The sequence below is a fragment of the Dipodomys merriami genome, unplaced genomic scaffold (assembly GCF_024711535.1).
Source record: "Dipodomys merriami isolate MVZ:Mamm:240054 unplaced genomic scaffold, mDipMer1.0.p SCAF_737, whole genome shotgun sequence".
Lineage (NCBI taxonomy): Eukaryota > Metazoa > Chordata > Mammalia > Rodentia > Heteromyidae > Dipodomys > Dipodomys merriami.
In genome coordinates this window covers 250,884-322,972 of record NW_027206332.1, presented here as the reverse complement: position 1 = coordinate 322,972, position 72,089 = coordinate 250,884, and the positions used below count along the sequence as shown (strand labels likewise).

The 72,089-nt window shown below is 45.1% G+C and overlaps 1 long non-coding RNA gene across 1 annotated transcript; it reads right to left on the bottom strand.

The window, feature by feature from the left end:
* Window positions 1-65,100: 65,100 nt before the first annotated feature.
* LOC138818331 (uncharacterized) lies at window positions 65,101-71,106 on the bottom strand. The gene is made up of 4 exons (XR_011369066.1): window positions 71,038-71,106; window positions 70,439-70,531; window positions 69,255-69,360; window positions 65,101-65,187 (listed from the first exon to the last, which is right to left on the bottom strand). It is a non-coding gene; the product is annotated as an uncharacterized lncRNA (long non-coding RNA).
* Window positions 71,107-72,089: the final 983 nt, after the last annotated feature.

Genomic DNA, 72,089 nt, shown 5'->3' with positions numbered 1-72,089 from the left:
TCAGACCTAGCAGGCTCAATTCATGAATGGGTAAGGGTGAGCATGGCAGCCTCTAGCCAATGAAGCTCTGAGGTGGTTCCCAGGCACTGAGATGGAGCCCCAGGTTTGGCCAAAACAGTGATACATGGATTGGCAGATGGTGGTATACAATTAATACATATTGGTAGAGTGCCAGAGCCATCTATCTGACTGTATGGTGCCTACTACATTCCTACTAACTCTTAGGTATTTATTATACTGCCTTTGAAGTAATATAATTCTTTTCATGCTTAATAAACTATCAATTAAAATCAATCAGCATCCTAGGATTATTTCATCCACTTTTAGACTCGACTGATGCACGAACTACTCTTTCAATCAGTATTTCTATGCATAGGAATGAGTCTCTTGTGATGTCCTGCCATTGGTAGGTGTCAGGACTTAGATTTTTAACCCAGGGCCTATGTTGGCAGGTTTCGCCTATGGCTTCCCTGATGGCCCACCAGCCTTCAGCAATAGCAGTATAGCTCCACTTTGCAGCCGTGTCATTCAGACTCAGGAAGGTCACCCTGCAAAGAAAAAAATAACGTAAAACCACCAGTCCTCTGCAGCTCGCCACTTTTTCTGCTGTCCCACTTTTTTTTTTCTTCCTGCAAGCTCTCTGGTCCTAGGATCCCAAGATTGACTATGGGTGAGAGGCTGCAGCCCAGTGTAAGGCAATCAAAGCAGAGGTAAAGTTGCCATGGCCTGAGTTCAAGCTCCATGGTTGGCAAAAAGAAAAAGAATAAATAAAAAAATTAATTAATTATTTAACTAAATTCAAAAACATCCCCCTGGTTTGGAATTTCTGCCAGTTTTCTTTCCTAGCCTGGGATTTGAACTCAGGATCTTGGTAAATCTGTAGAAATGTGAGGGAAGGTGCAAAGTTTCTTATACTTGAGTTCAAATCCTGTGCCAAGCCAAAAACAAAAACTTAAGTCACTGACCTCAGCTGGGGGTTTGGGGGATAGCTGTGGAGGTGGGAGGGAAGGGATGGCAAGGGGAAAACAAAGGAGGAGGCAACAATGCTCAGTAGTAAATGTACTAATTACTTTGCTCATGTAACTGTAACCCCTCTATACAACATTTTTACAACAAAAAATGTACAAAAAAGGAAACAATTTAGAGCTCGGAGAACCACTTTGCAGGTAAGGGAAGTATGTCTCAATAGATATACAAAATTATACACTGCTGTTTTTAAAATGTTCAGTATGGAACTGAATAAAAATAACGCTTTCATTAAAAATAATTAAGTCACAGTATTGGAACTGGGGCTAGTATTTCTGCCACTGCTGTTATTTGATCTCACCATCCGGGTAACTCTTTTGCATCATAGGTGAAGGGGAAGCTCACTGTCCTTGAGGAAAAGAAATTCAGGGTAGAGTTCCTAGTGCTTGGGAAGTAATATTTATGTACATGTGTAATATATGTTATGTATTATATGTGTATGTTTAATACAAGCTATGATTTTTTAATTATTGATTTTGTATTTCTGTATTTTTATATTTTATTCATTTACATATTGTTTATTGTATTAGTATTATTATATACATAATATTTATTACATTTTTCACATGTATTATAGAATTATACACAATAATTTGGGACATTGACTCATTTTTCATTAATACATTATTAAGTGTTGAAACATGATACATAATTAAATGGAGGCATTTTCACAGGCTTCACATGTTTAAAGTCTTTCCCAAATATGATATTTGTCTTGTTTATCTTTAACACCTTCCTATAGGAATTTCTTTAGATGATTTATACTCAGAAGCTGTTCCTTGAGGATAGGCAAGTTGAGGGATAATATTGTAAGGGTGGGACTGGGAATGTGGCTTAGTGGTAGAGAGCTTGCTCAACATGCATGAATGCCAGGGTTTGAATCCTCAGTGCCACATACTCAGAAAAAGCCAGAAGCTGTGGAGTGCTCAAGTGGTAGAGCACTAGCCTTGAGAAAAAGAAGCATGGAGACAGTACCCAGGCCCTAAGTTCAAGCCCCAGCACTGGCAAAAACAATAGGCCAGATGCCAGTGGCCCACACCTGCAACCCTATCTTCTCAGGAGGCTGAGATCTGAAAACAGCCTAGGCAAGGAAAGCCTGTTAGACTCTTATTACCAATGAACCACCAAAAGGCCTCATGTGGCGCTGTGGCTCAAGTGGTAGAGTTTTCGCCTTGAGATGAACGGCTCAGAGATGGTGTCCAGGATTGAGTTTGAGACACACAATGGGAAAAAAGTGAGGGTTAATTAAAGTACTTTTCCTATTAGCTAATTAGGAGAACATTCTTGGAAAATGAACGCTGATGTACACCAGAATTGGAGTCAGACCTCAAGGTTCAAGTTTAGCAGATCCATATGCCCAGCCTCTCAGACTCTAGCATTATAACCTGTGTCCTACAGAGTTCTGAAAGGTCCATTGTTGAAAGGCTTAATATGCTCCCGAAACCCTTTGTGATAAGTAGTTGACTTGTATTGTCAATGTTATTTCAGTTCTGACCTAGCAAGCACCAGTAGCCAAGGTCCATTACCCTACCTCAGAAGGCTGAGGTCTGAGGCTCACAGGATGAACCAGCCAGGTCAGGAAAGTCTATGACACTCTGACTTCCACTTCTGAAAGGGCTGATGTTCAAGAGCTTCCTGGGTTTCCCTTGGTGATGAGAAGTTACTTGTACTTGAGTTGAACTCAAGGCCTGGGCACTGTCTGTAGCACACTACTACTTGAGCCACAGCACCAATTCTGGCTTTTTTCTGTGCATGTGCTACAGAGGGATGGAACCCAGGGCTTCTTGCATGCTAGGCACTAATCCGCATTCGCAGCCCTCTCATCTTTTTCTCAATAGTAGTTTCTACATATGTATGCGACCATTTTACATTCCCCAAGTTTAATTTTCTGAATACAGGTTATTTCAAAAGCCCTGATTTTCTCTTCCCCTGCCTGATTTGTGACTGTTCCTGCCTTGGCCTCATAATAATATGTAAATAAAGGCTGCTGAAATCTTAAGCGTGTATCATATGAGGACACAGGCCTGCAACTCTGGAAGAGAAAAGCCATGGGCCTGAAAAGAAGAGAATGATGCAGTATGTGCAACAAGCCTATCTGAAAAATAAATCTGTACATAAAAGAAGCATTACATACAATCTGTTTGCACTCGGGAGGTAATATACACACATAAGTAGGTAGACACTAACACATACACTTGGCCTTCTCTTTGATTTTTTTTTGGTGGCCATACCAGGACTTAAACTTAGGGCCCTATGTGTTCCTCAGCTGTTTTGCTCAAGGCTGAGACTCTACCACTGCCACAGCTCAACTTCCAGCCATCTGGGTTAATTGGACATAAGCGCCTGCCAGGCTTTCCTGCCTGGTCTGGCTTGTATCTCCTGCTTGGCTTTCTTTCTCAAAGCTGGAGCTCTACTCTCTGGGCCACTGATTCACTTCTGGTTTTCTGGTGTTTTATTGGAAATAAGAGTCTTGCAGACTTTCCTGCTCGGGCTGGCTTTGAACAGATATCTCCTGAGGAGACTTCAAGTGGCTTTCCTCAGGGATTCACCGAGGATCTGCTCCACACAAACCCTTAGTCTAAATCTCGTGAGGTACTAGAGAAAAATGGAAACATGAAGATGCTTCTAGTGTGTTCTAGATACTTAAGATTGGAGACACAAAACACTCAAAAGTATTAGATAATTTTATAGGCCTAAGGAGCCATTCAGAGAGTATGAGGATCACTCCAGCTTTTGGTCCGCAAGTCCTGAGACAGTGAATTCACTGCAGCTCAATGCTAAGTGACTGAACTGGCATGTCCTGTAGACATTTGCTGCCAAAATCATGTGACACTCATTTCTCACTTTTGGCTTCAAACCTGTGACCAGAGGAGAAGAGGAGGAGAGAAAAATCTTTCTCAGAGAAAGAACATTGGGTAGTTTACTTATAAATTCAAAGCATTGGAATGATGCTGTTAAGTAGTCAGATTGTCCAGATTAAAAAATGAAGAAGAAAAGAAAGGCAGGTGCCAGTGGCTGCTGACTGTAATCCCAGCTCCTCAGGAGGCTGAGATGTAGAGAATCTGAGTTTGAATCCAGCCAGCATAGGAAAGTCCATGACACTGTTATTTCTAAGAGATCACAGAAAACCCAGAAGTGGGGCTGTGACTCAAGGTTAATGCAATACCCTAGAGCAAAGTAACTCAGGGACAAGGCCTATGCTCACAGTTCAACCCCAGGACCTTCTTCCATGTCTTTGTGTATGTGTGGATATATTTCCATAGGTGAAGCTCCAGAGTAGCTATGATGAAAGGCACCAAGCTAGAAAATTTGTTTTCAATACAATGATTTCATACACAGAGACTGCTTTCATGATAGTGCATGTTCCTGGGCTCCCCTCACAGTGCCCAGTACAGCCTGAGGGTTTCTCTGCCTCCAAGGCCTGCTAGAAGAAGTCTCTTTCATTGTCTGGACAGGCAGTCAAAAGGCCTCAGTCCTGTACAGCTGAGTAACAAACAACTCCATATGGGCCAATTAGTGAGGATGAGTGTGGATGGCCTCTGAAGGTCAGGACAAAAAGTCTTCTTTGTACTCCAGTGCTCCTTGTGAGAGGAAGCCTTCATTTGTGCCACCTCCTTTGGAAGGCCAAGTTCCCAGCACTTATCCTGCCTTTGTGAGACTATATTCTGGTGTTCAGATACAGTGCTCAATATAATTCAGGAGTCCTTCTGGCAGATAACTAGAGCACTTAACTCAAGAAATGTTTCATTGAGGATGATGATGGGCCTATGATGCTTCTGCTAGGTTTCTGGAAGCATTGGAAATCCAAGCACATGTCTGATCTCACCATACTTCCTGTCATCTAGGACTGCTGAAGCACATTAGGTTTTGAAACCTTTGCACTCTCCTAGTTGAGCCCTGTGTGGCAAGGTTTTGGGGTTGAACACAGGGCCTGGGTCCTGTCCATGAGCTCAGCGCAGGAGCCCAGTGCTTTACCATTTTGTGTCACAGCTTTATTTCTGGTCTGTGTGTGGCTGTGTGTATGCGGGGGCGCATGCAGACATACACCAGTTCTGGAGCTTTAACTCAGGACCTGAGCACTGTATCTAATTTCTCTTGCACAGGAATAGCCCTCTCCCACTTGAGCCACAGAGCCACTTCAGGCTTTTTTCTAGTGATGTGTTCCTGAGAAATCAAGTCCAGGGTTTCATAGATGCAAAGCATTCTATCCCTAAGGCACATTCCCAGCCCTCTACTTCAGGTTTGTTATTCATGCCATTTTTTCTGCCAGTCCTGGGATTTGAACTCAGGGCCTAGGTACATCTACAGCACTGTGGGAGAAGGGGAAGCATACCATGCTGGTACACAAGAAAGTCAGGCCTCTTCCCAGGGCCTGAATTCAAGTCCTAGCTCTGGCAAAAATAATATTCTTATAGATTTTAAATATAGGATTCATATTTACATACACATGTTTACTGCATATTGCAGTTAGTGTGGTTATTCATTTTATTTTGTGTGTTATCTATTTCTTATGTATTTTAGTATGATTACACACATAAACTTTTTTATATCTTATTACATAGGACATAGATTTTCCAATGTACTATACATCATTCCTGAGACCCAGGACTTTCACCGATATGGAAAACAAATGGGACATTTGGCTTCTTCCACCAGGATTACTTAAGTTTTTGGCAGTTCTGTGATTTGAACTCAGGGTCTAAAAGCCCACTTCATGAATGGGGAGTGGGTCAATATTAGCACACCAGTCTGAAGCTAATGAAGTTGTCGGGCAAATTTGGCCCTAGGAGTGGTGGCCAATATATAAACAAATAGATTTGTAAAATGCAGTGTGTGTGTGTATTTACATATATATGCATCTATAAACATATACAGAGACAGACAGGTAGACATTTATGTAGATTCTAGTGTATAACTCTATATAAAGAGTGATGTCTATCTTACTTTTGTATATTCTAGTACTACTAATTATTTGGTCTAAAATTATTCCTCCATTAATTAATCACGGTAGAAGACTTAATAAAGTATTAATTAAATTAATCAATGACCTATATTTAATGCATACAATCTTACATTAGAAAGATTAGTTAATTAGTAATTCAATTAGTACATTTCAAACATTCTATTTTAGTGTTCCTAGAGATAGGAACCAGTTTCCAAGGACCTTCAGCTACGTGTATGTGGCAGTCCTAGGATTGAACTCAGGGTGCAGGTATCAGGGTTAACCTCAGGCTTCACTGACCGCCCACCAGCCTCAGCCATGCAAAGTCATGTACAATTTTCAAGCCAAGTCAGTGAGACCCAGTATTGTCACTGTGCAAAAGAAACAAAGGTAAAAATGTTGTGTAAAACTTTGTTTTTCCTCTTCCATTTTGGTTTGTTTGTTTGTTTGTTGGCCAGTGCTGGGAGTTGAAATTGGGTCCTAGGATCCCTGGCTCATCTGTGGGTTTAAAAGCTGCACCCCAGCCTAGTGTAATCAAGGCTGAGGTAGAATTGTGACAACCTGAGTTCAAGCCCTGTGCCTGCCCCCCCCCACAAAAAATTAAGGTTCTGGCTTCGAATTTGGGACATTTTATCTGCCATACCTGGGATTTGAAATCAGGGCCTGGGTAACTCTATTTTGCTGTGGGTGAAGTGGAAGCTCACCCTCCTTGAATAAAATAAAAAGCCAAGAGCATTTCCCAGGGCATGAATTCTAGCCCCAGGACTGGCAAAATAATATTTATATACATTTATAATGTACACCATATGTATGTATTTGCATACATATTACATATTGTACTTAGGAAACAATATTTTCACAGACAGCAGACTAGGTCAACATTGGCTGCTTAATTCACCTCTTGTCTTTGGCACTGCTGGGATTTAAACTCAGGGCTTGGAATGCCCAATTCATCAATGGATCAATGTAAGCGCAGCAGCCTCAAACAAATTCGCTGCCAGGGAGTTCCCAGGACCTAAGTTTAACCTCCAGGAGTGGCCAATATATAAATAGATAGATGTGTAAATTGCTGCAAATACATATATATGCATAGAGAGTGAGAGAGAAAGAGAGATAGATGTATATGTATATTCCAGTGTATGTTTAAATATATAAATATATTTATAGAATGTGAGATGTCTATATATCATTAAATTACATGTAATATATTACTAATAATTATTAGGTATTAAATTATGCCTTCATTTAATGATGTATCATGGTTTAAGGCACAATAAAGTGCTTCCTTGTGCAAAATGAGCTCAGGGACAATGTCGAAGCTCACAGTTCAAGCCTCAGGACCTGCACCAAAAAAAAAAAATAGAGCCAGTAACTCCATGTGTCTGTGTATGTGTGAATGTATTTCTATTGGTGAACATCCAGAGTCGCTGTGAAGAAAAGCACCCAGCTAGGAAATTTTCTTTGCATAGAATGATTTCATAGCACAGAGGGTGCTTTCAAGACAGTGCATGTTCCAGGACTCCCCTCCTTGTTCCCAGTGAAGCCTGAGGGTTTCTCCACACCCCAGATTGCTGGAGGAAGTCTATCTCTTTGTTGGAACAGGCAGACAAAAGGCCTCACTCCTGTACAGCTCTGTAACAACTCTATCCGAGCCAACTAGTGATGATGAGTGTGGGCAGATTCTGAAGACCAGGAGAATAAGGCCTCTTTGTACCCCAAGATATCTCTCTCCCCAATGCTCTGTTGTGACAAGAAGCCTTCATTTGTGCCACATTCTGGGGCAGGCCAAGTTCCCTGCAATTATCCTGTCTTTGTTAGACTATGTTCCAGTGTTGAAACAAACTGCTACAATTAATTCAAGATTCCTTCTGGCAGACAACAACTAGGGAGCTGAACCTAATGCAATGATTCATTATCGGCAAAGGTGCCTACCTGGGTTTTCGGAAGCTTGCTACAGTTAAGCATCTTTGCAAAATCAAAATGTTCCCTGTTATGTAGGGCTGGTGGAGCTCATCAGGTTTGGAAACCTTTGATCTCTCCTAGTTGGGCCTTGGGTGGATAGGTTTACAGGTTGAACACAGGGCCTGAGTACTGACCATGAGCTCAGAACAGAAGCTCACTGAGTAGTTGGAAGCCCCCTACACAGGGAGACAAACACACCTAGTTGTCTGGAGTGACAGAGCCCACCGCAACAAAGTTGTTAACAAAGAAGCCACTTTATTGAGAAGGTTTCTACACTGACTGGCCAGGGCCACAGCACAGGCTCAGGAGCTGATACTGCTACTCTGAGCAGCCCCCATTCTTTGCTTTTTAAAGGCAAAATCCATGAGGTTGAGTCTGGTCATGCACAGGTGACCAATGGGATCATGCCACACAAAAGGATTGCATGGTCATACCAGACCACACACAGGTGGCCGATAGGGAGAGTTTACTGTAAGCATGTGTGAAAGGCAGGGTTTACCACCATAAGCCTGTGGTGTCCGGTAGTTGGAGCCAGATTACAACCTATCTGTTTTATAGGTCAGTCTTTAACTCAACAATCAATGTGAGTTAGGTTGTTAAGGGGAGGGGGACCTAGAGGCATTCTTTCCATTCCAGGAACAGGACTGGTTGAGGCAAAGGTCTAGTTAACCTTGTTTAAAGTTTTTCTAAAATCCCTATAAACAAATGCAAAGCCTGGAAAGAAGCTGTACCAGCTCAAGTCTTCTCTCAGGGCCTACTTCCCAGTGCTTTACCCTTTGATGTCACAGTTCCACTTCTGGTATCTGTGGAGGGGGTGGGGGGTAATTTGTGTGCATATACCAGTCCTGGAGCTTGAACTCAGGACCTCAGCACTGTACCCGAGTTTCTCCTGTACAAGGATAGCACTCTACCACTTGAGCCACAGAGCCACTTCAGGCTTTTTTTCTAGTGATGTGCCACTGAGGATTCAAAGCCAGGGTTTCATACATGCAAAGCACTCTACCCCTAAGAACCATTCCCAGCACTGCACTTCAGGTTTCTTTCTTTCTTTTCTTGTAAGTTGGAGGAGTTGAAGTCTGGGCCTGGGTGCTGTCACTCAGCTCTTCAGCTCAAGTGGAGAGCTCTACCATTTGAGCTACAGAGCACATTCAGGTTTTCTGGTGGTTCATTGGAGATAACATCTCAAGGAATCTCCTGCTCAGGCTGGCTTTGGACCATGATCCTGAGCTCTCAGCCTGCTGAGTAAGTAGCTAGCATGACAGGCATGAGTCACCAGCACCCAGCTTCCACTTCAAGTTTTTAAGTGGTGAATAGGAGATGATAGTGTCATGGGACCTTTTGTGTGTGGGATAGTTTTGACCCCAGATCCTCAGCTTCCTGAGCAGGCAGGATGATAGAACTCAGTTAAAGACACCTAACCCATGACACTTTGCTGCGAGGGGGTCCTTGGCTTGGTGTGGTAGAGTGCTAGCCATGAGCATAAGAGGAAAATCAGAGTCTAGGCTCTGAGTTCAAGGTTCATGATGGAGAAAACTAAACCAAAACAATTGTCTGCAGGAGACAAGTCAATAGAGTTCAGTACATTCATAAATTTGGAACTGCCTTGGGAAATATCTGTGCCTCAAGTTTCTCATCTGCACAATCATCTTACTTGTGGAGCTCTAACAAGGACCAGATGAAAGAATACACCCCATGAAGGACTCAGCACATAGCACCCTGTAAAGGACTCAGCACAGAGCACCCTGTGAAGGACCTAGCACCCCAGGAAGGACTCTTCATATAGCTGTATCCCACAAGTTGTCATTAGAATTAGGATGCTTTTGTCAGTATCACCATTCCTTCATAAACATGTCAGGAACCACACAAGTTCACATCTAATAGTTTAGACGGGTGGTTAGTCGGGGGTGGGGAGGTAAGTGGGTGAAGGGTCATCAGACTCAGGGGTTGCACTCATAAGTTATGGGTACTATCCTAAGATCTTTTCCTCAAGGCTAGAGCTCTACCACTTTGAGCCACAGCTCAGAGTCTCACAGACTTCCTGCCAGGCTGAGTTTTCAACCCACCAGTGTCAGATCTCATCCCCAGAGCAGCTAGAGATGAGCCAGCAGCGTCTGGTTCAATGGAGTTGGTTTGCAGCTGTTAACCTCTGGCTGTCAGGATAGATGGTAGCCGTCATCTTCACATTCCTGGCTTGCTCTGTCATGAAGTATTTAAAGTCCTGGCCTTGTATATTTGCAGTTAGAACATTCTAACTTTTCTTTGGTGCTTGAGTAACAGCACCAGTTCTGGCTTTTTCTGTGCATCTGGTAGTGTGGAAACGAACCCAGGGCTTCATACATATTAGGCAAGCACTCTACCATTGAGCCCCAGGAGTGACAAGTGTAGAAATAGATATATACATAGCTTATATATATACATATATATATGTATAAAATAAGAAAGATATCTGTATAGTATTAAATTACATATACTATATTACTACCAATTATCCATAATTAAATTATTCTTTCCTTTATTTCTCAATGTTGAAAATATAATAAAATATTAATTGAAAAATAGTCAATGTACTATGATTATTGTTTACAATTTTAAAATGTAATCATATTCTAGCTACTAATGTAATTGTTACTTTTACAACATTACATTCATATGGATGTATGTCCGAATGGGCTTCTTAGGATCTCCCGCCATTCCTAGGTGGCAGTCCCGGGATTTGAACCGTGGGCATACGTTCCTGGTTTTGGCTATGGTTTGCCTGATAGCCCACCAAACTTCAGCAGTGTAAGGTCACATACTCTTTCCGGGCCCTTTCATTTAGACCCAGGATGGTCACAATGCAAAGGAAAAAACAAAGTAAAACCGCCTTCTGGAACTTCCCAATTTTAGCCTTATTCTTCTTTTTCCCCTCTCTGTCTTTTTTTTTTTCTTTTTTGTTGGTTGTGGGGCCAGAAATGTGGGTCTGGACACTGTTCTTCAACTATTTACTCAAGACTAGTGTTCTACCACTTGAGCCATAGCACCACTTACCGCTTTTTTCTGCTTATGTGGTGCTGAGGAATCAAGCCCAGGGCCTTATACATTCAAGGCAAGCACTCTACTACTGAGCCAAGTTCCCTGCCATTCTACATTTTTTTTTATCAGTCCCGAGATTTGAATTCGGGTCCTAGGATCTCAGGATGGGTTGTGGGTCCATTGGCTGCACCCCAGCCTAGGGTGATCGAACCTGAGGCAGAATTGCCACAAGCTGAGTTCAAGCCCGGGGCCTGGACAAAGTAAATTAAGGCTGTGACTTGGAATTGCCCCATTTTTCTGGCAGGCCTGGGATTTGAACTCAGGGTCTGGGTAACTCTGTGACACTGTGGGGGAGGGGAAGCTCACTGTTGTTGAAGACAAGAATTTCAGACCAGTTTCCAGGCCTGAATTTAAGCGCCAGCAATGGAAAAGATAATATTCATTTATGTGATCTTTTTACATACATGGGCTTCCTCCATATGATATTTATTACCCTTATTTATTCATTATTTATTTTATTTAGTATTATTACATATATAACATTTATTTCATTTATTACATCTTATCACATGGATATTTTTGCATATGGATTATACTTCATACTGAGACCCAGGATTTTTACAGAGAAGGAAAAAAAAATGTGTCAAAGTAGGCAGGATGACAGATATCAGCCACAGAGGCCTAGACTGTACCACTTTTGTAAGGGTGTCCTTGGGTCCCCTCAGTAGGGTGCTAACCATGAGCCCAACAGGGAAGGGTCACTGGCTAGGCCCTGAGTTCAAGGTTCATGACCGAGAAAAATAAACCAAAACAATTCTCTGCAAGAGAAAACTCATTAGAGTTCAGTACATACATCATTTAGGCCCTGACATGGGGACATATCTGAGCCTCAAGGTTGTCATCAGCACAATAATCTGTGGAGCATTTACAAGGACCAGATATAAGAATGCACTCAGTACACCATTCCTCATATAAGACACATGACATAGCTGTATCACACATGCTGTCATTAGAATTAGGGTGCTTTCATCAGTGTCACCAAACTACACAAAGTTCACATCTAATGATTTAGAGAGTTGGTTTTTTGTGGGGGGGGTGGTGAGTCAGCCACGGGGATTCCACTGAAAGTTTGGGGGTACTGTCCTAAGATCTTTTGCTCAAGGCTAGAGCTCTACCACTTTGAGCCACAGCTCAGAGTTTTGCAGACTTCCTGTCAGGGCTGGATTTTAAAACCACCAGTGTCTGATCTCAGCCCCCAGAAGGATCTGGTTCTGTGTAGCTGGGTTGCAAGCAATTTACTTCTGCCTAGTCAGGTTAGATTGCAGCTCTCAGCACCAGACTCCTAGCTTGCTCTATGATGATGTATTTGCAGTCCTATCCTTAAATCTTTGCAGTCAGAACATTCTATCGTTTTGTTTTGGTGCCAGTTCTGCATCTTGAGTAAGTGTCTAGACACGGTCCCTAAACTTTTGTGCTCAAAGCTGGTACTGGACTGCTTGAGCAACAGCATGACTTCTGGATTTTTCTGTGCAACTGGTACTGAGGAATGGAACCCAGGGCTTTGGACGTACTCAGTGAGCATTCTATCACTGAGCACCAGGAGTGTCAAGTGAATAAACAGATAAATGTGTAGATTGGTAGATAGAGATAGATAGATAGATAGATAGATAGATAGATAGATAGATAGATAGATAGATAGATAGATAGATAGATAGATAGAGATAGATAGATAGATAGATAGATAGAGATAGATAAATAGATAGATAGATGTATATATATAAAACAAATGAGATATCTGTATATTATGAAACTGCATATATGATAATACTACCAATTTTTGGCAATTAAATTATTCCTTCCTTTTTTAAGTATCATGATTGAATACATAATAAAGTATTAATTGAAAATTAGTCAATTTAGAATAATTGTTGTGTATAATTTTAGGATATAATCATACACTAACTACTAATTTAAATGATACTTTTTTAACATTCCATTTGTACATATGTATATCAGAATGCGTTTCTTAGAACCTCCCACCATTCATTAGTGGCAGTTCTAAGATTCGACCTCCAGGCATAAGTTGCTGGTTTCTGCTATAGATTCCCTAATAGCCCACCAAACATTAGCAATGCAATGTCATGTACACATTCTGGGGCTTGTCATTTAGACCCAGGATTGTCACAATACAAAGGAAAAAAAAGTAAAACCACCTTCTTGAACTTCTCAGTTTTATCCTTCTCCTTTTTATTTATTTATATTTTTTTGCCAGCTCCGAAATTTGAAGTAGGGTGGTAGGATCCAATGATCAGCTGTGGCAGAGATGCGAAGACCTGAGTTCAAGCCCTGTGCTAGGCCAAAAAAAAGTAATAATAACAATAAGACCCTGGTTAGGAAATTGCACCATTTTTCTAGCAGGCCTGGGATTTGAACTCAGGGTCTGGGTAACTCTGTGACACTGTGTGTGAAGGGGAAATCTCACCGTCCTTGAAGACAAGAAATTCATGGGGCTGGGAAGGTGGCTCAGTCGTAGAGTGCTTGCCTTGCATGCATGAGGCCCTGGGTTCAATTCCTCAGCACCACATAAGCAGAAAAAGCTAGAAGTGGCTCAAGTGGTAGCACTTTGAAATGAAGAGCTGGGGGACAGTGCCTAGGCCCAGAGTTCAGGCACCTTGATTGGAAAAAAAAAAAAAGAAAGAAAGAAAGAAAGAAAGAAAAGAAAAGAAAAGAAATTCAGACCAGTTCCCAGGGCCTGAATTGAAGCCCCAGCACTGGAAAAAATAATATTCATGTATACAAGATCTATTTACTTATATGGGTTCTACTGCATATGACATATATTACCCTTATTTATTTATTATTATTACACATATAGCATTTCCTTTATTATATCTATCACATAGGATATATTTGTATATGGATTATACATTGTATTGAGACCCAGGACTTTCACAGAGAAGGAAAAAAATGTGTCAAATTGGCTTCTTACTCCACAAATAAATTTTTGGCGATGCTGGGATTTCAACTCACCTACAATGCCCAATCCATAAATGGAGTCAGTCTTAGCACACCAGCCTCTGGCAAATTGAGCATCCAGGAAATTTTGAGGACCTGTAATCAAGCCACCATATTATATATATATAACATATATATATATACATACATATATACCTGCATATGTATGTATATATATATATATATACACACATATACAAAGAGAGAATGTGAGGATATTATTAAATTATATATATGTTCTTACCTATTACTAGTTACTAAATTATTACTCCATTTAATGAAGTATCATGGTTGAATACTTATAAAAGCATTAATTACAAATTAGTCAATATCCTTAATCAGACCATGGTGCTAGAATGAAGATATAAATCCAATAATTTTTTTGTGGCATTCTAAAATAGAATCATGAATTAACTGCAAATTTAATTATTACTTTTATTACATTCCATTAGCATTCACATGAACAGGAATGAGTTCATCAGGATCTCCCTCCATTTGTGGGTGGTAGTCATAGCATTCGAATTCCAGGCCTGGGTAGATTACTTTGAATGCAAACCATTGGAATGACACCGTGAAGATTTCAGATGGTCACGATTTAAAAAAAGAACAAGAAGAAAAGAAAGCCATGTGTCAGTGGCTCCTGCCTATAACCCTAACTCCTCCTGAGGCTGAGATGTAGAGAATGCCAATTTGAATTCATCTGGGGCAGGAAAGTCCACAACACTCTTCTCTGTAAGAGATCACAGGGGGAAAAAAACCATGAGTGGGGCTGTGGCTCAAGGGCAGAGTGCTATCCTTGAGCAAAAGGAGCTCAGGGACAGGGCCTAGGCTCATAGTACAACCATGGACCTGCCTCACCCTCCCCCCCCCCAAAGGAAGCAATACCTCCATGTCTCTGTGTATGGATGGATGATGTATGGATGATGGGCTTTCAGCAGGTTTCCCATGTCCATCCTCCCAACTTGTGCAAGGCCTCAGAGAGTCCTAAGTCTGAGCCAGCACGTTGAACAAAGCATCCTTCTCTGCCATTTAATAACTGAAGCCCAGCGGGCTTTGCCAGGGCTGTGCAATGGGTGCCTTATGTTCTGGCTGAGATGTCCCATCAGGACACCTAGCAGCCAGCCACTGCCTCCAGGGAGATCACAGTTCCTAGGCTGTAGGAGTTGTCAAAGGTTCTGGCTCCATATTCTCTATCCCTCTGAAGGATATTTGAGCCTACTCCTCTGGGGCCTGGTGGCTATCCCTCATTCACCATTCCTCATTGCTGAGTCACAGGCTGGTCCCAAATCTTGGCAAAGATATGAAATAGCCAGCTATTTCTGCACCCAAAGGGGCAAGCCAATAAATTCCACCCTCATAGTTCCTGTCAGAAGTGAGCCTTGGGCTGTGAATGTGGCTTAGTGGAAGAGTGCTTACCTAGCACGCACAAAGCCCTCAGTATCACAGAAATAGAAAAAGCCAAAAGTGGCACTGTGGCTTAAGTGATAAGGGTGCTAGCCTTGACCAAAAGAAACTCAGGATCATGCCCAGACTCTGAGTTCAAGCCCCAAGTCTGGCAAAAAACTGATCCTGGTGAGACATATTCTTCTGGTACTCATAGGAGGGCCAAGGTTAGAGGTAAGAAGTAGGGTAGCGGACAGTTGCTGGTGGCTCACAGCTGTAATCTTAGCTACTCAGGAGGCTGAGATCTGAGGATCACAATTGCAAGCATGAAAGTCTTTATGAGACACTTTTCTCCAATCAAACACCCAAAAAGTCAGAAGTAGAGCTGTGGTTCAAGGAATAGAGTGCTAGCCTTGACCACAAAACCTCAGGGATAGCATCCAGGCCATGAATTCAATCCTCAGGACTGGCACACACACACACACACACACACACACACACACACACACACACACACACACACACACAGCACACACACACCAAGCTAGAGCATTTGCCAGTCAGCCTGCACAAGTTCCATCTCTAGCAACTCAATATTAAAAAAAAAAAAAAAAAAGAGGGAAAAGGGAAGGAAAGACTTGCTCCGGGAGGTGAAATAACCATTGCCAAAATTCCACAGGCGTTCTAAGATGTGGAACAAGATACAGAGCCTCAGGCAGAAGGTACAACATGCACAAAGTTTCCTGAGGTGTGATGTAGAATAGGTGGTGTGGGTGGAATGAAGGTTCTGTGGCTTAAGTCTGGCAGGACATTCAAGGCTGGGTCAAGGTTTGTACTTGAGCCACAGGAAGGGCAGATGGAGGAGGTCTCAGTATGGGGCCCAAGGGGAAGATTAGCTTGGCTTTTCACCATGGATCCCAGCCATTTCCTGTGGCTGGAAGCCTATTTTTCACAGTTCCTGACCCTCAGACATCCTTTACATGGAGGAGTCATGGCAAATGCAGGGAAGAACACTTGTTTAAGAAAAGCTTCTAGCCCAAAGCCAGTGGTGATTCAACCCCTGCAAATCCTAGCTACTCAGAAGACTGAGATCAGAAGTTGTGGGTCAAAGCCAGCTCAGGGGAGGAAAGTTAGTGAGACTCTTCTTGCGGATGAACTACCAAAATCAGAAAAGGAACTGTGGCTCAAGTGGTAGCGTGTCAGGCTTGAGGCAAAAATTAAAGAGACTAGAGTCCAGAATCTAAGTTCAAGCCCCAGTACTGGCACATAAAAAATAAAGAAAAGCTTTCAGGAGTTGTTAGTCCACTGTGGTGAAAGTCCAAATCAGTTGGGTGCTGTTGGCTCATGCCTATCCTCCTAGCTCCTCAGGAGGCTGAGATCTGAGGATCATGGTTCAAAGCCAGCCCAGGCAGGAAAGTCCGGGAGACTCTGATCTCCAATGAACCACAGGAAAACTGAAAGTGTTACTGTGGTTCAAGTGGTAAGCTGAAGAGCTGAAGGGACAGTGCCCAGTCCCAGAGTTCTAGCCCCATGACCAACACCTGGCCTGCTTGAACCTCACTCTGTGGCTCTAGGCAGAGAAATTTCCAGTGGGCCCCTAAGGGTCTCCCAAGATGTAGGTGTCCTACAAGTCTTGAAAGCAGCCTCTTTGGGAGCCTTTGCCTACAGAGCAGGCCAAAGTATCAGAGAAGGGTCTAGCCTTGGGGCACGGAGATCATTGGCCAGGTCATCAGAATGGCATCTGTCATGGGTGCACTGTGGATCTGAGCTGTGAATCAATATTTCAGACCAGGTTTCTGGGCCAGGAGAGGCAAGAGCTGCAAGATGGCATGGGGGGAAAATTTGTCAGGCACACTTTGGGTGGGTGTTGAGTTGGGCTCATGAAACACTTGTAGGCTCAGGAATCCACAGCTGGCTGGCTGCTGCTTGTAGCAGTGGCTATCCCAGGAGTTCCAGGGCTCAGAGCCCTGCTTTCCTCACCAATGTTCTGCGGCAGATGAAGGTCTGCAATCATGCACCAAATATAAACGATCATCCATCGTGTTCTTCCCTTGATCCTGTACCCTAGACATGGATGGAGGTGCAGGTTCCATGCACCAGACCCCTCAGCCCACGAAAGAGTTGGGGAGAAATAACTGATGTGTCAAGAGTTTACTATGACTGTGCCTCTGAACTGCCCCCAGTTATAGCTCAGCTCATCATTACTACCTTCCTCTGTGTGTGTGTGTGTGTTGTGTGTGTGTGTGTGTGTGTGTGTGTGTGTGTGTGTGCATGGGCACATCTTGGTACTAGGGCTTGAACTCAGGATCCAGGCTCTGACCCTCACTTTTCATTCAAGGCTAGCAACTCTACCACTTGAGCCACAGCTTTTCTTCCAGCTTTCAGGTGGTTATTGGGAAAGGAGAGTCTCACACACTTTAGAAAAGTGAGCTGGTGATAAGAAATGTACTCATTATCTTGCCCATGTAATTGTAACTCCTCTGTACAGTATTTTCACACACACACAAAAATAGATCCTACTGATACTAGAAAGAAAGAAAGAAAGAAAGAAAGAAAGAAAGAAAGAAAGAAAGAAAGAAAGAAAGAAAGAAAGAAAGAAAGAAAGAAAGAAAGAAAGAATGAAAGAAAGAAAGAAAAATGAGCTGGGCTGCCTCTGAATGCCAATCCTTAGATCTCAGCCTCCTGAGGAGCTAGGAATATGAGAGCATAAGCTATTAACATCTGACCACACTTTCCTTCTTGGCTAAGACAGTGTACTTCTCTCCCAGCCTAGCACCCAGCTACAGCTAACCTTCCTCCCCGTGCCACTATTCCTCCAGGCTTCAGAGGAAACGTACCCTCACCTGAGGACATAGAAATTGGATGCTTGACAGGTTTGAGCTTTATGTTCTCCACACAGTCAAGGGCTGCTGGGAGCTGATGTGGAGATCAGAGATCTAGGCCAGGGCAAGTACACACCTGTTAGAACAGAAGAAAGTATGAAGAGACAGCCTTGCAGCTGGATGCCAGTGGCTCATGCCTATAATCCTAGCTACTCAAGGCTGACACATGAGGATCAATCAAGATTCAAAGCTAGCCTGGGTGGGCAGACTCTTATCTCCAATGAATCAACAAAAAGCTGGGAAGCAGAGCTACTGGAGTACAAGTGGTAGAGCACCAACCTTGTGCAAACAAGCTAAAGGACACCACCTAGGCTCTGAGTTCAAGCCCTGGTAAACACACACACACACACACACACACACACACACACACACACACACACACACACACACAAACACACACACACACACACACTTCCTTAACAGGTGCCAGTGGGCCATACCAGCAATCCTAGCTCTTAAGATGGCAGCTTGAAGCCAGCCCAGGCAGGAAAGTTCGTGAGACTCTTGTCTCCACTAAACCACTAAAAACAAATGAAATGTGAGCTGTGATTCAAGGGGTAGAGTGTTAGATTTGAGCAAAGGAAGCTCGGTGCCTAGGGCCTGAGTTCCAGCTCTAAAAGTTTTGTTTTTTTAAAGACATCTTTTGACCCCCCCCCCCTCTCTCAGGCCATAAATCCAGATGTTGGTCATCCTAGATCTCACTTCCACTCCTGCTACTTCCACAGCACCACCACCAGTGGCCTGTTTCTGGCCAGCTCTGGGTTAAGAAGTGACGTGCACAATGGGTGCATACCCAGGTCAAGACTAATGCCCCAGAACATTGAGGTATTGGCCACAACAGTGTCTCCTCCCCCAATTCCCTGGCCCTTGTATCTAAAGTCTGTGCCTCTGTATTCTGGGCATCCAGAATTCTCTAGAAGGATTGGAGAGACCCAGCTGCGGCTGGAAGATAGACTTGGCTGCGATAAAGTACATTGACATTTCCTAGACACTAACAGATACTTCCAACCCACCTTGGAATCACCTCCAATGCAGCCCGGAATCCTCCTTGGTTGGGCGGCCTTCAGTCCACTATCAAGCTGGAGTTGGCCAGAGCCACCAGCAACCCCCTTCCCCCACTCCAAAGACAGCCTGCTGAGAGGGACATGCAGGCAGAAGTCTAGCTCAGGAAAAGGGCAGGACATCCTATGTCTGAGTTCCCCACCCAGAGACAGGCAAGACTTTATTACAGCTGCCCAGGCTGACGCAGAATCCCCTGCAGGCAACCAAAGATTTGGACAGCTGGACTTGGGCTCCAAAGAAAAGCTTGAACTCAGGTCTCTGGCAATTTAAGACTCAGTGTAGACCCTGATAGGAGGATAAAGACAAGGTCAGTGTGGAGGAGGGGCACCATCCGAGGTCAGAAAGAGGCAGACAGGCACCCAGGAAGGGGACAGAGAAAGGTAAGGGAAACACACACACACACACACACACACACACACACACACACACACACACACACACACACATGGCACTGGTGTCTCACACCTGTCATCCTAGCTACTCAGGAGGCTGAGGTCAAAGCCAGCCAGCAGAGAAATGTCTGTGAGGCTCCTATCTCCAATGAACCACCAAATAGCCAGAAATGGAGCTGCAGCTCAAGTGTTAGAGCACTACCTTTGAGCACAGAAGAATAGTTCACCTAGACCTGAGTTCAAGGCCCAGGTCTTCTACATCCAAACACACAGACACAGACACACACAGACACACACACGAACATACAGACACATACACTGGTAGCCCAAAGCCTCAGCAGTCCCTGAGCACCCTGAATATTCCACCCCAGAGATGATGGTACTACCATCATCACACCAAATGTAGACAAAACAACTCAGAGCCTCTCACATGTCTGGAATGGTTCACAACACATCATGGCATTTCTACTGTACACAGTTATGGAGAAAATTGAGCTACCTTTTGTTTGGTTGTAGGTTATGGGGTTTGAACTTTGGGCCAGCCAGCAGGCCCTCAGCCCTTCAGATGAAAGTGTGCACTCTACTACTGGAGCCACAGCAACACATCCAATTTTCTGGTGGTTCATTGGAGATAAAGTCTCACTGATTTTCCTGCCCAAGCTGGCTTTGAACCATGATCCTTAGATATCAGCCTCCTGAGTAGCTAGGATAACAGTTTTGAGCCACTGGCAGTGCCCGGCTACACCCAACTTCTTTTTTTTTTTTTCTTCATCTCTTTTCTTTCTTTCTTTTTTTATTGTGAAAATACTGTACACAGGGGTTACAATTACATGGGCAAGATAAGGAGTACATATCTTATCAAGCATTGTAGCCTCCTCCTTTGTTTCCCCTTCCTATCCCTTCCCAGCTTCTCCCTACCCCCAACCAACCTTCCCTCCCCACCAAAGTTGTAATTTTCTTTTTCGATATGACAACTTGTACTTCTCATTGATGCAAGGGTCAGCCTGTTTCCTTACTTAAAGCACTTCTTTTTCCCCTTCCCCTCCACAAATTATACCATAATTAAATACAGTGAAAGCAGGGATTGTACTGTGGGGGAGGGACATACAAAGCAACAAAGAAATAATCTTATAAATGCATTAGAAACAAATGCATGAAAGAAAAAAAAACATTTAAATATAAACCTTAGGGTTCATTTTCCTAACATCAACTTACCTAACCTTTTCTGCTTGACTCGTATATATAATAAATATTGCAAATAAGGGAAACCATGGGACCTAAGTTTCTTTGGGCTTGGCTTACTTCACTTAATATAATTTTTTCCAAGTCTTTCCGTTTCCTAACAAATGGGGCAATGTCATTCTTTCTGATGGAGGCATAGAATTCCATGGTGTATATATATACCACATTTTCTTGATCCATTCATCTACTGAGGGGCATCTGGGTTGGTTTCATATCTTAGCTATGGTAAATAATGCTGCAATAAACATAGTTGTGCTGGTAGCTTTAGTGTGGTCTTGTTTGTAAACATTTGGGTAAATGTCCAAAAGTGGGATTGGTGGGTCATAGGGGCGCTCTATGTGGAGTCTTTTGAAGAATCTCCATACTACTTTCCAAAGTGGTTGAACAAGTTTACACTCCCACCAACAATGAAGTAAGGTTCCCTTCTGTCCACATCCCCTCCAGCATCTGTTGTTATTAGAGTTCTTCATTTTTGCCATTCTAACTGGGGTGAGGTAGTATCTTAATGTTGTTTTGATTTGCAACCTACTACTTCAACATCTCTTGCAAGCAAGGAAGAGGTATCTTTCCTTCTTGTTTGATTTTTTGTTTTTTGTTTTGGTTGAGGGGCTTGAACTCAGGGCTTAAGTACTGTCCCTGATGTCTAATTTTCCTCAAGGCCAGTGCTCTACCATTTGAGCCACAGTGCCACTTCCAGTTAGAGATTGGAGATGAGGCTCTGGAGGGACTTTCCTGCCTAGCTGGGAAATGATGTACCCTGGATCTCAGCCTCCCAAATGGCCAGGATGACACGTGTGAGAGGACAGGTGTTAGTCACCGGCTCATGGCTTAAGGTGTCTGAAGGACTAGACACCTAAAGCCAAAAATGGCAAAAACTCCCATGCTCTTGGATTGAAAATATTAACATTTTGAAAATGGCAATACTTCCCAAGGCTATCTACAAATTCAATGTGATACCTATCAAAATTCCAACCTCATTCTTCAAGGAAATAGAAGAGGCAATCCAAAAATTCATATGGAACAATAAAAGACCTTGAATAGAAAATACGCTCCTCATCGGAAAGAACGCTGCTGGAGGAATATCAATACCAAATTTCAAAATCTACTATAAAGCCATAGTAATCAAAACAGCTTGGTACTGGCACAAGAACAGACCTCAGGACCAATGGAATAGAATTGAAACCCCAGAAATGAACCTAAAGACCTATAGCCATCTAATCTTTGATAAGGGAGCTAAAAAAATAGAATGGAAGAAAGACATCCTCTTCAGTAAATAGTGCTGGCAAAATTGGTTATTACCTTGTAGAAAACTAAAACTAGATCCCTACATATCACCCTGCACCAGAATCAACTCCAAATGGATCAAAGACTTCGGAGTCAAAGCAGACAATCTGAAAACATTACAGGATGGAATAGGAGAAACCCTAGGTCTCCTTGGTGCAGGCCAAAATGTTCTTAATAGAGACCCAGAAACACAACAAATCAAAGAAAGGTTGGAGAAATGGGATTGCATGAAGTAGCAGAGCTTCTGCATGGCAAAGGACATAGCTAGCAAGATCAATAGAAAGCCTACGGATTGGGAGAAGATCTTCACTATCCATACAATGGACAAGGGTCTCCTATCTAAAATATACTTGGAACTCAAAAAATTAGATCCCCCAACAACAAATCCTCTAAGAAACAACTGCCCAATAAATAAGTGGGTTAAAGACTTAAAGAGAAACTTCTCTAAAGAAGAAAAGTATGGCCAATAGACACATGAAGAAATGCTCAACCTCCCTAGCCATAAAAGGAGTACATTTCTTATCAAGCATTGTAGCCTCCTCTGCAGCCACCTTCTTATACCAAGGGAAAACCCAACTCATCAAGACACAAACCAAATGTAACCCTACACTTCAGACTTGGTCACCAGCATCCAAAACCATTCTTCCATGGATGGAGAGCATATAATTGACACTACCATTCCAACCCAGGTCCCATTCACCCACTCCCTGCATGCCATAGCCATAACCTCTGGAGTTCTTGGTAAGGCACCACCCACCCTGCTTTGGCTTCACACTGGGGTAAAGCTGGGGACTTATTAGAAATGTCTGTACTGTGAGGTCAGCATCTGGTCTCACAACCACAGAAACCCTGCTACTTCACCATCTCTTGCAAGCAAGGAAGGGGTGTCTTTCTTTATTGTTTGGTTTTTTGGTGTTTTTTTTTTTTTTTTTGGTTGAGGGGCTTGAACTCAGGGCTTGGGTACTGTCCCTGATGTCTAATTTTCCTCAAGGCCAGTGCTCTACCACTTCAGCCACAGTGCCACTTCCGGTTGGAGTTTGGAGATGAGGCTATGGAGGGACTTTCCTGCCTGGGCTGGGAAATGAGATCCTCTGGATCTCATCCTCCTGAGTGGCCAGGATGACAGGTGTGGGATGACAGGCATGAGCCACCAGCTCATGGCTTAAGGTGTCTAGTCCTTCAGAATTTCCACCTAGTCCTCCTCTAGAAGCTACCACCTAGACACCCCTCTACCTCCTTCAAGGACAGCCAAGGGAGTCTCGGAATCTGGGTGGGGCCATGGGGATTAAAGGGCCCCCTCCACATCACTAGCCCTCTCTAAGCTCCCATCTGCCTCCTCCAGATTGCCTGGTCTTCCAGGGCAGATCAGACCCACTAGGAGTTCTGGCGCCTGACCTATGTCCCCCTGCCCCACCCAACCAATACCTGAGGACCTCTGGTGCCAGCTGCTCCATGTCCCAGTGGAAGACGTTGGGAGGGTTGCTGATAACGGGGCCCAGGGGTGCCCAGGGCAGGAGGAGTATCCAGCTCCCCTCTGTCAAAGGAGACACAAAGCATGGATGGATCTACTGAGAGCTTCAGGGCATAGCCAACCACCTGTCACCAAGGTCCTGGGAGAACTGTTTTATGGTGACAGCCCTGGGGCCTGACATTGGGGCCCTAGTGCTGTCCCCGACTTTCTTTGTCTCTAGGGGAGCACTCTTTCACCTGAGCCACGGTGCCACTTCCACCTTTTTCTGTGTATGCAGGACCTAGGAATCCAACCCGTGCTTTCTTTCATGCTAGGTGAGCCCTCTACCTCTAAGACACAATCTCAGCCCTGGATAGCTGTTCTTCTATGATCCCTCAGACCTGTATAGGGACAGTCGCACACATCTATACCAAGTCACACATCTATACCGAGTCTCGCACCAGCAGCCCTGGCTGGAAATGAACACGCTCTGCTGTGTTGTCCATCATATTCAGCACCTTTGTTCTCTGTGCTTCCTGTCAGATCCTCCTTGTTAAGCAAGACCCCCTTTTCAAGTGCTGCCTCCAAAAAGACCATTCCGATCACCTTGGCAGAGCAGGAGCCTCTCCACTCTGCAGGCTGCCGGCCTTTTCAGGCTCTGCCTTCCAGCCAGTGTGGGTTGACAGTGCATAAAGGGGAAGGCCTGGATTCCACCACCAGATTTCTGAAGGCCCTGATACACCGCCCAGGGACAGGTGTTGTATCACACCCCATGAGAGGGGGCTTGAGGCCCTGGCAATGTGTGGGCAACAAGATGGGGCCATTTCTTTGTGTGGGCTTGAACTGAGGATCTGGGAGTTGCTCTCTGAGTTTTATTGTTCAACGCTGGTGCTCTACCACTTGAGCCACAACTCCACCTCTAGCTTTTTGGTGGTTCCATGGAGAGTAGAGTTTCATGGGCTTTCCAGCTTATGGCTGGCTTCAAACTGTGATCCTCAGATCTCAGCATCTGGAGTAGCCAGGATGACAGGCATGAGCCTGAGCACCAGGTGATGGGCACCAAAGGCTTTTTTTTTTTTTTTTGCTCCTGTTTATCTCCTGTCATCTAGCAAGCCCAAGTTTAAATAATCAGTTACAGGGGATCAAAATTCTCTCTTAGGTCAGTTAATCCAAGGAGATAAAGTGTCTTTGGAAAAGGCTAGTCTGAGTTGGCTTAGGGGTATTTGTGTTTTTGTGTGTATGGGTGTGTGTGTGTGTGTGTGAGTGTGTGTGTGTGTGTGTGTGTGTGTGTGTGTGTGTGTGTGTGTGTGTGTGTATAAGCGTCCAGGATACCTACCCTCATCTCTGTGGTGCCTCATCCTCCCAGCAGGGAGTGCATCCAGAATCCTGACCCCAAAGAAGGTGGTTGGGGGAGGGTAGCTAAGGTCACATCCAGGGGGATGATCTGAATTCTGTCCTGCAACCTAAGCCTGGACAGATAAAGGAGAGGAGAGTTTTAGGGTCACATCAAGGGAAGCCCCTTACCTTTGGCTACAAGTACAGCAGAAAAATGTATCCATCTTTCTTGGTAGTCAGATAAAAGGTGTACACTGTTCATTTATTTTATGATTATGTTAGTCTTAGGACTTGGATTCAGGGTCTGGGTGTTATCCCTGAGATTCTTTTGTTCAAGGCTGAGGCTCTACCACTTGAGCCACAGCACATCTGGCTTGTGTGTGGGTTTGGGGAGGGATGTAGTTTATGGAAGATAAGAATCTCCTGGACTTTCCTGCCCGGCCTGGCTCTGAGTCATGACCATCATACCTCAGCCTCCTGAACAGCAAGGATGATGGATGGGAGCCATGAGCCTCTGATCACCACCATCCATTTATAATCCCTTAGGCCAGGGCTGGGCCACCCACACTACACCTCCTTGTTGGGAGTACGAAGCAGACATGAGTGGGTTTGATACTTCAACAGCCTACCTATCTTTGAGCATTGTTCTGGGTCAGTCTGATGCGGCTTCCTCCTTATCCATAGCAATGACTTGGCTCTGTCACAAGAACAAATGTCCTCCAGGAGGTGTCAGGTCTGGGGTCTTTCCTCTGTACCCCAACCCCCTAACCAAAACTACACTCGCCAGCAAAGGGTAGTAGACACGCAGTGTTTTTATTGTCTTATAGCCAGGCCCTGACCAGATAGGTGGGGGTATGGGTCAGAGTCCCGGGATCATGCTGGGCAGGGGGACAAGGCAACATCTCCTCATCCACTTTCCTTCAACAGTGTAGCAGAGGGATGTGAGGAAGGACTCAAGGGATGGACAATGAATAGTCATCACAGTCTAGCTGGGGCACAGAGGGGCTTACCTCATGAAGCTAGTTCAATAGGCTGAGCGAAACAGCTCCTGACCCTCAGCCCACCTCCAGAATGAGAGGGCAACCTTGGGTTCCAGCCACATGGGGATGCTGGGCCACCTCTTCCAGCACCTATTTAACCAGTTCCTGAAAGAGAAAGAGAGATAGAGAGAGAGAGAGGGAAAGAGGGGGGAGAGAAAAAGAGAGGGAGAGAGGAGAGGGGGGAGGAGGGGATGAGAGAGAGAGAGAGAAAAAGAGGAAGAGAGGGCCACAATTACACTTAAGCCAGGTGCTGTTGGCTCAGACCTATAATTGTAACTACACAGGAGGCTGAGATATGAAGATCATGGTTCACAGCTAGCCCAGACTGGAATGTCTGTGAGACTCTTATATTCAAAGAACCAACAGAAAGCCGGAAGTGATGCTGTGACTCATGTGGTAGAGCGCTAGCCTTGATCTAAGGAGCTCAGGCACAGCATCCAGGCCTCAAATTCAAGCCTCAAAAATGAAAAAGTGGAAGTCCCACCACAAGAAGTGGACTGAATAACACTCACTGTCCTAGGAAGTATGGCAGAGAAGTCAGGCTGAGCTTCCTGTCAGCTGGACGTCATGAGTAGGTCACCTGGCTTCGCAATGCCTCATTTTCCCCAGCTGCAAGACTGAATACAGTGAAGGATCCCCTTCCTCATGGGGATAGGTTAATGATGAAAGACAGCCATATTTTGTTTCATAATCCTACACCTGTTGCATGATAATAACAGACCCCATCTGAGCCCTTTCTGGATAACTTCCTGTCATATTCTCACAGAATTTTTGAGAACCATATCAGACATCCGCTCCCTCTGTGCTTGGCCCAGCTCTAGGGAGCCCTCTGTATTAATCCCTTGTTTCCTCACAACTGTCACGTGAGGAAACTGAGGTCTGATGATCGACATCCAACCCAGAGCTTCACCTGTGGTCAAGAATCGGCTGCCATGGACTAAGAGATTTTGACAATCCCTCTAAAATGATAACTGAGTGGGATGCTAAATATTGACAACCCCCCCCACACACACACACAAACACACCTCCATCGTCCTTTGCAGGGGAAGATGTTTTACTTTCTTTCTTTTTGTTGGTTGTGGGGTTTGAACTCTGGGCCTGGGTGCTATCCCTGAGCTCTTCAGCTCAAGTCCAGCACTGTACTACTTGTGCCACAGCACCACTTCCAGTTTTCTGGTCCTTTATTGGAGAGAAGAGTCAGAGTCTTTCCTGCCCAAGCTGGCTTTGAACCATGATCCTAAGTTCTCAGCTCCTGAGTACGTAGGATGATAGCCATGAGCCATTGGCAACCAGCCAAAGATGCTTTTCCATGCCTGTCATCCTATCCCCTCAGGAGACTGAGAACTGAGGACTGCAGTTGGATGCACCCTTGGCAGCAAAGTCATTGAGAACTCTTATCTCCAATTAAACACCCAAAAACTTTGCAAGTGGAGCTGTGGCTCAAATGGTAGAGTGCTAGTTTTGAGCATGAAACAAGGGATGGTACCCAGGCCCTAGTTTTAAGCTTTTTCTAGCATAGACCCACCCAAGAAAAGGAAACAGGTGAGCACAGGGGAGCTCAAAGGGCACACATAATACTCAACACTCACAGACTAGATCCCATCCTGCTCTGAGTCTCTCGATTCTATGTCCTAGGTCACGGCAGTCTTAGATGGGACTGACCATGCACCAAGTCAGGATGTTCAAGTACATTCTCATACTGAGGATCCCAGGACCTCATCAAGGACTCAAGATCTCTCACTCTCCTGCCTTGACACTGGGCAGTCAGGTGAGGTCTAGTTATCCAACCACAGGATATGGGAATGAAGTGATTTCTCAGCCAAGGGATGCAGACTGGAGGCTCTAGGTCCCTCTCTCTCAGGGAGGAGAAAAGGGCCCATCCATCCCAGGAATGTTCCTGGGTTGTGAGTATCCTCAAAGAAACAACCCTGCTCCGAGCCCACTGCCTCTGGTTTTCCCACTAGCCTCGACCTTCAGTCCGCCCTCTCTGAATCCCAATCTGCCATCTAGACTAAAGGCTGAGCCAGCAAAGAGACCCACCTCTACTTCTGAGGATGGCAGTAATGGGGCCCTAGAGTCCCCTAGAGGAAGTCTGGGGGCAGCACGGGTCTGACTCTCACCCTCATTCCCTGGGTGTCCTGTTCTAGTAGCACGCTTACCTCTGTCTCTAGTCGAGGAATGATCACTGGGGGTGTCATCTTCAGATTGAGCCAGCAAAAGTCCCAGTCCCCAAGGATGTACTGCACAGGCATCCTGCAGCAGATGACATCCAGGTCGTCAACGGTGAACCCAGAGTACCAGGAGTATTAATAGGCATGTGGCTGGGTTGAAGGCTCTATCACTGATGGTCTAGGTTGTCAGATGAGGTCATGGCTCCCATGGCCTGACACACTTGATCTGAGATTGTCCTCTCTCTTCATCTTCCTGCTTATCCCTTACCACAACCCTCTTGACACTCCCTCACCCTATACTTCCCTAGCCCTTGGACAGTTTCTTCTTATCTGACCAGAAAATAAACTCCTTGAGCCAGGGTAGACTGAAATTCTGTGACCCACCCTGAGCTCTAGGGTCTACCCGAGGCTGTTTCCCTCTGCAGTCAGTGACCACTCAGATCTTGGATGTCATGGAGTTGCTGATGTCATGAACGGGTCAGTGGCTTGGTCCTACATACAAGCTTTAGGCTCTGAAACTGTCCCCACAGAGATTGTGAATGGTTGGCTCCCTTGATCCAGGGACTCCAAACCAAGGCTTACAAGCTCCTTTCTTCCTTCCTTTCCTCCTTTTCTCCCTCCATCCTTCCCTCCTCTCTTTGTCCTTCCTTTCTTTGTGTCACTCCTGGGCTTGAACTCAGAGCTTGGGTGCTGTCTCTGAGCCTTTGTACTCAAGGCCAACAGTCTACAGCTTGAGCCTACTTCTGGCATTTTCTTTTTGGTAGTCAGTTGGAGATAAGAGTATTACAGGATTTTCTGCCTGGACCTTAAGCCTCAATCCTCCTATCTCAGCCTCCTAAGTAGCTAGGATGACAGGTGTGAGGCACCAACATCCAGCTCAAACCAAGATTTCTTCATGTGCTGTGGAACCAGCACTGGAACCTTTCATCATGTATGACTCCCACCCCTTCCCCCCCCCCCCCAGGACCTGGCACACACTGTAATGGTTTGTTGGATAAATGAGCATCTGTCTATGACAATACTACAGAAAAGTCCCATCTAATTCAGGTAAGCATTCTGGGTGGGGGTAAATCCGGATGTAGCTCTCCAACAGTTCTCCCTCCACCCTCTTCCCACCCTTCTGGTGGACCGCACTTAACTGTTTTGGTTCCAAGGACGTGAGCCATGATGTCCTCACTGTATTCTGGGGCCTCTGGGATGCCTATCTTCTAAAAGATCTCTGTCCAGCCACTGACCAGCTGTGTGGTACTCAATTCGCCACTCAGCTGTGAACAAGATTGCCGTGAGGCAAAAGCCTGGCTCAAGGGGCCTCCTCTCCACTCCCTGGGGCCAGACAGGATGGTCCACCATATCCGGCCCCCAAGTATCATGTTGCAGAGAATGGATTCCTGAGGCATCCTGGGTCTCTGAATCTCCCAGAGTCCAGTACAGGTGCTGGGAATTGTCTCTGCTCACACCTAGTAGGCTGCAGATGGTGAGGTCACAATCTCTGCTCCCTACGACATCCTCTACTGTAGTGATCACCCTAGAGAGAGCCAGAGGAGAATCGGCAGCTGCCAGAGAAAGGCAGTCAAGGCAGAACGTTCACAGCAGGAGACCATGTGGCTTGGGAACTCTGCTTGTACTGTTTGAACGTCATTGTTTGGTGGCTGAAATGGTCCATCTAATTTGACCCAGAATCCCAAGCATTAGTAGAAATTGCCAACTTCAAGGAAGAAACCCTGGAAAAGCTGGCATTTCACATGTCCCAATCAAACTTAAAGGGTTCCAAAGTCAGTAGTCCCCTTTTCCTTCCAGACAGCCTATAGCAGGTTACAGAAAATGACATACAGAGAGACTTAGCTAACTGCCATGTCCTGATCCCAAGCAGGCTCCAGCCATGGAACACACTTGCCTACTATTGCCCAGCTAGAAACAGCCCAGGAGGGACACACATTGGAGTCTGCAGGACTCCAGGGAGGACTACCCACCAGTGCACTGCCCCTGAAGGGAATCCATACCACCATTGGGGGCCCGGAGACCCCTGCCCAGATGTCCATGGACACCTTCAATGCCTTGGGTATGATTCCCCTCTTATCCTCGGACGTGGTGAACTATGTGCCATGTCACACGGTTCATCAATTCCCAGCCCCTGCCCTACTCCCCCCATCTTGTTTCCTATTTATGTTTGGCAGACACATTCCTAACCTTGAATTAGCTCCAACTATACACACCAGAGCAGACTGGCTGGCTGGAAGAATGCAGCTGTGGTCACAGTAGCCTCATGAGCCTTCTGGCTGAAGACAGAAGGGCAGGTATCCACTCTGGTCTGTGGTTCACACAGGCCTCCTAGGGGAGACCCACGCAGGCCCAGCAGCTACTATGGGCTGCAGGAAAGGGGAAGAAAGAGGTGGAAAGGAACATCTAATGAAACCTTCCCTAAAGGAGCCATGAAACAGTGAAAGAGAAAACAAAAATTATGGCTGGAGTCATACTGGGCATTAATGAAAAAAGAATAACAAATACACACATACACACAAATAAAATGCTTTTGCTCTTTTCAGACATGGTGAGCGTACAATGAGAAAGATGATCACTCTCTCTCTCTCTCTCTCTCTCTCTCTCTCTCTCTCTCGCGCGCGCACACACACACACACACACACACACACACACACACACACACACACACACACACACACAGATTCAGAGCAGTGTCTCTCCTGAGTTTGTGGGTTTCTCATCTGGGCAATGTACTAGCTGGAGCACAGGTGTTCCCTTGTCAGAACCAGGGGATCTCACCCAAGGGGAACAATGCTCTAATAACACAGAACCACCCTGATTCGATCTTTCTCCAGGGCCAGACCCTTCCCCTTGGGAACAACCAACTTGACTCCCCATTCACCAAAACCCTAGGCTAGGACTCTGGGCGAAGGAGTATGGAGACACGTGGCTCCTCAGAGCCTGGACAGAAAACAAAGCAGGGGGTCATGGTGCCTCCAGAGAAGTGTCTGACCTGGGGTGGGGGCGTTGTTGGGGACTTTGATGGGGTCCTAAAGGCTATATACATGGTTGGACTCCCTACTTCCAGCCTACATACTTCTGGGCGACTTGGCAGATTCTTGGGGAGGACAAGGAGACCAGATGGACTGGGAGCACTAGCAGAAGCTGGCAGAGCTGGGAAATGTGATCACCCAGTCAGAACTGTTGACAACTGGGGTTTGGGGTACAGGCCGGGCATATGTATGTCAGGGCAGGTATGTTTTTCTCCCAAATATCCACCTTCTATCTGACCCCAGTGCTCTCACCTCTCTAGTGGGCTATTCTGGGAATGTCCTCAGGTGAAAGGGTGACTGAGCACAGAAGACAAGGGCTCACACAGCAAGGGGTCTATCTTCTGCATCCAACACCCAGCAAAAGGGAAAAGAACTGAGAAGGCAGGTGTGTGGTGCATCTCCCAACCTCTGACTAAAGCCACCAGGTTCCCACCAGGGAGAGGAAGGATGCAGAAGCACAGCTGTGTGGCTCCCACTGCTCCAGGTCAAGGGCTCTGTGGTGCCCCCTCTTCCCCATCCCTGCAGCTCCCCTTTTCCTGGGACACTGGCCACTAGGGATGAGAATGGTCCCCGGGTGGACACCCACCTCCAAACCCCACCCCTGGGGTGCACTTGTGGCAGAGCCAGAACAGACTGTGGAGCACAGGGGAGGTGCAGGCAGGACTGGAGGGGGAGGTGAGAGGCAAGGTCCAGGTCCCTGAGTGTGAGGAATAAGGGTAGAGTGTGGGGTGGAGTTTATGGGGGAGGGGGAGTTGTGGGGTGCAGGAGCACAGGTCAGCCACTCAAGTGTGCTGCTGGGAAAAGCTGTAGGCTGCGACTCTGGGTGCGCACCGGGAGTCTGAGGACCCAGGACTGGAACCAAGTCAGGGCCACAAGCAGGCCAAGGGTGCACCAGCTCAACCAGGTGACTGCTAGAGACTCCGGGGGTTTGAGCCAGCAGCACCATGTTGCTGCGCGCAGCCTCTGCTCCTCCTCAGCCACCACCGCAGCCTCAGCGGCCTCCTAACCTGTGGCAGCCGCCGCCTCAGCTGCCACTGCCTCTGTTGTGTTCCTCACAGAGGGACCTCAGACTCAGGGCCACCATGGCTGGGCGCCTCCCAGGGGCTGCTTGTGGCTATGTGCCTGCCTTGCAGCTCCCCGTGCTGTGTGCTCCTGGCCAGGACCCATGCTATGATCGGAGCAGCCGCCAGCCACTGAAGCCCTTTCCACTGGTGCTTCTGCTTGTGCTCGCTCTTCTCCCAGCTCTCTCTCTGCCCCACACTCCTCTCCTGGGCCACCCCGCCCCTTCTGCGCACACACCCCTGCCCCCTTGGGACCCTGGCCATTGCTGCCAACAAAGAGAGCTCCTGAGCACCCCCCCATCCTCCCCTGGGTACCACCCCCCACCCCTGGCCACAATTGCAGCCCTGACTGGGCCCTGAGGCTTCTAGACCATGGCAATTGCAGCCTTACCTCAGCTCAGCACTACACCCCACCCCCAGTACAGGCCCAGGGCATCCAATCTCCCCTCAGCCCCACCGCTGGAGAAGACTCTCCTCCATCCCACTCCAATCCACACACCAAGCAGTTGCATGGTGACACTGGTGTGTATGTGTGTTTGTTTGTATGGGGTGTGTGTGTGTGTGTGTGTGTGTGTGTGTGTGTGTGTGTGTGTGTTGTGTGTGTTGGGGATAACCACCTCTCAAGGACTCAGAACATAGCACCCTTTGGGATGATTCAGCACACAGCACACTTCCAAAATCAGCACAAAGCACCCTGTGTAAATGACTCAGCACACAGCTCCCTTTGAAGGACTCAGCATGTAGTATGCTGGGTAGAGCACTCAGCACACAGTACTCTTTGAAGGAGGGAGTCCATAACCCACAGTGTAAAGGACTCAGTGCATGGCACACTTTGAAAAACTCAGCACATAGCACGCTTTCCCAGGGACTCATCACACCCTGTGTTGAAGCACACTGTGTAAAACGCCCAGTGCACAGCATCCTTCGAAAAACTCATCACACAGAACAATTTTGAAGGACTCAGCACTTACCACACTGTGGAAGGACTCAGCACACAGCACCATTTGAAGGACAGTACAGAGCACCTTGTGTAAAGGACTCGGCACACAGCACTCAAAAAACTCACCTCATCCCTCCCTTTGCAAGAGCTCAGTACATAGCAGGACCCTTTGTGATACATTAGCACACCACACCTTTTGAAGGACTCAGCATACAGTATGTTGTGTAATGGACTGAGAACACAGCACCCTTTGAACAACCCAAGATGGCCCACTCTTCTCAGGGACTCAGCACATAGCACCCTTGGGATGACTCAGCAAACAGCACTTTTTGAGGACTCAGCACATAACTCCCATGAGGGAAGGACCCAGTAAATAGCGCCCTGTGAAGGACTCAGCACATAGCTGTATGTCAGAAGTTCAGCTGTCATTTTAGGGTGATTTCTTCAGTATCACCATTCTTCAGAAACACTTCACACATCGTACTAGTTCACATTTAGACAACCTGTGTTTTATGGGGGAAGGTCAGCTGGAGGTCTAGAACTCAAAGCTTGTGGGTGCTGTCCCTGAGCTCTTTGGTTCAATGCTAGAGCTCTACAACTTGGAGTCACAGCTCCAATTTTGTTTTTTTGGGTTGTTCTTTGACAGGTCTTATGGTGATAAGTAAGGCCAAGTTGGGGTATCTGTGGGCAAAGGCTCTTAGCTCAGCCTAGAGATGACCTCTCCCTTCCTTGTGTCCCTGGAAAGTCAGACCTCCTGGAGCTCTCTTGGCCTAGGGTGGAACAGACCTGCTCTGGCATCAGCAATCAGGGTGAGCAAAGGTCAGCTTGACTCTGGTCACTTACCCAAATTGAACTCTAGAGGATGATGGCACCGGGCTACATGTTCTGTGTGTGGCCACCAGGCGGCAAGAGTAGCCCACCATAGGGATTGTACCTGCAAGTTTTGTTTACTCTTGCTTTCCTAGGGCCTCCATCATGCTTCAAAGCCACCCTGGACAGGAAAGTCCTTGAGACTCTTACCTACAATTAACAATCGAAAAGCAAGTGGGGCTGTGGCTCAAGTGGCACAGCACTAGCCTTGAGCAAGAAAACTCAAGAATAGAGCCTAGTCCCTTAGTGTACACACACACACACACACACACACACACACACACACACACACACACACACACACACACACACACCGCATGCATGCAAAATCAGAGATTTCTACACTGCAGTCTTTGGGTATTCTCTGCTTTTCCCCCACTAAGCCTGGTGGCTGCTGGCCTAGGTGTTTGGTGCATACAAAATCACCTGGCATCTTCACTTTTGCGGGAACAGAATGGCTAGAAGGTCAACCTTCCCCCATCCCAGCTCCTTGATTGGGTCATGGTCTATCCAGGCCCTTTGGGGCTCCTTTACAGACTCGCCAAGATGCCTTCAAAAGGCATCACATACTGGGCACTGGTGGAGCATGCCTGTCATCCTAGCTATGCCAGAAGCTGAGATCTAGAGGATCACAGTGCCAAGCCAGTCTGGGCAGGACAGTGTATGACACTCTTATCGATGAACCATCAGAAAAAAAAGTGGCATTTGTGGCTCAAGTGATAGAGTGCCAGCCTTTAGAAAAAGAGCTCAGGGACAGTGCTCTCGGCCAACAACAAAGAGAGGCATTACATGATGTCTTTGGGATTGGCATGGGCCAAATATAATTGGAATTAATTATAATTGGAATTAATCAAGTCCTCCAAGAAAAAGCAGTACCTCCTTTAGTCCTGTGCTCCTCCATCTTGTCTCACACCCTGGCCTTGTCCCTGCTTTGGGCCACCATGAGTCTGGCTGGATGGGAGGGCTCCAAGAAAGATCCCAGAGCAATCACCCCACCTCCTTCTGCCCTGCTCACCCTGCTGCTTCTGCTCTTTGCCATAGACCTTCTTCCTGGAATCCATTCATGAGGTCATCACCACCAACATAGTGGTGAGTTGTGGGTCTGGCCTAACTAGGGGCAGTCAGAGGTGGAAATAGGTCTGGGACTAGGAGCTTCCACCTTGGGTGTGGGCTGAGGCCATGGCTGACCTTTATTTCATCCTGAGCCTTGCAGTGGTGGGGAGACAGTGTAGACTTCACATTGAGTCAGGTAAGATCAGAATCTGGAGGTCCACTTGTGTGGCAAAGGATGTGGGACTCAGGGAGCCACTGTTGTTGGTATTTTCTTGGGACTCCCCTCTCTCTCTCTCATCCCTCAATGGTAGAAGAGAAACTTCATTTAAGGGTGTGGGAACAGGGTCGGGAGAATATTTTGATGTGAACCAGACTTGTGCTTCATATTCATCCTAGCCCGTACTTCCTATTGATCTGAGGAATGGTCATATGGGTTTGGGAGGGGGGAGAATCATCTTAGTTGAGAATGTGGCTCAATGGTAGAGTGTTCGCCTTGCATGCCTGAAGCCCTGGGTTCTATTCCACACAGAAAAAAGTTGGAAGGGGAGGTGGGGCCAGCCTTCATCAAAAAGAGCTCAGGGAGAGTGGCCAGGCCCTGAGTTCAAGCCTCAGGGTTGGAAGAACAAATCTTTGTTTTTAGGCTTTTTTTTTTTTGCTTTGAAAACAATTTATTCTAAGTGATAAGTATAACATGGTCTCTTTCCTGGCCACCAATGGGCCATTAGATATCCCTTAAGTTTGGGACAACTCCCTGCAGCCTCTGCCCTACCTGACCCCCAGTTTACCCTTCCCGTCACCTGGCGTATGGAGGCCTCAGAGAAAGCCACTTGGCAACCTACTTCTAGTGGCTGCCAAGGCTTTTGAGAGTCAGTATATCACATAGAGCATCATCATCCACATCAGTCTACAGGAGAAAGTGGAGCACTCCTCCCCTGAGACTGGGAGCTGTGGACGTATCTGGATGTGGGGCATCTAGGGCAGGAGGTGCTCCTTGTGGGAGTCCACTATGGGGTCGGGAACCCTGACCTCTCCTCTGGCAGTTTCCATGCTGTCTTCATGTGGCAATTCTTCAAAACCTTTCTGATCCTCCCTCATTTCACCCACCACACGTCCTGAGGCATCTGAAGCAGTGTTGGTGGTGGTGGTGGGGGGTTCAGCCTGTGCTGGCATCTGGAGACTGCTGTCTGTGCCTTCCTTTGCGAAGAGTGACAGCAGATCCCGCAGCACTCTCCTCTTCTCCGTCTTTTCCTGCGACAGCCAGTGCATGCACTGAGCTTTCTCCCAACACAGCTCATTCAGGACCAACATCTGCTCTTTACACACCATGAGGGACTCCTCCATGGTTTGGATGTGTGCCGACAACTGGCTGCATCAATGGTGGAGCTCACCTGCTGGACTCTGGAAGTCCACCTCATCAGGCAGGTCATGGACGAAGCACATTTTCTTCTCAGATGCCCTTGTGTCCCATTTCCTATCCCTACGCATGCTGTGGTGGCAGCTCATGGGGTTGAGGGCCTGTGGCTCCAGCTCAGTCTGGCACTGAGCTGCTGGGTCGGCCAAGGGGTGCCTGCAGCTGGCCCACCATTCTTGTGGCAGGAGTTTCCCCCTGTGGATCTCATCCTCCAAGAGCGCTCTCAGAGCCATGTCACTCTTGGTCTGGGGAACATCTCCATCCTCTGTGATGGTTACATGGGGGGGGGGTGGGGGGTGGAGGGAATTGCCTCCTTACCTTTTGCTTCTCCAGGGCTCATGCCTTCCCCTTCCCCAGGGAAAGTCAAGAAGCTCATCTGGGGCTGCAGGCACTCCTCCTGTGATCTAGTGGCTTCCAGGCACTTGAGAGTATCCTGCCTCTTCGGGGACATCACCTGGTCCCTCCAGTTTGTTGAGCCCTTCACTTGCTTCAGCTGCTCCAGCAGCTGGGTCTGCCTCTCTAAGTGCTGCTGCAGGGCCTCCTTTTCAGAGCACAGCCACTCATTGGAGGCGATGTGCCATTCACAGGAGGTTCTGAACTCCTGCACTGGCCCAGGGACTGCTCCTGCTGCTCCTGAGCCTCTTGGCTCTCTCTCTCAGCCACCACTATCCATTTCTCTATCTTTTCCTCTGAGCAGTCCTACTGTTCCCGCAGATGTTTCTTCATCTGCTGCTCTGAGTCCAGGATGCTGGCAAGCTCCTCCTTCTCACTGCTCACCCTGTGGAGAGCGTCCCACAGCAGGGCCAGCTTTTCCTCAGGTTGTCCATCCCACACACATGCACATCGTGGGGTCTCAGGGATTTCCTGCTGATCCTAGGCTTTCTCCTCCAGTCTCTGCAGTTGCTCCTGCTGTTCCACGTTGTGAAGACGGAGACTGGTTTTCCTGGACCTGGATTTGAAGTTGTTCCTCCAGGTTTTTCAACTCCATCTCCTTGCTGTAGGCCTGGGCTTGCAGATGCCACTAGGCCTGAGATGGTCCTGCGGGGGCTGTGGCTTTATGAGCTTCCTTCTCAGTTTCCACAGCTCATTCCCTAGGTCCAACACATGCCTTGCCCCTCATTCCTTCTCCTCTGTCAGTTGGTTCAGACATTGGGTCAGCCATCATGCCTCCTCCTTCCATGCGGACGTATCAATGCTCAGGTCCTCAATGAAGGTGTCTCTCTCCAGATAAGCTGTGGTCACCATCCAGCTCAGCTTGTCCAGTAGTCTCTTCAGTACCTCACGCCCCTCCAGCACTTGTTGGAACTTGCATATTCTCTTCTTCATGTTGCTCCTCTGTATCCACAGCACTTCCAGCTTCTCCTGCAACTCTGTGTTCACTTGCTCCAGGTCATCGAAGCTTCTGGTCTTTTCCTCGAGCTGAAGGGTCACATCATTCAGCTGTTCGAAGAACATTTTGGTCTCCTTCTTTGCAGCAGTGACCGCAGAAGCTGCTATCTCCAGCTCTGCCACATGCCACTCTGTAGCTTGCAGGCTGCTTGTGACAGCTTCGTGCTCCCTTTCTCTGTCATCAGTGGCCTGCTGCACTTGGGCCAGTGCACATTGTAAATCGCTTTCTGCTGAAACCAACCGCTGTATGGGTGCCTCGTGGATCTCTACCTCCATTTTTGGTGCTGCATGTATCTGGGCTATCTTCTCCCTCTCTTACTTCCATTGATCCTGTGGGTCTGTCTTTCCCTGCTTCAGTAGTTGGATCTTGGCAAAGAGTGCCTGGTTTCTTCTTTTCTGTGGTCCAGGGTGGGCACCACATGGGGGTAGCACCTCTGTGGATCCTTGGTGGTATTGGGACCCTTGACTCTCTGTACCCTGGTGGCTGTGACTATATCCAAAGGCAGGGCAGGCCCATGGTCAGCATCACCTTTGGCCGGACTCTCCAGTCAGTCGGGCTCCCCAGTTGTGTTTGTCTTGGGGATCCCTCCGTTTTTTGTGTTCTTTGTTTTCTTGAATATTTCAGGTCTGTCGGGAGGATACTGCTGGTGTTCTTGGGGCAGTTTCTTGCCCACAGTTCTCTCATTGAGTCTTATTGTTTCAGACATCTGAGAGCTGGGACAGGAAAGTTGGGCTGGCCAAGTTCCCAGGCTCTAGGAAATCCTCTCTTCTCCCACTCACCGACTAGGACATCATTTCCCACTCTACCTCAAAGTCACCTGGAGTCTCTTGCTCACCACTCAGCCACCTCTACCTTCCTCAACTGCTGGTAGTGGTGTCAACCAACAGAGGGAATCCAGGTGCTACTGGGAAGCATGGAATGTGGGCTTGGCCACTATTCTTGTATCTCATTGATCCAAAAGAACCATGAAAGAATGGGGGTGTGCCTGGAATCCTGTGATGCATACAGAATGGATGGAGTCAAGATGACAGCAGCCCCTTTACCAGAAAACTATGTCCAATCCAGTTGGAGACAAGAGGGAGACCTGCTTTAGCCAGATGGCTGCACAGATTGTTGTGTATGTCTGTTTGTTGCCAGTCCTGGAACTTGAACTCAGGGTCTGGGCCCAGTCCAGAAGCTGTTCTTGCTCAAGATTAGCCCTCTACCACTGGAGCCACACAGCTCTACTTCTGGCTTTGTTGGCATTGACAGGGGTCTCAAGGACTTCCCTGCCTAGCGTGACTTTGACCATAATCCTCCTATCACAGCCTTCTAAGTATCAAGGAGGACTGGTGAAAGCCACTGGTGCCTGGCTAATCATTGTTGGGGATTATGGCTTCCCCAGAAGCCTGCAAGCCTTCAGCAATGCAAGTTGAAGTATCCTTTGGAGCCGGATCACTCAGACCCAGATGGCCATGCAAAAGAAGAAAATGTAAAAATGCCATCCCGACACTTTTTTTCTGTGCATCCCCCTTCCTCCCTCCCCCCCCCCCGGCACAAGGCCTGAAGTTCTAGGATCTCAAGATAGGCTGTGTTTCCAGCGGCTGCACCCCAGCCTATGGTGATGAATGCTGAGGCACTGTTGCCATGACCTGAGTTCAAGACCATGTTTGGCAATAAAAGCAAAAAAAAAAAAAAAAATAGCTCCCTGGCTGGCAATTCACGCTGTTTCTCCTACCTTTGAATTTGAAATTAAGGCCTGGGTAACTCTGAAGCACTGTGGACAAAGGGGAAGGTCACCATGCTTGAAGACAAGAAAGTAAGGCCTGGTCCTTAGGCATGAATTAAAGTACCCACCCAGGAAACATTCTATTTATATACATTGTAAAGGTAGGATTTGTACTTACCTATAGATGGTCAGTCCATATCCTGTTTGTTGTGGTTATTTATTGCATTTTTGTTTTATTCATTTATTTTCCATTTTTTTTATTTTGAAAATACCGTACATGGGCTGGGAAGGTAGCTCAGCGGTAGAGTGCATGCCTTGCAAGCATGAGGCCCTGGGTTCCATTCCTCAGCACCACATAAACAGAAAAAGCCAGAAGTGGCGCTATGGCTCCAGTGGTAGAGCGCTAGCCTTGAGCTGAGGAGCTGAGTGACAGCACCCAGACACAGAGTTCAGGCCCCATTACTGGCCAAAAAAAAAAAAAAAAAGAAACGAAAAAGAAAATACTGTACAGAGGGGTTACAATTACATGGTCAAGATAATAAGTACATTTCTTATTAACATTTTAGCCTCCTCCATTTTTTTCCCCATCCCATCCCTTCCCATCCTCCTCCCAGCCCCCACTCACAGTCCTCCCCGATCCGCCTCCTCCCCTGCCTCCTCCCCCCCCCCCCCGCACCAAAGTTGTAAAGTTCGTTGTTGCAATGGGTCCACCTGTATCCCTATTTAAATGATTTGTTTTTCCCCTTCCCCTCCACCAATTACACCTACATCAAATACTGTGAAAGCAGGGGTTATACTGTGGGGGAGGAACATACAAGGCAACAAAGAAATAATCTTATAAATGTATTAGAAACAATCACAAGAAAGAAAAAAAAAACATTTGAGTACATATCTTACGGTTCATTTCCCAAACATCACCTTATCTGACCTTTTCTGCTTGACTCAGACATATACTAGATATTGCAAATAAGGGAAACAATGGGACCTATGTTTCTTTGGACCTGACTTACTTCACTTAATATAATTTTTTCCAAGTCTTTCTATTTCCTAACACATGGGGCAATGTAATTCTTTCTGATGGAGGCATAGAATTCTATTGTGTACATATACCACATTTTCTTGATCCATTCATCTACTGAGGGGTATCTGGGTTGGTTCCATATCTTAGCTATAGTAAATAGTGCTGCAATAAACATAGTCGTGCTGGTAGCTTTAGTGTGGCCTTGTTTGTAAATATTTGGGTAAATGCCCAAAAGTGGATTGCTGGGTTATAGGGTAGTTCTATGTGGAGTCTTTTGAGGAACCTCCATACTACTTTCCAAAGTGGTTGAACAAAGTTTACACTCCCACCAACAATGCAGTAAGGTTCCCTTCTGTCCACATCCCCTCCAGCATCTGTTGTTATTAGAGTTCTTGATTTTAGCCATTCTAATTGGAGTGAGGTGATATCTCAATGTTTTTTTAATTTTCATTTCTTATGGCTAGGGAGGTTGAGCGTTTCTTCATGTGTCTATTGTCCATGCTTCTTTCCTCTTCAGAGAAATTTCTCTTTAAGTCTTTAGCCCACTTATTTCAGGATTTGTTCTTGGGGGATTTAATTTTTTTGAGTTCCAAGTATATTTCAGATATGAGATTTTTTATTGACTGTGATGACACATATTGCATTTATGATATTGATGACAACCCATCACATAGTATCTAGATTTGTCGATATGTTCTCCATCATGTGTGACACCCAGGACTCTCAGGGAAAAGGAAAACAGGTATCACACTCAGCTTCTTACTCCATGATCCATTTGTTGGCAGTGCTGGGATCTGAACTCACAGCCTGGCAGACCCTATTCAGACCTTGAATGGGAGTGTCAACATGGCAACCTCTGGCCAATGAAGCTGCCAGGGAATTTCCAGACCCTGAGATTGAGCCACAGGGGTGGACAAAATCACCATACATAAGTAGACAGGTGGTAGAACACCAATAAATATATATTTGTACAGAGTGCCAGAGACATCTACCTAGGATTCAATGACATCAACTACATTCCTACTACCTCTTAGGTATTTATTATGCCACCATTGAAGGAATAGTATTCTTTTCATGTTTAATAAACCATTCATTAAGATGAATCATCCTCCTAGGATCATTGCATCTAATTTTGGACTAGATCAATGCATGCAGAGACTTCTCATTCAATCATGAGTTTGCTAACATTTCATTGTTATTCCCATGCATAGGAACAAGCATCTTGGGATCTCCCCCCACTGGTAGGTGTCAGGACCAGGATTCAAGCTCAGGGCCTATATTGCCACATGGGCCTATGTCTTCCCTGATCGCCCGTTAGCCTTCGCCAATGCAAGGTGAAGTACCCTTTGCAGCCGTGTAATTCAGACCCAGGATGGTCACCATGCAAAAGAAGAAAATATAAAAAATCCATCCTGCGACATTTTTTCTGTCATTTTTCTGTCATTTGTTTGTGCAAACGTAAGAGCTTAGGATCTCAGGATTGGCTATGGGCCCATGGGAGCCCGCCAGCCTAAAGTGATCGAAGCTGAGGTAGAGTTGTCAGGAACTGAGTTCAAATCCCTTGCTTGGCAATAATAATGATAATGATAATGATAATAATAATAATAATAATAATAACAACAACACACCCTGCCTCAGAATTCTCACCATTATTCTGCCACCTCTGAGATTCCAACTCAGGTCTAGGTAACTTTGTTGCACTGTGAGGGAAGGTGAAGCTCACCATCTTTGAAGACTACAAGGTCAGGCTTAGTCCCAGGGCCTGAACTGAAGCCCCAGCACTGGCAAAAATCATATGGTCACCTACTTTATACATAGGATTTCTCTTTACATAGAGATATGGAATGCATCATGCATTCAGTGTAGTTATTCTTTTTATTGTGTGTCTTAGTCATGGATGCATTTTGTATTTTATTGCATATGATGACAGCTATAACTGTGATGACATGGATGGCAACTGATTCCCATGAATATAAAGTTGCATATATAGCACACTGCATCCTAGCTGAGACCCAGGACTTTCACAAGACAGAAAAACAGGTGCAACGATTGGCTTCTCACATCAGGATTCATCTTTTGGCAGTGCTGGGATCTGACCTCAGGAACTAGCAGGCCAAATAGGCAAATGGTAAGCAAACCAGCCTGTGAGCCACTAAGGAGCTAGGCCATTCCCAGGACCTGAGATTGAACCCCACGGGTGGGGGGGAATAGAAGGGGGAGCACAATAGTCATCTATTCATAATCTGAAAGTAGTAAGTACATATTAGTATAGAGTAGGATGGCGACCAGTGGTGGAATCCAATCTACCTTGTGACTAAAAATTCTTGGATCTTCCCCAATGCCTCCATTTCATGACTGTGATGATTATGGTCATGTTTCATCAACTCTTCATTAAAAATAATCGATACCCCATGAGTCTTGCCTATCATTTCCTACTCACATCAAGCAGGAACTACTCATTCAAGGATGAGATTGATTGCATTCCACGACTCTTCCTAAGTGTGGAAACGAGTGTCCCAGGATCTCCCGCCATTCCCTCATCATAAAAGGGCTGACTGGGATTTGTCCTCAGGGCCTTCACTGTCTGGTTAGCCTGTGGCTCCCCCGAAAACCAGCAGGCCTTCACCCATGCCAGGTCACCTTCACTCTGCAGGCAGCCATGTTCTGACCAAGAATGGTCACCATGCAAAGGAAAATAAGCATAAAAGAGCAAGGTGGAATTTACCGAAGCCTTTTTTCCACTCGAGGGTTTTTTTTTTTTTTTTTTTCAGCAAGCCCAAGAGTCCGAGGGTTCGAGAACTGGCTGTGGGTCCAGAGGGTGCAGCCTAGGATGATCAGAGCTGAGGCAGAGTTTCCACGACTTGAGTTCACGCCCCGGGTCTAGTAAAAAAAAAAAAAAAAATTAAAAAACTATAAATGAAGAACCCCAGCTCAGAATTTGTGCCACTTTACTGCCGGAGCTGTGATTTGAACTCAGGTTTGGGTAACTCTGTTGCACTGTGGGGGAAGGGAAGCTCACCATCTTTGAAGACTAAAAGGTCAGGTCTGGTACTGGGCCTGATTTGAAGCCCCAGCACTGGACAAGCCCACCTCTTTTAAACATAGGATCTCTATTTACATACAGGTGTGGTATGCACCTTGTTTTCAGTGTAGTTAAACTTTTTATTTTGTGTCTTATTCATCTATGTATTGTGTATTTTATTGAGTATAGGATGACATATATAACTGTGCTCACATGGATGACAACCTATTCCCATGGGTATAGAGTTGTCTATGCTTTCTAGATCCTAGTTGTGACCCAGGACTTGCACAGGATAGGAAAACATCTGCAAGGTTTGGCATCTCACATCAGGATGAATCTTTTGGCAGTGCTGGAACTTGAACTCAGGGCCTAGCAGAACCAACTGTCAAATTGGTCTACATAAGCACACCAGCTTGTGAGCCACTAAGGAGCTAGACCATACCCAGGACCTGAGATCTAGCCCCGTGGTTGGGGTGGAGCACCATATTCATCCGTTCATATGCTGAAATTAATATGCTAATAAATGCCTGTTTGTATAGAGTAGGAGATGTGGTGAGCTGTGTTGGAATCCTATCTTCCATTTGACTACTGATTTTTGGATCTTTCCCAATGCTTCAATTTCCTGAATATAATTACTGTCACACTTCATGCAGTCTTAATTAAGATCTTGCCTATCATTTCCTATGTGAATCATGCATGCACTTCTCAACTCTTCCCTAGGCCTGAATTCAAGCGCCACTACTGAAAAACATAACATTTATAGACATTTTAAATATTTGAGTTATATCTCTATATTCATTTTAAATCGTGTTTGTTGGAGTGACTCATTATATTTTATTATTATTGATTGATTGAGTTATCATTTATTTTATGGACTGTGAGTACACCTACAACATGTATTACATTTGTCCCAATCTATTCCATAACATGTAGCTTTGCTGACATAATATGTACATCATATGTGACACCTAGCACTTGCACAGAAAAGGAAAATAGGTGCACACATGAAATCTTACACCAGGAAGAAACTTTGGCAATGATGGGTCCTTGACTGAGGGACTAGGAGGCGCAATTCATGAAGGGGCGAGTGTCAGCACGGCAGAATCTAGCCCATGAAGGTGCCAAGTGGATCCCAAAACCTGGGAACAAGTTCCAGGTTTGGCCAAAATAGCAAAAAATGTTCTATGCAGATGATGATATACAAATAAATATAAATTTAGATATTTACATACTGCCAGTAATGTCTATTTAGTATTCAATGAAACATAATACGCTCCTACGGATTCTCAGGTCTTTAGTGAGGACTCTATTTAAACAATAGTATTCTTTTAGTGCATAATAAACTATGAATTAAAATCAGTCCATGTCCTGTGATTATTGGGTTTAATTTTCTGCTAGACTGATTGATGAACTACTCATCCAACCATGACATTGTTCACATTCCTCTGGTGCTACTATGGATAGGTAATAGTTTCTCAGGCTCCCCAGCCCTTTGTAAGTGGCATGACCGGGATTCAAACTCAGGACCAATGTGTCCAGATTGGCCTATGGCTTCGCTGCCAGCCTGCCAGCCTTCAGCAGTGCCAGGTAACGTACAGGTTGCAGCCGAGTCATTTGGAACCAGGATGGTCACCATGCAAGAAAGGAAAACCAAGAAACAGCCAACCATCCACAGATTGCGGATTTTTCGGTGCTGTTTTCATTTTGTTTTCCTGTCAGCCCCCGAGGCGTACCATCCCATGATCGGCTGTGGGTCCACAGGCTGCACCATCCCAGCCTAGGGTGATGGAAGCTTAGGTTCAAGCTCTGTGATTGACAATCAATCAATAAATAAATAAAATTTTAAAATGTTAGAAATAGCCGGTTGCCGGTGGCTCACACCTATAATCCTAGCTTCTCAACAGGCTGAGGATTGTGGTTCAAATCCAACCCAGGCTGTAAAGCCCATGAGACTCTTATCTCCAATAAAGCACTAGAAAACCAGAAGTGGTGCTGTGGCTCAAGTGATAGTGTGCTCGCCTTGAGCTGAAGAGCACAGAGACAGCAACCAAGGCCAGAGCTCAAGCCCCACGAAAAAAAAATAATTGTAAAAATACTAATGAAACTCCCCAGCTTTCGTGGCTTTTTATTTTCCTGGCAGGTATGGGATTTGAACTCAGAGTTTGGGTAACTCTAATGCACTGTGGGGGATAGGGAAACTCACCATATTGAAGACAAGTAATGCAGGCCTTTTCCCTAGGCCTGAATTCAATCCCCAGTCCTGTTAAAGTAATATTCATCCACATTTGAAATAATGAATAATATCTACATACTTATGTTTACCGCATATTATTTTACTGTGTATTTATTTTATTTTTTGCACTATTCATTCATTCATTATTTATATTGACTATTATTATACTTATAACATGTATTAAATTGATTACATCTTATGAGAACTATACAGATTAGCATATGTATTATATATCTTATTTCAGACCCAGGACATTCACAGAAATTCTAGATGATCCCATGCTTAGAAAAACAAAAAGAATACAGCAACCAAGGTCAAATTCATCCCTAGGCACCTCAGTGGCTCACATCTGTAATCCCAGCTACTCAAGAGGTGAGAACAGGAAGATGAAGTTTCAAAGCCAATCCAGGCAGAAAAGCCTGAGAGATGACATCTTCAATTAACTGGCAAAAATCCAGGCTTCAGGTATGGCTGAAGTGGTAGAAAATCAGCTATGAACAATCAAGCCAAGAAAGAGCAAGCTGAATTCAAGTGCAGAGAGAGGGGGGTAGAGGAAGAAAGCAGAGAGAAACCCTCCAAAAACAGAGAACAAAACAACAGTACACACATCCCACCTAATTTATGGCACCAACAAACTGAAAATAAAAAATGAAGCTTCTGCTTTTGTATAATTTTACATGAGCACATATGCTTTTAGGTACACTTCAAAGCTATGTTTTGAAAACATATATGTATATATATTAAATATATATATATATATATATATATATTTAAATAAACTAAGAAACCAGCCAATGAATAAATACTTCTGAATTAGTGACTTAACCATGGCATTATAAATTATTTCTATTAAAAGTGTATTTCAAGTCTCTTTCCTCAGAATCAATCTTTAAGTTTGTTCATACTCCAGGCGTCAGTGCCTCATGCCCATAATCCTAGCTACTCAGGAGACTGAGATCTGAGTGTGGCGGTTCAAAGCCAGCCTGGGCAGGAAAGTCCGTGAGGCTCTTATCTCCAATAAACCGGAAATGACACTGTGGCTTATCTCCAATAAACCGGAAATGGCACTGTGTCTCAAGCAGTAGAGCACTTGCCATGAGTTGAAGAGGTGAAGGCAGGCAGCCAAGCCCAAAGTTCAAGCCCCACCACCGACAAAAAGAAAGAAAGAAAGAAAGAAAGAAGTTTGTTCATACAGATCATAAAATTCTAGCCTTCTGAGCTTTAGGAAACTTGTCTTCCTTTTCTTCCAGGGTCTTATGCTGTTTAGGCAAGTATTCCACTACTGAGCTACATCCCAGTCCCAATGTTTTTGTTTTTCATTTTACAATTCACTTTATTCCCAAAATGCTTACAAATACCTATTGTCCTCACAGAAGTGAGTTTTTATTCAGAAACCCAACCTTTTGTGGTATGAGGAATCCCCTAGATTATTTTGTGGTAGTCACTGAGGAAAACTCACATGATACAATTTTAGAGAGCTTATAGTTATAGAAATCACTCTAAATAGAAATAACATCAACTGTCCCTCTAGGGAAGAATGATGTACTCATTTTCATTCTCACTCTTCATGGCAGATGGTCAAAATGGAAACACCAATGTGCTGTGCTGAAATGTAAACGTTTAAACCCCTTTTTGAAAAAATCTCATATTATAAAATAAAAATGTATCAAATTAAGACCAACTGAACTTTAAAATATATGAAAAATGCTAATGAAGCTCCCTGGCTTGGAATGTGTGCTATTTTTCTGTCTGCAAGGCCTGGAATTTGAACTCAGGCTCTGGGTAACTCTGTTGCAGTCTGGGTGAAGGGGAAGGTCTCTATGCTTGAAGATCAGAATATCAGGCCAAGATAGGATTGAACTTCCAGACAGGTGTTCAGTCTATATCATGTTTGGTGTGGTTATTCATTGTACTTTTTGTTTTATTCATTTATTTACTGTTTATTTTCTTGACTGTGATGACACCTAACCATGTATTACATTGTTTATACCCAATCACATAGTATTTAGATTTGTAGACTTGTTCTCCATCATACCTGACACCCCGCACTCTCACAGAAAAAAAAAAAACAGGTGTCACACTTGGCTTCTTACTCCAGGAGGAAATTTTTGGCAACCTCTGAGATCGAGCCCCAGGGGTGGCCAAAATAGCCATACATGGATAGGCAGGTGGTAGTACACCAATAAATACGTATTAGTACAGAGTGCCAGAGCCATGTATCTAGTATTCAATGACATCTGCTACATTCCTACCAAGTCTTAGGTAGTTATTAGGCCTCCATTGAAGGAATATTATTCTTTTCATGCCTAATTATCCATTAATTAAGTTCAATCATCGTCCTAGGATTATTGCATCTAGTTTGAGTCCAGACAGCTGCACGAACTATTCAATCATGTGTTGGATATCATTCCATTGGAATTTCCATGCGCAGGCAGGAGTCTCTTGGGATCTCCTGCCATTGGTAGGTGTCAGGACCAGGATTTGAACTCAGGGACTGTGTTGTGGGGTTGGCCTACGGCTTTCCTGACAGTCCCCCAGCCTTGAGCAATGAAAGGTCACCTGTGTGTGGCATCCATGTCATTTAGACCTAGGATGGTCACCGTGCAAGGAACCAAAGCCAAGAAACCGCCAACCATATACGGCTTGCAGCTTGTTTTAGTGTCATTTTCATTTTGTTTTCCTATCAGACATCGGGTCTTAGGATTCCAGGATCGGCTTTGGTTCTGGACTGCATCCCAGGCTAGTGTGATGGAAGCTGAGACAGAGCAGTCACGATCTGAGTTCAAGCCATGTGCATGGCCAAAAATGAACAAAAAAATTGAATTAAAAAAGTAAAACAATTAAAAAATTATAACTATTTAAAAAATTATAAAAACAATTATTTATCTCCCTGTTTTGCAATTCGTGACATTTTTTCTGCCAGGCCTGGGATTTCAACTCAAATTCTAGATAAATAGGCAACACTGTCGGGCTAGGGGAATCACACCATACTTGAAGCCAAGAAAGTCAGGCCTCTTTCCTAGGCCTGAGGTCAAGCCTCAGTCCTGCAAAACATACTCCTTATATGCATCTTATTTACATTTTAAAGACAGGATTTATACTTCCATATAGTCAGACAATATCATGTTTGGTATGGTTACTCATTTCATTTGTTTTATTCATTTATTTAACATTTATTTTATTGACTCTTTTGACACCTATACCTTTTATTACATTTTTTTACTTCCTATCACATAGCATCTAGATTTGTATATGTGTTCGCTATCATGCCTAACACCCAGGACTCTCTCAGAAAAGGAAAACATGTGTCACACTCGGCTTCTTACTCCAAGATTAAATTTTTGGCAGTGCTGGGAAACCGAACTCGGGGCCTAGCAGGCCCAATTCATGAATGGGTAAGGGTGAACACGGCAACCTCTAGCCAATGAAGCTGTGAGGTGGTTCCCAGGCACTGAGATGGAGCCCCAGGTTTGGCCAAAACAGTGATACATGAATTGGCAGATGGTAGTATACAATTAATACATATTGGTAAAGCGTGCCAGAGCCATCTATCTGACTGAATGACGCCTACTACATTCCTACCAACTCTTATTTATTATTCTGCCTTTGAAGTAATATTATTCTTTTCATGCTTAATAAACTATCAATTAAAATCAATCAGCATCCTAGGATTATTACATCCACTTTTAGACTCGACTGATGCACGAACTACTCTTTCAATCAGTATTCCTATGCATAGGAACGAATCTCTTGTGATGTCCTGCCATTAGTAGGTGTCAGGACTTAGATTTTTAACCCAGGGCCTATGTTGACAGGTTGGTCTATGGCTTCCCTGATGGCCCACCAGCCTTCAGGAATAGAAGTTCAGCTCCACTTTGCAGTCATGTCATTCAGACTCAGGATGGTCACCCTGCAAAGAAAAGAATAACGTAAAACCCTTAGTCCTCTGCAGCTCACCACTTTCTGTGCTGTGCCATTATTATTTTCTTCATGCAAGTCCTCTGGGCCTAGGATCCCAGGATTGACTATAGGTGAGAGGCTGCAGCTCAGTCTAAGGAAATCGAAGGTGAGGTATAGTTGCCACGACCTGAGTTCAAGCTCCATGGTTGGCATAAATAAATAAATAAATAAATAAATAAATAAATAATTTAACTAAGTTGAAAAAATCCCCCTGGTTTGGAATTTCTGCCAGTTTTCTTTCCTAGCCTGGGATTTGAATTCAGGATCTTGGTAAACCTGTAGCAATGTGAGGGAAGGTGCAGAGTTTCTACTATTTGAGTTCAAATCATGTGCCAAGCCAAAAACAAAAACTTAAGTCACTGACCTCAGCTGGGGGTTTGGGGGATAGCTGTGGAGGTGGGAGGGAAGGGATGCAAGGGGAAAACAAAGGAGGAGGCAACAATGCTCAATAGTAAATGTACTCATTACTTTGCTCATATAACTGTAACCCCTCTATACAACATTTTTACAACAAAAAAGGAAACAATTTAGAGCTCTGAGAACCACTTTGCAGGTAAGGGAAGGGTGTCTGAATAGATATACAAAATTATACACTGCTGTTTTTAAAATGTTCAGTATGGAACTGAATAAAAATAACTGCTTCCATTAAAAATAATTAAGTCACTGTCTTGGAACTGGGGCTTGTATTTCTGCCACTGCTGGGATTTGATCTCACCATCTGGGTAACTCTTTTGCATCGTGGGTGAAGGGGAAGCTCACTGTCCTTGAGGAAAAGAAATTCAGGGTAGAGTTCCCAGAGCCTGAATTAAGTCCCTATAATGGAAAATAATATTTGTGTACATGTGTAATATATGTTACGTATTACATGTGTATGTTTAATACAAACTATGATTTTTTAATTATTGATTTTGTATTTCTATATTTTATTTATTTAATTATTGTTTATTGTATTAATATTATTATTCACATAATATTTATTACATTTTGTACATCTATTATACAATTATACACAATAATTTAGGATATTGACTCATTTTTCATTAATACTTTATTAACTGTTGAAACATGATACATAGTTAAATGGAGGCATTTGTCACAGTCTTCACATATTTAGAGTCTTTCCCAAATATGAGATTTGACTTGTTTATCTTTCACACCTTCCTACAGGAATTTCTTTAGATGATTTATACTCAGAAGCCTTTCCTTGAGGATAAGCAAGTTGAGGGATAATTGTAAGGGTGGGACTGGGAATGTGGCTTAGTGGTAGATAGCTTGCTCAGCATTCATGAATGCCAGGGTTTGAATCCTCAGTGCCACATACTCAAAAAAAGCCAGAAGCTGTGGAGTGCCCAAGTGGTAGAGCACTAGCCTTGAGACAAAGAAGCATGGACACAGTACCCAGGCCCTAAGTTCAAGCCCCAGCACTGGCAAAAACAATAGGCCAGATGCCAGTGGCTCACACCTGGAACCCTATCTTCTCAGGAGGCTGTGATCCGTAGACCAGAGTGCAAAGACAGCCTGGCAAGTAAAGCCTGTTAGACTCTTATCACCAATGAACCACCAAAAGGCCCCATGTGGCACTGTGGCTCAAGTGGTAGAGTGTTCGTCTTGAGATGAAGGGCTCAGGGACAGTGCCCAGGCTTGAGTTTGAGACACACAATGGGAAAAAAGTGATGGTTAATCAAAGTATTTTTCCTATTAGCTAATTAGAACATTCTCTGGAAAATGAACGCTGATGTACACCAGAATTGGAGTCAGAGCTCAAGGTCCAGTTTAGCAGATCCATATGCCCAGCCTCTCAGACTCTAGCATTATAACCTTGTGTCCTACAGAGTTCTGAAAGGTCCATTGTTGAAAGGCTTAATATGCTCCCCAAGTCCTTTGTGATAAGTAGTTGACTTGTATTGTCAATGTTATTTCAGTTCTGACCTAGCAAGCCCCAGTAGCCAAGGCCCATCACCCTACCTCAGGAGGCCGAAGTCTGATGATCACAGGGTGAAGCCAGCCAGGGCAGGAAAGTCTATGACACTCTGACTTCCACTTCTGAAAGGGCAGATGTTTAAGAGCCTCCTGGGTTTCCCTTGGTGATGAGAAGTTACTTGTACTTGAGTTGAACTCAAGGCCTTGTCACTGTCTCTAGCACTCTACTACTGGAGCCACAGCACCAATTCTGGCTTTTTCTGTGCATGTGCTACAGAGGTGCTGTGGACTGGCTCTTTGGGGACACCGGAGGACACCTAGTGGAGGAACTGGAATAGGTGAGGAGATGGCAAACAGACAACTCACACACAAGATTTGTGGATGCTGAGTGCAATTTAATGCAGAGGAAATCAAACTTTTATAGCAAAAGTCTCCATGAGAAAGGGCAAAAGGTTACACAACCTTGCTGCAAGGCTTCATTCTTGGGTTTTCAGCAGCTGGTCGCCTAATCTTGTTGTTTAGATGACGAGCTATGAGGATAGGCACTTGTTTTTGGCTTTACCTCTATTTTTAAGAAATACAACGGGTTTCGATGTTTATCACCAATTAACCATTAACCAGAGCTTATGGGCAAGGTGCTGAACAGAAAGGCATGAACTCTAGTACTTCATAGTTACTTTTGTTTAGTTGTGTACTTTATACATTTTAAATCTTTTCTAAGCAATTGTGCTTAGAGGGTTCCCAATTTGTGGCCAAAAATCATGATATTCAGTATACTTATTTAAATATGGCCATATAGCAAATTTAAGCTCATAGTGTCTTTTCTGTAACCCTTTCACATAATCATTTACTCTTTTCTATAGAGGACTTAACTGTCTCATAAGACCTTTTTTGTTCCTTCTTTAATAGTAAGCACCAAGATGGCCTAGATCTAGCAAGTGTCTCAGTAAATGAAAGAGAGTAACAGGAAGTTCTTTCTCCTAATTAGTTTTCCCAACAGTTGCCATCCTTATCATACACACCTGTAAAAGCCTATGGATCTGGGGGAAGTCTTTGGGGTCCTCTAGGTAATGGAGGATCCCACTATTTTCCTCTGATAAGCCATTGCCACCTTTTATCTACCAACCTTTTAGGAATCTTATTTAGCTTTTGGTCTAAATATCTCTCTACATCTTTCTTACCTACAGGATATCTATATGAGTCTATTGTATATGTTTTAGGATTGTAGGGAAGTCTCCAGTAGCCATACACTCTTTCTGCTCTAGCCATGCCTACAGCTTCTTGTAAATCTCTTACAAACAATTCCTTCTGCCGAAGTGATGTCATGAAACCCCCAATACTTTTATATTTACTTATGACTCATCTACTAGCCTCCACAAGAGGGGCTTTTAGGGTAGCACTTAACTCTGGTGAGTTAGTCATATTCTCAGGACACTCATCAGATGTTGGAGTCATCATCACTTTTAAGAAAGAGCCTTGACTAAGGGAACGTTGAGCATGAGTAAGTACAATAAGCAGCAGAAACAGTAAAAGATTAATAGGCACTCCTATACAGTGAAGAAAAAAAAAACCAGCAACACATCTTTCCCAGGGGCTTGCCAGCCTTTTCCAGGAGGTAGGCCTCTTTGAAGCCCCATTCTCAGATCTGAAAGCAGGTTTCCCATGCTAAGCAGACTCCACCGGAGTAGGCTTGGCACAGAGGGCTTCTTGCATGCTAAGGACTAATCCACATTCCCAGCCCTCTCATTTTTTCTTAATGGTAGTTTCTACATAAGTATGCTACCACGTTACATTCCCCAAGTTTAATTTTCCGAATACAGGTTATTTCAAAAACCCTGATCTTCTCTTCCCCTGCCTGATTTGTGACTGTTCCTGCCTTGGCCTCATAATAATATGAAATAAAGGCTGCTGTGAACTTAAGTGTGTATCATATGAGGACACAGGCCTGGAACTCTGGAAGAGAAAAGCCATGGGCCTGAAAAGAAGAGAATGATGCAGTATGTGCAACAAGCCTATCTGAAAAATAAATCTGTACATAAAAGGAGAAGCATTGCATACAATCTGATTACACTCAGAGAGGTAATATACACACATAAGTAGGTAGGGCACTGATACATAAACTTGGCCTTCTCTTTTTGAATTTTTTTGGTGGCCATCCCAGGGCTTAAACTCAGGGCCGAATGTGTCCCTCAGCTGTTTTCCTCAAGGTGGAGACTCTACCACTGCCACAGCTCAACTTCCAGACATCTGGTCGTTAATTGGACATAAGCGCCTGCCAGGCTTTCCTGCCTGGTCTGGCTTGTATCTCCTGCTTGGCTTTCTTTCTCAAAGCTGGAGCTCTGGCCTCTGGGCCACTGATTCATTTCTGGTTTTCTGGTGATTTATTGGAAATAAGAGTCTCGCAGACTTTCCTGCTCGGGCTGGCTGTGAACAGAGATCTACTGAGGAGACTGTAAGTGGCTTTCCTCAGGGATTCGCTGAGAATCTGCTCCACACAAACCGTTAGTCTAAATCTAAAGAGGTACTAGAGAAAAAAGGAAACATGAAGATGCTTCTAGTATGTTCTAGAGACTTCAGGTGGGAGACACAAAACATTCATAAGTATTAGATAATTTTATAGGCCTAAGGAGCAATTCAGACAGTATGAGGATCGCTCCAGCTTTTGGACCTCTCGTCCTGAGACAGTAAATTCACTGCAGCTCAATACTAAGTGACTGAACTGGCATGTCCTGTGGACATTTGCTGCCAAAATCATGTCACACTCATTTCTCACTCTTGGCTTCAAACCTATGACCAGAGGAGAAGAGGAGGAGAGAAAATCCTTCTCAGAGAAAGCACCTATAAAGAACATTGGGTAGTGGACTTATAAATTCAAAGCATTGGAATGATGCTGTTAAGTAGTCAGATTGTCCAGATTAAAAAATGAAGAAGAAAAGAAAGGCAGGTGCCAGTGGCTGCTGACTGTAATCCCAGCTCCTCAGGAGGCTGAGATGTAGAGAATCTGAGTTTGAATCTAGCCAGCATAGGAAAGTCCATGACACTGTTATTTCTAAGACATCACAGAAAACCCAGAAGTGGGGCTGTGGCTCAAGGTTAATGCAATACCCTTGAGCACAAGTAACTCAGGGACAAGGCCTATGCTCATAGTTCAAGCCCAGGACCTGCTTCCATGTCTTTGTGTATGTGTGAATGTATTCCTATAGGTGAAGCTCCAGAGTAGCTATGATGAAAGGCACCAAGCTAGAAAATTGGTTTTCAATACAATGATTTCATAACAGAGACTGCTTTCATGACAGTGCATGTTCCTGGGCTCCCCTCACAGTTCCCAGTGCAGCCTGAGGGTTTCTCCGCCTCCCAGGCCTGCTGGAAGAAGGCTCTCTCATTGTCTGAACAGGCAGACAAAAGACCTCAGTCCTGTACAGCTCTGTAACAAACAACTCCATCTGGGCCAATTAGTGAGGATGAGTGTGGATGGGCTCTGAAGGTCAGGAAAACAGGCCTCTTTGTACTCCAAGCTATCTCTCTCCCCAGTGCTCTGTGTTGACAGGCAGCCTTCATTTGGGGCATCTTCTGTGGCAGGCCAAGTTCCCAGCACTTATCCTGCCTTTGTGAGACTATATTCTGGTGTTCAGATACAGTGCTCAATATAATTCAGGAGTCCTTCTGGCAGACAACTAGGGCACTTAAGTTCAAGAAATGTTTCATTGAGGGTGATGATGGGCCTATGATGCCTCTGCTAGGTTTCTGAAACCTTTGGAAATCCAAGCACATGTCTGATCTCACCATGCTTCCTGTCATCTAGGACTGCTGAAACACATTAGGTTTTGAAACCTTTGCACTCTCCTAGTTGAGCCCTGTGTGGCAAGGTTTTGGGGTTGAACACAGGGCCTGGGTGCTGACCATGAGCTCAGCGCAGGAGCCCAGTGATTTACAATTTTGTGTCACAGCTTTACTTCTGGTCTGTGTGTGTGTGTGTGTGTGTGTGTGTGTGTGTGTGCGCGCGTGCGCACATACACCAGTACTGGGATTTGAACTCAGGACCTGAGCACTGTACCTAGTTACTCTTGTACAAGAATAGCCCTCTCCCACTTGAGCCACAGAACCACTTCAGGCTTTTTGCTAGTGATGTGTTCCTGAGAAGTCAAGTCCAGGGTTTCATAGATGCAAAGCACTCTACCCCTAAGGCACATTCCCACCCCTCTACTTCAGGTTTGTTATTCATGCCATATTTTTCTGCCAGTCCTGGGATTTGAACACAGGGCCTAGGTACATCTACAGCACTTGGGAGAAGGGGAAGCTCACCGTGCTGGTAGACAAGAAAGTCAGGCCTGTTCCCAGGGCCTGAATTCAAGTCCTAGCTCTGGCAAAAATAATATTTGTATGCATTTTAAATACAGGATTCATATTTACATACATATGTTTACTGCATATTGCAGTTAGTGTGGTTATTCATTTTATTTTGTGTTTTATTTATTTCTTATGTATTTTAGTGAGTATGATTACACACATAACCTTTTTTACATCTTATTACATAGGTCATAGATCTGCCAATGTACTATACAGCACTCCTGAGACCCAGGACTTTCACCAATAAGGCAAACAAATGGGACATTTGGCTTCTTCCACCAGGATTACTTAAGTTTTTGGCAGTTCTGTGATTTAAACTCAGGGCCTAGAAAGCCCACTTCATGAATGGGGAGTGGGTCAATGTTAGCACACCAGTCTGATGCAAATGAAGTTGTGGGGCAAATTTGGCCCTAGGAGTGGCCAATATATAAACACATAGATTTGTAAAATGCAGTGTGTGTGTATTTACATATGTATACACATCTATAAACGTATACAGAGAGAGACAGATAGACATTTATGTAGATTCTAGTGTATAACTCTATATAAAGAGTGTTGTCTATATCTTACTTTTGTATATTCTATTACTACTAATTATTCAGTCTACAATTATTCCTCCATTAATTAATCATGGTAGAAGACTTAATAAAGTATTAATTAAGTTAATCAATGACCTATATTTAATGCATACAATCTTACATTAGAAAGACATTTAGTACATTTCAAGCATTCTATTAGTGTTCCTAGAGATAAGAACCAGTTTCCTAGGACCTTCAGCCATCTGTATGTGGCAGTCCCAGGATTGAACTCAGGGCCCAGGTGTCTGGGTTAACCTCAGGTTTCACTGACAGCCCACCAGCCTCAGCCATGCAAAGTCATGTACAATTTTCAAGCCAAGTCAGTGAGACCCAGGATGGTCACTGTGCAAAAGAAACAAAGGTAAAACTGTTGTGTAAAACTTTCTGATTTTTCCTCTTCCATTTTGGTTTGTTTGTATTTTGGCCAGTGCTGGGAGTTGAAATTGGGTCCTAGGATCCCTGGATGATCTGTGGGTGTAAAAGCTGCACCCCAGCCTAGGGTAATCAAGGATGAGTCAGACTTGTGATGACCTGAGTTCAAGCCCTGTGCCTGCCCCCCCCCAAAAAAATTAAGGTTCTGGTTTGGAATTTGGGACATTTTATCTGCCATACCTGGGATTTGAAATCAGGGCCTGGGTAACTTTATTTTGTTGTGGCTGAAGTGGAAGCTCATCCTCCTTGAATAAAAGAAAGCCAAGAGCATTTCCCAGGGCATGAATTCTAGACCCAGGCATGGCAAAATATTTATATACATTTATATTGTACATCATATATATGTATTTGCATAGGTATTACATATTGTACCTAGGAAACAATATTTTCACAGACAGCAGAATAGGTCAACATTGGCTTCTTACTCTACCTATTGTGTTTGGCACTGCTGGGATTTGAACTCAGGGCCTGGAATTCCAATTCCTCAAGGGATCAATGTAAGCACAGTAGTCTAAAACAATTACATTGCTAGGGAGTTCCCAGGACCTAAGTTTAACCTCCAGGAGTGGCCAATATATAAATAGATAGATGCGTAAATTGCTGCAAACACATATATATGCATAGAGAGTGAGACAAAAAGAGAGATGTATACGTATATTCCAGTCTATGTTTAAATATATAAATATATTTATAGAATGTGAGTTGTCTATATATCATTAAATTACACGTAATATATTACTAATAATTATTAGGTATTGAATTATGCCTTCATTTAATGATGTATCATGGTTTAAGGCACAATAAAGTGTTTCCTTGTGAAAAAGGAGCTCAGGGACAATGTCTAAGCTCACAGTTCAAGCCTCAGGACCTGCGCCAAAAAAATATATATATATAGAGCCAGTAACTCCATGTGTCTGTGTATGTGTGAATGTATTTCTATTGGTGAACATCCAGAGTCGCTATGAAGAAAGGAACCCAGCTGGAAAATTTGCTTTGAATAGAATGATTTCATAGCACAGAGGGTGCTTTCAAGACAGTGCATGGTCCAGGGCTCCCCTCCCTGTTCCCAGTGTAGCCTGAGGGTTTTTCCACACCCCAGCTTGCTGGAGGAAGTCTGCCTCATTGTTGGAACAGGCAGACAAAAGGCCTCACTCCCGTACTGCTCTTTAAAAAACAACTCTATCCCGACCAACTAGTGATGAAGAGTGTGGGCAGACCCTGAAGACCAGGAGAAAAAGGCCTCTTTGTAACCCAAGATATCTCTCTTCCCAATGCTCTGTTTTGACAGGAAGCCTTCATTTGTGCCACATCCCGGGGCAGGCCAATTTCCCTGCACTTATCCTGTCTTTGTTAGACTGTGTTCCAGTGTTGAAACAAATTGCTACAATTAATTCAAGATTCCTTCTGGCAGACAACAACTAGGGAGCTGAACCTAATTCAATGATTCATTATTGCCAACGGTGCCTCCCTAGGTTTTCAGAACCTTGCTACATCTAAGGCAAGCACTCTACTACTGAGCCACCTTCCCTGCCCTTCTCCTTTTTCTTTTATCAGTCCCGAGATTTGAACTCAGGACCTAGGATCTCAGGATGGGCTTGTGGGTCCATTGGCTGCATCCCAGCCTAGGGTGATCGAACCTGAGGCAGAACTGCCACAATCTGAATTCAAGCCCCGGGCCTGGACAAGGCCCAAGGCCATGACTTGGAATTTCCTCCATTTTTCTGGCAGGCCTGGGATTTGAACTCAGGGTCTGGGTAACTCAGTGACACTGCAGGGGAGGGGAAGCTCATTGTTGTTGAAGACAAGAATTTCAGTTTCCAGGCCTGAATTTAAGTGCCAGCACTGGAAAAATTAATATTCATATATGTGATCTTTTTACATACATGGGCTTACTGCATATGACATTTATTACCCTTTTTTATTCATTATTTATTTTATTTAGTATTATTACATATATAACATTTATTTCATTTATTGCCTCTTATCACATGCATATATTTGCATATGGATTATACTTCATACTGAGACCAAGGATTTTTACAGAGAAGGAAAAAAAATGTGTCAAAGTAGGCAGGATGACAGATATCAGCCACAGATGCCTAGACTGTAACATTTTGTACAGGTGTCCTTGGGTGCCCTTGGTAGGGTACTAGCCATGAGTCCAACAGGGAAGAGTCAGTGGCTAGGCCCTGAGTTCAAGGTTCATGACCAAGAAAAATAAACCAAAACAAACATCTGCAGGAGACAACTCACTAGAGTTCAGTACATACATCATTTTGGCCCTTACATGGGGACATATCTGAGCCTCAAGGTTCTCACCTGCACAATAATCTGTGGAGCTCTTACAAGGACCAGATGCAAGAATGCACTCAATACACCATTCCTCATATAAGACTCATGACATAGCTGTATCCACACACTGTCATTAGATTAGGGTGCTTTCATCAGTTCACCAAACTACACAAAGTTCACATCTAATGATTTAGAGGGGTGGGTTTTTTGTGGGAGGGGCGGGGAGTCAGCCACAGGGATTCCACTGAAAGTTTGGGGGTACTGTCCTAAGATCATTTGCTCAAGGCTAGAGCTCTACCACTTTGAGCCACAGCTCAGAGTTTTGCAGATTTCCTGTCAGGGCTGGATTTTAAAACCACCAGTGTCTGATCTCAGCCCCCAGTATCTTGGATGACAGGGCTGAGAGAGCCAGAAGCATCTGGTTCTGTGTAGCTGGGTTGCAAGCAATTTACCTCTGGCTAAGTCAGGTTAGATTGCAGCTCTCAGCACCAGACTCCTAGCTTGCTCTATGATGATGTATTTGCAGTCCTATCCTTAAATCTTTGCAGTCAGAACATTCTATCATTTTGCTTTGGTACCAGTTCTGCATCTTGAGTAAGTGTCTAGACACAGTCCCTAAACTTTTGTGCTCAAAGCTAGTACTAAACTGCTTGAGCAACAGCATGACTTCTGGATTTTTCTGTGCAACTGGTAGTGAGGAATGGAACCCAGGGCTTTGTACATACTCGGTGAGCACTCTAGCACTGAGCCCCAGGAGTGACAAGTGTATAAACAGATAAATGTATAGATTGGTAGATAAAGATTGATAGATAGATAGATAGATAGATAGATAGATAGATAGATAGATAGATAGATAGATGGATGGATGTAAATGTATAAAACAAAAGAGATGTCTGTATATTATGAAACTGCATATATGATATAACTACCAATTATTGGCAATTAAATTATTCCTTCCTTTTTAAGTATCATGATTGAATACATAATAAAGTATTAATTGAAAATTATTCAATGTGGAATAATTGTGGTCTATAATTTTAGAATATAATCATACACTAACTGCTAATTTAAATGTTATTTTATAACATTGCATTTGTACGGATGTATATCAGAATGCGTTTCTTAGAACCTCCCACAATTCATTATTGGCAATTCTAAGATTCGACCTCCAGGCCTAAGTAGCTGGTTTCAGCTATGGCTTCCCTAAAAGCCCACCAAACATTAGCAATGCAATGTCATGTACACATTCTTGGGCTTGTCATTTAGACAATGGTCACAATACAAAGGAAAAAAAAAGTAAAACCTCCTTCTTGAATTTCTCAGTTTTATCCTTCTCCTTTTTATTTTTTTATTTTTTTGCCAGCCCCAAAAATTGAAATAGGGTCATAGGATCCAATGATCAGCTGTGGCAAAGATGCGAAGACCTGAGTTGAAGTGCTAGGCCAAAAACAAAGTAATAATAACAATAAGACCCTGGCTAGGAAATTGCACCATTTTTCTAGCAGTCCTGGGATTTGAACTCAGGGTCTGGGTAACTCAGTGACACTGTGTTTGAAGGGGAAAGCTCACCGTCCTTGAAGACAAGAAATTCATGGGGCTGGGAAGGTGGCTCAGTGGTAGAGTTCTTGCCTTGCATGCATGAGGCTCTGTGTTCAATTCCTCAGCACCACATAAGCAGAAAAAGCTGGAAGTGATGCTGTAGCTCAAGTGATAGAGTGCTCACCTTGAGCTGAAGAGCTGAGGGACAGTGCACCATGGCTGGCAAAAAAAAAAAAAAAAGAAAGAAAGGAAGAAAAAAAGAAAAAAGAAATTCTGACCTGTTCCCAGGGCCTGAACTGAAGCCCCAGCACTGGAAAAAAATAATATTCATATATATGAGATCTATTTCCATACATGGGTTCTACTGCATATGACATTTATTACCCTTATTTATTTAGTATTATTACATATATAACATGTCCTTTATTACATCATATCACATAGGACATGTTTGCATATGGATTATCCATCGTATTGAGACCCAGGGCTTTCACAGAGAAGGAAAAAAATGTGTCAAATTAGCCTCATAGTCCACAAATAAACTTTTGGCCATGCTGGGATTTCAACTCAGCCTACAATGTTCTACCCATACATGAGGTACAGTCATAGCACACCATCCACTGGCAAACTGAGCATCCAGGAAATTCTGAAGACCTGTGATCAAGCCACAGTAGTGCCAAATAGATACATGTGTAAATTGATATTATATATAGATATCCATATATACCTGCATATATATGTATATATATATACACATACACATACAAAGAGGGAATATGAGGCTATTATTAAATTATATATATGATATTACCAATTATTAGTAACTAAATTATGACTCCATTTAATGAAATATCATGGTTGAATACTTATAAAAGCATTAATTAAAAATTAGTCAAGGGGCTGGGAAGTTGGCTCAGTGGTAGAGCGCTGGTCTTGCATGCCTGAGGCCCTGGGTTCGATTCCTCAGCAGCACATAAGCAAAAAGAAAAAAAACGGAAGTGGCGCTGTCTCAAGTGGTAGAGCGCTAGCCTTGAGCTGAAGAGCTGAGGGACAGTGCCTAGGCCCAGAGATCAGGCCCCATGAACGGACCAAAAAAAAAAAAATTAGTCAATATCCTTAATCATACCATGGTGCTAGAATGGAAGATATGAATCCAATAATTTTTGTGTGGCATTCTAAAATAGAATCATAAATTAACTGCAAATTCAATGATTACTTTTATAACATTCCATTAGCATTCACATGAACAGGAATTAGTTCATCAGGATCTCCCTCCATTTGTGGGTGGTAGTCATAGCATTTGAATCCCAGGCCTGGGTAGATTACTTTGAATGCAAACCATTGGAATGACACCATGAAGATTTCAGATTGTCATGATTAAAACAAAAGAACAACAAGAAGAAAAGAAAGCCAGGTGACAGTGGCTCCTGCCTATAACCCTAACTCCTCCTGAGTCTGAGATGTAGAGAATGCCAATTTGAATTCATCTGAGGCAGGAAAGTCCAAAACAATCTTCTTTCTAACAGATCATAGGGAGAAAAAAGCTTATGAGTGGGGCCGTGGATCAAGGGCAGAGTGCTATTCTTGAGCAAAAGGAGCTCAGGAACAGGGCCTAGGCTCATAGTACAACAACCCTGGACCTGCCTCACCCCCACCCCAAAAAAGGAGGCAATAACTCCACGTCTCTGTGTATGGATGGATGATGTATGGATGATGGGCATTCAGCAGGTTGCCCATGTCCATCCCCCTAACCTGGGCAAGTCCTCAGAGAGTCCTAAGTCTGAGCCAGCAGCTTGAACAAAGCATCCTTCTCTGCCATTTAATAACTAAAGCCCGGCCAGCATTGCCTGGGCTGTGCAACAGTTGCCTTATGTTCTGGCTGAGATGTCCCATCGGGCCACCTAGCAGCCAGCCACTGCCACCAGGGAGATCACAGTTCCTAGGCTGTAGGAGTTGTCAAAGGTTCTGGCTCCATATTCTCTATCCCTCTGTAGGATATGTGAGCCTACTCCTCTGGGGCCTGGTGGCTATCCCTCATTCATCATCCTCATTGCTGAGTCATAGGCTGGTCACAAATCTTGGCAAAGATATGAAATAGCCAGCGATTTCTGCACCAAAAAGGGGTAAGTCAATAAATCCCACCCTCATAGTTACTGTCAGAAGTGAGCCTTGGGCTGTGAATGTGGCTTAGTGGTACTGTTTACCTAGCATGCATGAAGCCCTGGGTTCGATTCCTCAGTATCACAGAAACAGAAAAAGCCAAAAGTGGCACTATGGCTTAAGTGATAAGAGTGCTGGCCTTGACCAAAAGAAATTCAGGAACATGCCCAGACTCTGAGTTCAAGCCCCAAGACTGGCAAAAAAGTGAGCCTGGTGAAACACATTCTTCTCCTACTCATAGGAGGGCCAAGGATAGAGGTCAGAGGTAGGGTAGAGGACAGTTGCTGGTAGCTCACCCCTGTAATCTTAGCTAATCAGGAGGCTAAGATCTGAGGATCACAATTCCAAGCAGGAAAGTCTATATGAGACACTTTTCTCCAAATAAACACCCAAAAAGACAGAAGTAGAGCTGTGGTTCAAGTAATAGAGTGCTAGCCTTGAGCACAAAACCTCAGGGATAGCATCCAGGCCATGAATTCAAACCCCAGGACTGGCACAAACACACAAATACACAAACACACAAACACACATACACACACACCAAGCTAGAGCATTTGTCAGTCAGCCTGCACAAGTTCCATCTCTAGCAACTCAATATTAAAAAAAAAGAGGGAGAAAGAAAGACTTGCTCCTGGAGGTGATATAACCAGTGCCAAAATTCCACAGGAGTTCTAAGATGTGGAACAGGATAGAGAACCTCAGGCAGAAGGTACAACACTGCACAAAGTTTCCTGAGGTGTGGTGTAGAAAAGGTGGTGTGGGTGGAATGAAGGTTCTGTGGCTTCAGACAAGTCCGGCAGGATATTCAAGGCTGCATAAAGGTTTGTACTTGAGTCACAGGGAGGGCAGAGGGTGGAGGTCCCAGAATGGGGCCCAGAGGGAAGATTAGCTTGACTTTTCACCATGGACCCCAAGTATTTCCTGTGGCTGGAAGCCTATTTTTCACAGCTCCTGACTCTCAGGCCTCCTTTACATGGAGGACTCAGGGCAAATGCAGGGAAGAACACTTGCTTAAGAAAAGCTTCTAGCCCAATGCCACTGGTGGCTCAATCCCTGTAAACCCTAGCTGCTAAAAAGACTGAGATCAGAAGTTGTGGGTCAAAGCCAGCTCAGGAGAGGAAAGTTAGTGAGACTCTTCTTGCCAGTGAACTACCAAAAGCCAGAAATGGAGGTGTGGCTCAAGTGGTAGAGTGCCAGGCTTGAGACAAAAATTAAAGAGACCAGAGCTTAGACCCTAAGTTCAAGCCCCAGTACTGGCACATAAAAAATAAAGAAAAGATTTCAGGAGTTCCTAGTTCACTGTGGTGAAAGTCCAATCCAGTTGAGTGCTGGTGGCTCATGCCTATCCTCCTAGCTCTTCAGGAGACTGAGATCTGAGGATTATGGTTGAAAGCCAGCCCAGGCAAGAAAGGCCGGGAGACTCTGATCTCCAGTGAACTACAAGAAAACTGGAAGTGGTACTGTGGCTCAAGTGGTAAGCTGAAGAGCTGAAGGGACGGTGCCCAGGCCCACAAGTCAAGCCCTATGACCAACACCGGGCCTGCTTGAACCTTACTCTGTAGCTCTAGGCAGAGTAATTTCCAGTGGGCCCCTTAGTGTCTCCCAATATCTAGATGTCCTCCAAGTCTTGAAAGCAGCCTCTTTGGGAGCCTTTGCCTACAGAGTAGGCCAGAGTTTCAGAGAAGGGTCTAGCCTTGGGGCACGGAGGACATCGGCCAGAATGACATCAGAGTGGCATCTGTCATGGGTGCAGTGTGGATTTGAGCAGTAAATCAGCATTTCAGACCATGTTTCTGGGCCAGGAGGGGCAAGAGCTGCAAGATGGCACAGCAGGTATTGCCTACTCACCGGGGCAAATTTGACAGGCACACCTTGAGTGGGTGTTGAGTTGGGCTCATGAAAGATTCGTAGGATCAGGAATCCACAGCTGGCTGGCTGCTGCTGGTAGCAGTGGCTATCCCAGGAGTCCCAGGGCTCAGAGCACTGCTTTCCTCACCAATGTTCAGTGGCAGATGAAGGTCTGCAATCATGCACGGAGTATAAACGAGCATCCATCGTGTTATTCCCTTGGTCCTGTACCCTATGCATGGATGGAGGCGCAGGTTCCATGGAACTTACTGCCATGGCCCAGACCCCTCAGCCCAAGAAGGAGTTGGGGAGAAATAACTTACGTGTCGAGAGTTCACTATGAATGTGCCTCTAGACTGCCCCCAGTTCTAGCTCAGCTGATCATTACCACCTTCCTGTGTGTGTGTGTGTGTGTGTGTGTGTGTGTGTGTGTGTGTGTTCACACGCACATCTTGGTACTAGGGCTTGAACTCAGGACCCGGGCCCTGTCCCTCACTTTTTTCATTCAAGGCTAGCAACTCTACCACTTGAGCCACAGCTTTTCTTCCAACTTTCAGGTGGTTATTGGAAGAGGAGTCTCATACACTTTAGAAAAGTGAGCTGGTGATAAGAAATATACTCATTATCTTGCCCATGGAATTGTAACCCCTCTGTACAGTATTTTCACAATAAAAAAAAAGATCCTACTGATACAAAAAAAAAAAAAAAAAAAAACAAGAAAAGTGAGCTGGGATGCCTCTGAATGCCAATCCTTAGATCTCAGCCTCCTAAGGAGCTAAGAATATGAGAGCATGAGCTATTAACATCTGGCCACACTTTCCTTCTTGGCTAAGACAGTGTACCACTCTCCCAGCTTAGCACAATGTACAGCTAACCTTCCTTCTCCTCCTTCTACTCCTCCAGGCTTCAGAGGAAACGTACCCTGCCCTGAAGACATAGAAATAGGATGCTTGACAGGTTTGAGCTTTATGTTCTCCACACAGTCAAGGGCTGCTGGGAGCTGATGTAGAGATCAGAGATCTAGGCCAGGGCAAGTAGACAGCTGTTAGAACAAAAGACAGTATGAAGAGACATCCTTGAAGCTGGATGCCAGTGGCTCATGCCTATAATCCTAGCTACTCAAGGCTGACACATGAGGATCAAGCAAGATTCAAAGCTAGCCTGGGCAGACTCTTATCTCCAATGAATCACCAAAAAGCAGAGGTACTGTAGTTCAAGTGGTAGAGCACCAACCTTGTGCAAACAAGCTAAAGGATACCACCTAGGCTCTGTGTTCAAGCTCTAGTAAACACACACACACACACACACACACACACACACACACACACACACACACACTAACAACCCTACCAGGTGCCGGTTGACTCATACCAGCAATCCTAACTACTTACGAGGCTGAGCTGTTAATATGGCAGCTTGAAGCCAGCCCAGGCTGAAAAGATTGTGAAAATCTTATCTCCACTAAACTACTAAAAAAGATGAAATGTGAGCTGTGGTTCAAGTGGTAACATGTTAGATTTCAGCAAAGGAAGCTCAGTGCCTAGGCCCTGAGTTCCAGCTGTAAGAGTTTTTTTTAAGACACCTTTTGTCCCCCTCCTTCCCTCAGGCCATAAATCCAGATGTTGGTCATCCTAGATCTCACTTCCACTCCTGCCACTTCCACAGCACCACAAGTGGCCAGTTTCTGGCCAGCTCTGGGTTAAGAAGTGAATGTACACAAGGGGGGCATACCCAGGTCAAGGCTAATGCCCCAGAACATTGAGGTATTGGCCATACCAGTCTCTCCTCCCCCAATTCCCTGGCCCTTGAATCTAAAGTCTGTGCCTCTGTATTCTGGGCATCCAGAATTCTCTAGAAGGATTGGAGAGGCCCAGCTGGGGCTGGAAGATAGACTTGCCTGCGATAAAGTATGTTGACATTTCCTAGACAACAATAGATATTTCCAAGCCACCTTGGCCTCACCTCCAATGTAGCCTGGAATCCTCCTTGCTTGGGTGGCCTTCAGTCCGCTATCAAGCTGGAGTTGGCCAGAGCCACCGGCAACCCCCTTCCCCCACTCACTGCCAGCCTGCTGAGAGGGACATGCAGCCAGAGGTCTAGCTGAGGAAAAGGGAAGGACATCCCATGTCTGAGTTCCCCACCCACAGACAGGCAAGGCTTTATTGCAGCTGGACCAGTTGACCCAGAATCCCCTGCAGGAGGCCAAAGATTTGGACAGCTGGACTTGGGCCCCAAAGAAAAGCTTGAACTCAGGTCTCTGGCAATTTAGGACTCATTGTAGACCCTGATAGGAGGATAAAGACAAAGTTGGTGTGGAGGGGGCACCATCCAAGGTCAGAAAGAGGCAGAAAGGCACCCAGGAAGGGGACAGAGAAAGATGAGGAAAACAAACACACACACACACATACACTCACACACAAATATGGCACAGGTGTCTCACACCTGTCATCCTAGCTACTCAGGAGGCTGAGGTCAAAGCCAGTCAGCACAGAAATATCTGAGAGACTCTTATCTCCAATAAACCACCAAATAGCCAGAAATGGAGCTGCAGCTCAAGTGTTAGAGCACTACCTTTGAGCACAGAAGCATAGGAACTTCACCTAGACCCTGAGTTCAAGGCCCAGGTCTTCTACATCCAAACACCCAGACACAGACACACACAGACAAAAGACACACGAACACACAGATACACCCAGTGGTAGCCCAAAGCCTCAGCAGTCCCTGAGCACCGTGAATATTCCACCCCAGAGATGATAGCACTACCATCATCAGACCAACTGTAGACAAAACTCAGAGCCTCTCACATGTCTGGAATGGTTCACAACACATCATGGCATTTCTACTGTACACATTGTTATGCAGAAAATTCAGCTACCTTTTGTTTGGTTGTAGGTTATAGGGTTTGAACTTTGGGCCTGCCAGCAGGGTCTCAGCTCTTCAGATGAAGGTGTGCGCTCTACTACTGGAGCCACAGGCACCACATCCTATTTTCTGGTGGTTCATAGAGGATAAAGTCTCATAGACATTCCTGCCCAAGCTGGCTTTGATCCGTGATCCTCAGATCTCAGCCTCCTGAGTAGCTTGGATGACAGTTGTGAGCCACTGCCAGCGCCCGGCTACACCCAACTTCTTTTTTTTCTTCAGATCTTTTCTTTCTTTCTTTTTTTATTGTGAAAATACTATAAAGACAATGTTCAAGAGGAAGTGTACTCATTACCTCACTCATGTACCTGTAACCCTTTGTATAGTATCCTTACAATAAAAACAAAGAAAATACTATAAAGAGGGGTTACAATTACATGGGCAAGATAAGGAGTACATTTCTTATCAAACATTGTAGCCTCCTCTGCAGCCACCTTCTTATACCAAGGGAAAACCCAACTCATCAAGACACAAACCAAATGTAACCCTACACTTCAGACTTGGTCACCAGCATCCAAAACCTTCTTCCATGGATGGAGAGCATATAATTGACACTACCATCCCACCCCTGCTCCCATTCACCCACTCCCTGCCTGCCACAGGCCACGACCTCTGGAGTTCTTGGTAAGGCACCACCCACCCTGTGTTGGCTTCACACTGGGGTAAACCTGGGGAGTTATTAGAAATGTCTGTACTGTGAGGCCAGCATCTGGTCTCACAACCTCAACCACCCCAATACTTCACTATCTCTTGCAAGCAAGGAAGGGGTATCTTTCTTTCTTGTTTGGTTTTTTGTTTTTGTTTTTGTTTTTGTTTTTGTTTTTTGGTTGAGAGCCTTGAACTCAGGGCTTGGGTACTGTCCCTGATGTCTAATTTTCTTCAAGGCCATTGTTCTGCCACTTGAGCCACAGTGCCACTTCTGGTTGGAGATTGGAGATGAGGCTCTGGAGGGACTTTCGTGCCAGGGCTGGGAAATGAGATCCACTGCATCTCAGACTCCTGAGTGGCCAGGATGACAGGTGTGGGATGAAAGGTATGAGCCAGCGGCTCATGGCTCAAGGTGTCTAGTCCTTCAGAATTTCCACCTACTCCTCCTCTAGAAGATACCTCCTAGACACCCCTCTACCTCCTTCAGAGACAGCAAAGGAAGGCTAGAATTTGGGTGGGGCCATGGGGATTAAAGAGCCCACTCCACATCACTAATCCCCTCTAAGCTCCCATCTGCCTCCTCCTGATTGCCTGGTCTTCCAGGGCAGATCAGACCCACAAGAAGTTCTGGGGCCTGCCCTATGTCCCCCTGCCCCACCAAACCAATACCTGAGGACTTCCGGGGCCAACTGCTCCATGTCCTGGTGGAAGACCTTGGGAGGCTTGCTGAAAACTGGGTACAGGGGTGCACAGGGCAGGAGTGTCCAGCTCTCCTCTGTCAAAGGAAACACAGAGCACGGATGGATCTACTAAGAGCTTCAGGGCATAGCCATCCACCTGTCACCAAGGTCCCTGGGAGAACTGCTTTATGGTGACAGCCCTGGGGCCTGACCACAGGGCCCCGGTACTGTGCCTGACTTTCTTTGTCTCCAGAGGAGTGCTCTTTCACCTGAGCCACAGTGCCACTTCCAGCTTTTACTGTGTATGCAGGACTTAGGAATCGAACCCATGCTTTCCTGTGTGCTAGGCGAGCCCTCTACCTCTATGATGCAATGCCACCCCTGGATAGCTGTTCTTCTGTGACCCCTCAGGCCTGTCTTGGGACAGTCTCGCACATCTATACCAAGTCTCTCACCAGCAGCCCTGGCTGGAAATGAACATGCTCTGCTATGTTGTCTCCAAGAAGCCCTTTCTGATCACCTTGGCATAGCTGGAGACTCTCCACTCTGCAGCCTGCCAGACTTGTTAAGCTCTGCCTTCCAGCCAGTGTGGGTTGAGAGTGCACAAAGAGGAAGTCCTGGATTCCACCACAGGATTTCTGAAAGCCCTAATACACCACCCAGGGGCAGGTGTTGTATCACACTCAGTGAGAGGGGGAGCGAGGCCTGGGCAATCTGTGGGCAACTAGACAGGACCATTTCTTTGTGTGAGCTTGAACTGAGGATCTGGGAACTGTCTCTCTGAGTTTTATTGCTCAAGGCTGGTGCTCTACCACTTGAGCGAAAGCTCCACTTCTGGTTTTTTGGTGGTTCCTGGAGAGTAGATTTTCATGGGCTTTCCAGCTTATGGCTTGCTTCAAACTGTGATGCTCAGATCTCAGCCTCCCAAGTAGCCAGGATAACAGGCCTGAGCCTGAACCCCAGGTGACCGGCACCAAAAGCTTTTTGGTTTTTGTTGGCTCACATTCATATCCTATCAACTAGCAAGCCCAAGTTAAAATAATCAGTTACAGGGGATCAAATTCCTCTCCTGGGTCAGTTAATCCAAGGAGATAAAGTGTCTTTGGAAAAGGCTAGTCTGAGTTGCCTTACGGATGTTTGTGTGTTTGTGTGTGTGAGTGTTGGGGTCCTTACCCTCATCTCTGTGGGGCCTCATCCTCCCAGCAGGGAGTGCATCCAGGATCTACATCCAAGGCTATGATCTGAATTCTGTCCTGCAACCTAAGCCTGGACAGATAAAGGAGAGAAGGAGAGGGTTGGGAGAACATCAAAGGTATCCCCTTTCCTTTGGCTGAATGTACCAGCCAGAAAACTGAATACATCTTTCTTGGTAGTCAGCTAAAAGGTGTACACTATTCATTTATTTTATGATTGTGTTAGTCCTAGGGCTTGGATTCAGGGCCTGGGTGTTATCCCTTAGCTTCTTTTGTTAAGGCTGAGGCTCTACCAGTTGGGCCACAGCACCACATCTGGCTTATTTGTGTGTGGGTTTGGGGAGGGAGGTGGTTTATGGGAGATAAGAATCTCCTGGAATTTCCTTCCGGGGCTGCTCTGAGTCACAACCATCAGACCTCAGCCTCCCGAAGAGCCAGGATGATGGGTGGGAGCCATGAGCTCCTGACCGCCACCATCCATTTATAATCCCTTAGGCCCAGGGCCGGGCCACCCATACTAAACCTCCTTGCTGGAAGTAGGAAACAGACATGAGTGGGTTTGATACTTCAACAACCTACCAATCTTTGAGCATTGTTCTGGGTCAGTCTGATGGAGGCTTTGTCCTTATCCACAGCAATGACTTGGCTCTGTCACAAGAACAAATGTACAATGGGAGGTGTCAGGTCTTGGGTCTTTCCTCTGAACCCCGCCACTCTAACCGAAAGGAAACTCTCCAGCAAAGGGTATTACACATGGAGTGTTTTTATTGTCTTATATCCAGGGTCTTGTCAGATAGGTGGGGGTATAGGTCAGAGTCCCTGGATTGTGCTGGGCAGGGGACAAGATGACACCTTCTCATCCACTTTCCTTCAACGGTGTAGCAGAGTGATGTGGGGAAGGACTAATGGGATGGACAATGAATAACCATCACTGTCTAGCCAGGGCACAGAGGGGCTTACCTCATGGGGCTGGTTCAACAGGCTGAGCAAAACAGCTCTTGACCCACAGCCCACCTCCAGAATGAGAGGGCCACCTTGGGTTCCAGCCACATGGGGATGCTGGGACACCTCCTCCAGCACTCATTCAACCAATTCCTGAGAGAGACAAAGAGAGAGGGAAGAGAGAGAGAGAGAGAGAGAGAGAGAGAGAGAGAGAGAGAGAGAGAGAGAGAGAGAGAGAGAGAGAGAGAGAGAGAGAGAGAGAGAGAGAGAGAGAGAGAGAGAGAGGCAGAGGTTCAGTATTACACTTAAGCCAGGTGCTGGTGGCTCAGACCTATAATCCTACCTACACAGGAGGGTGAGATGTGAAGATCGTGGTTCATAGCTGGCTCGGGAGGAATGTCTGTGAGACTTTTTTCCTCAAAGAACCAACAGAAAACCAGAAGTGATGCTGTGGCTCAGGGGGAAGAGTACTAGCCTTGTTCTGAGGAGCTCAGGGATAGCATCCAGGCCCAGAATTCAATCCCCACAAATGACAAGAAGTGGACTTCCCACCACAAGAAGTGGACTGAATAACACCCACTGTTCTAGGAAGCATGGCAGAGAAATCAGGCCAAGATTCTTGTCAGCTAGAGGTCATGAGTAGGTCACCTGGCTTCTCCATGACTCATTTTCCCCAGCTGGAAAAATGA